Raw genomic sequence first — 72089 nt, 5'->3', positions numbered from 1 at the left:
GACATATTTGGTTGCAGCAGTTACACGTTCCAAAAGTAAGATTGATGATGACATCTTGGCAGCAATTGCCGCTACTGAGAAGGGAAGTAAATGTCCTACGAGATTTCCTTCGAAGTATAATTATCCTGATAAAGTTCCTTATGTGAAAATACCTGATGTTGGTGACAGACTGATTCCCAACACGGACCGCAGGCCCTCACTGATTACAGCTGCCCATGAAGGTGTTTCGTCCACGCATTCGGGCGTTTCGGCTACTGTGTCTCAGCGACAACAAAGTTTTTGGTGGCGGGGACTGGACAAGCAGACGCGTGATTATGTCCTTCAATGTGACATTTGTGAGCAGATCAAGCCATCGACTGCTGCACGTCCGCCCCAGACACAGTTGTACATATCTAATAAACCACTTGGGTGTGTTTATTTAGATCACTGCGGTCCTTTTTCTTCTGATAATGCGTATAAGTACATCTTAGTTGCAGTTGATTCTTGCACACGCTTTGTTTGGGTGGGGCCACACTGCAGCGCTGATTCGCGAACTGTCATAAGAGACTTGCGTGTCTTTGCGTGAATTTTTGTCTGTGGCACCTTCCATTCGGACCAGGGTCCAGCGTTCGCATCTAAGGCGTTCAAGGATGCCATGAGTTCCTTGAGGTTCCAAGTCAAATTTTCGTCTCCATACAGGCCTGAGGGCAACAGTGTTGTGGAGCGAATGAACCGTAATTTAAAGTAGTCTTTGACAGCCAAGGTTATAGGTACTGACAGGAACTGGCTAGCCATTCTCAATAGTGTACAACATGCACTTAATAATCTCCCTAGAAGGTCTCTGGGTGGGTGGACCCCATACGAAATGCTATTTAGTATCCAAATGTTCGTCCCGGACTTTGAAGGTCTAGACCAGGCGGCGGCTGCTGCCCTCTTTGACGTAGATGTACATGGTCATATTTTACAGAATCGACAAGAGAAGAGAGGCAGTCTTGCAAAGAAACACTTGCCCTCCACATCTGATGCTGCGTTGCAGATCCCGGTAGTTGGCTGGCTACCCCGAGTTGGAGAACTGGTCTCAGAGAAGATCGAGAACAAGAAAGAATTTGGCCCCTCGTATCGAGCTCCAGTTCCTGTACTTGGCGTGCAGGGTACAAGAACAGTCATTTTACCACCCCTTCCAGGTCGTAAAGAAAAAAGGTATATCTCCATTGACAATGTCAAATTACACAGAGTGGCCGATTCTTCTTAGCATGACACCTGCGGTCTCCTACAGAGGAATTCTGTTTTAGTTCCGGCTCCTAGGAACGGTCCTCACGTTGCTTTAGAGATGCCTGCAATTTCGAGTCCCTTGTTGAATACCGTACCTGATACCCATCTTGATGATACTGAATATACTTACTCCACAGACTTATCAATGCACGATTTACAGACATGTTTGGCCAATGAGTCCAGGTTTTCATTTGACACTCACTCTTCCACGTCGAAGTCTCCTTCAAGAATTTCAGTTTTTGCTATATGGTTTAAAAAAAAATTTGATTCCCCCTTGGACTTACGTTTGGTTGGTGCTGTTTTCAGTTTTTTTGTTCATGTCAATTGGATTTGTGGTGCATTTTTTCCGCCTTGTGAATGGACACTATGTTGAACAGAGAACAGTTATTAGACCACTTAATGGAACATTGGCACCCCAATCCTCTTCACACATCCACAGATTTAAGAGAGACTTGGCCTTTGTGAATATTACTGCTTGGCCCATTTTATATGGGATTGTGTGGGACGCTGTTAAATTCCAGATCCATGGTTCCACGGAGGTTATAAATGTCCCAAATGTACTGAGAGTTTCTATGGGGGATGTAATTGAACAAAATATACATTCTGATGATTGGGATGTTCAGGCCGTAGAGGGTTTGTTTTCAGATTTGAAATACTATGCTGCCTTTGATGCTGAGGATTTGTATTTAGATTCTGCTATCTATGGTGATTTGTATTGTTACCAACACTTTAGAAATCACTACCTACACAAGGCAAACACGAGAAGGAATATGGTTAATTATACCCAATGGGAACAATGTCCCGCTCCTATAGAAGTAAGCTCCAGTGCTCTTTTAAAGAGATTCACATATTTTACCCATTTCAATCAGTCAAATCCTAATGCGTTTTGTTTTGAGTTGACAGAAAAGTCCTCTTCCAAAGTTAGACTTACCCACACTAAATTATTATATTCTAAGTCCTTTCTTGACCAATTGGCTATTGGGGGCTATGAACTGTGGAAAGATACCATTGATATTAAATCTGTTTGGGGTTCTTAAAATTGGCAAGTGCAGGGCACTGAGGCTTTACATCGTGCTTGTCTCATCCTTAGCCATATGTTGTTTTTGAATTCGACTATTTCACAAACCACCTGCTTTGGATTAGCTACTATTAAAAAAATAAATGCACCTTCTTTTCCTGATTTAGAAGAATATCCCCGCTGGGATAATTATACTAGTTTTTCCATTAGGGAATTACATACCATAATGCTGAATTCTTCCTTTAACGTTTCCAGTTTGGATCCTACGGGTTGGTTGCTTTGGCACAAAAGTGCTGATTCCTGTCAACATCGTTTTCTGGGTTTATCCACTGGGTATAAACAGGTTAGGGTGGATCCCCGGTTTGAGAGTGACCATTCTGTGACTACCTATTCGGTAGGAAAGCTATGTCAGAGTTGGCTCAAACACTCCACGTTAGCTTCAGTTAAGCTGTATTTGTCTAAACTGACAGACGACATTCATATGAATGACTTTGTAAAAGGTCCTGCAGCTGGCAGATCTAAAAGATGGATTTATGCTGTTTATAATGAAGTTTGGAGACTGTCTCAGATTGAAGCTGCTTCGCGATTGAGGGCTATTGATCAAGCTAATTTAGAAAAAGTGCTTGCAGTTGTGGATAATAACATTAACACACTTTCTTCCCGCATTTACACATTAGATAATATTGTTTCATCTGTTGTTGATATTGTGAAAGAAGATGTGTCTGTTTTATTTCATGGACAAAACCAACTGCGTTTCATCATGCAGTTTGCGTGGACTTTGCAAACACTAAAGAATGGTCGAGTGCCTTGGGATTACATGAACACGTCCTCCTTATTTGCTCCTTTTAATTTGACTGAAAAACAACAGTTTATGTCGATGAAAGATAACCTTTTCTATGTTAAATATTGAAAAGTTAGACCCTTTACCCTTTTCTGAGGCCGAATATAATTCTGCTGTGTGGCTTATTCATGGGTTAATCACACTCCTTTCCCTCTTTTCAAATTTGAAGCTTGCATGAAATATTATGCCATAGGCAGATATGAACCTTTGGGCAGCGCTTATCTCCATGAAGCTTGGTCACTACTATTTACATACAGATGCCTGAGGGAAGGTACAGAAGTTTATTTGAATGGTGAGGATTGCACAACAACACCTGATCGCTCGTTAGTGTGTAGGAATATCCAAATCCATGACGCATGTAATCAGAACAAGCCTAATTTGGCTTGTGTTTTGAAAGGCACACCTACACCTGCTATCACACTGTCATTCACATTACTAGCAAATGGTAGTTATTTACTTTTAAATAATGAAGACTGTTGTGGGATGCTCGCAGGAATTCCTTACGTGGTTTCTGTTTCCGAAAGAGTAGTTTGTTGTAAAAACGTTTTGTTTCCTCCTCCACATGGGAAGCTGGATGTTTCCATCTCGCCGTCGATCCCGACCTTGAAAGCAGAGTTCAACAAGATGAGTCGTATAAGTGCTCCATTGTCCCAGAAAGAGGTTGCCCTTACATCTGCTAGTGAAACATTTGTCCTTCACATCACAAACACCCGCACAGAAGTGCATGCTTTATTAAATACGGATGTGCCCTTGCATTTTGGGGAGTTAATTCACACTATCTTTAATGCTTCATTGACGGGGCTGGCTCACTTTTTTAAAGTTGTTAGTAGTGGCCTTGTCACTTCTTTCCAAACTATATTTGGTGTGTTCCCGGCATTTTTTTCATTCCATTTTTTCCAGCCTGTTTGGTGGATTTCCCTTAATACTCGCTCTGGCTGCAGGAGTGCTTCTATTACTTTGTTTATTTCAAAATGGATACACATCCTGTGTTACAAGACGATCTGTTCCGTAACCGAATGCTTAGCTATCATGGAGCGCTACCTCTGGCTACATTGAGTGGGGTTTATGGATTATCGTTTCGATTTTCCTTTTTTGCATGCATCCAGTCTGTCTTTCATTGCCTGAACTGCGATTTCGACTGAGCCCTGGATTTGTGTCTCTGCAATACAGTGTCTCCCAACGCGAATTATGATCAACTGATGAGCCCCTTAGTTGCTCATGAATTGCTTAGTTGTGGCGGCGGGATTATCGCCTTTGCAGTGATGCATGGAGTCCTAGGGCGTTGGAATGTTTTTGCAGCGGCGCATGACTTCTTGGCACGAAGTTACATTGAAGAAGACCCGAGTTGTCCTCTGATGGTGCTAGAGGCTCCGGTGGTTGAAGAACATGTATGTTTATTCCCATTACTAAATTGGATGGCTGAATTGTTTTCGGATGAGAACAATGACTTCCTATTGGAGGCTTGTGATTGACATTGGATATATTTTTTTATCCAGCCTATTGGCTTTGCTATGCCCACAAGAGTTGAATAGTTTGAATTGCTTTTGATTTGGCAGTTTGCTCACGTTTTTGTTATGGCACATTTTGATCTTGGCTCTGACTATCGAACGTGAACTCTGCCTTCCAAATCTGCCCCCTTCTTATCCGTGCCCTGATCAAGGGAGGGTGTCGTGTGGATGACCCGTACATTTAGACAGTGTTAAGTTAGCATGGGCTTATTAGTAGTTTAAACCCCATTTTTACTTTCCTGCTCTGCTTTGCACATGACACGCACTTGCGCTATTGTTTAGAGAACACAGAGTATTTTGCTTCACATGAGTATAACTTGTTTTGCTGCATTTCTAAGCTGCTACGTTAGTGTGACCTGAGACCGTCAAGGTTATCCTAGACCCTGTAGCTGTTGTTCTAACTGATCAGCACACGTTCTAGCCATAACATATATGCAGCTGTGGCCACCTCTGATATTAGCGCGTTTAATAATGCACTGCGTAGGCATGATCACACACACTTGGAGAATATTTGTATGCTGAGAGCTTGTGTAGGATCTGATGTGATCCACTTCTGCTAAATACCAGAGGTATGGGGCCGCCTATGTAACCCTGAGAGACCTTCTATATATATAATAACTTACTAGTAAGGGAGGGTGAAATATAGGTATATTTTAAACCTGTATCCTTTAGCATTCTAATATGCTTTCTCCCTTTGTAGTTTATGGAATAGTAACTATGCTGACAATCTTGTTTCTTATAATATGTCTGCTTGTATTAGCTAAAGTACTGCATATGAGATCACGGCATTAAAAATAAATATTTGCAAATTGCACGCGTCTCCTTTTACTCCATGTTTTGGACTGGTATGAGAGAATAACAAGAGTGTTCTTGTTTTCCACATTGCCTGAGGTACCCTAAGTCGCATGTTTTAGGTTGTCTAATCATTGGTATTTTGCTATAGGACGAAGAGCCAATGAGACACTGATGCTAGTCTGGTAGGGGAGGTTTGGTACTAAGGTGAGTTTTGGCATACCCTAATTCACTAAGGTCCTGCGTCTCTGTGCACAGTTCTGTGTAGGAGCAAAATCCCTGCAACACTACTAGGGACTTGCAGGGTTGGTCATGCCAATGATTGGTGTACCCTAACAGTTAGTGTACGCTAAAGTATGTGTGTTTTTTCTTTTTTTTTTTTTTCCTTTGTTTTTTTTTGTGTCATTTGCGTTTTTTTGTTTTTTTTTTGTGTCATTTGCCTTACCCCCTAACTTGGAGATGCCAGCCACCTTACGTGTTCCTGACCAAGAGAGAGAACCATGATATGATACCCATCTCTGGTTCTGGAACCCGAAATGTTTTACTGGTGGAAGAAAAGTCCCACAAGGAAGAGGGGTTTTAAGATCTTGCGCTGACTCCATCTAGGTATGTTTCAACCTGTAGGACCAACAACCGTATCGAGGCCAGACCCGGTCCAAGGAGTAATGACGGCATAATCATAGGACCCGGGGGAAAAAAAAGAAAAAAAAAACCCCGGAACACTATCTCCACTGTATCAACAGATCCCAAAAGGCCAAGTTACGATTGTTGCCAGCTCTGGCCATGTCCACCTTTGATGTTTCGTATAAGGACGTGAGCCAGTCCGAGTATAATGGAGCAGATTTCTCCACCCACCGTATGCAAATCTGCCTTCTAGCCAACAAAATGGCATAGAACAAAAAGGCTCTCGCCTTGCCAGAAATGCTGTCCTCTAAGCCAAAGATGATAAGTGGCAATGAAACTACTAATGATGTATTCAAGATGGAATTCAAGGTAGCCAAGACTTCCTCCCAGAACCGGCCGATGTTAGGGCATTCCATAAACATGTGAATGTCTGAAGCTTCTAATAAATTGCATTTATTACATTTCTTGTCTGGGAGAAATTTGGAAAGTCTTAGCGGTGTTAAATATGCCTGATGGGCTGTGAACAGATGAATACGCCTCAACCATGATGGCTTCACCACTTTATAGAGGAGCGCAAAAGATCTTAACCATATCTCCTCACACTGAAAGCCAGTTGCCTCTCCCCACAGTTCATCTGGAAGAGTAAACTCCCCATCGGTTTCTTCCTGCAGCTGCCAGTACCAGAAGGCCACCTCCTTGCCACCCCTTGGTCTTTCTAATAACAGCTGCTCCAGGGAGCTTGCTTTCCCAAAGTGTACATCTTTGCACCGCTGAGCTCTCCCCCAGCTTTCCAGCTGGATGAATTTAAATCTAGAAAATGCTGAACCTATACGCTCATGTAGTTCATCCTAAGGTAATATCGCTCCATCCGCCATTAGCTCTCCCCATCTAACAATCCCAGCCTCCTCTAATGGGGAGGACAAGCTGTCCCTAAGGCACTCCGGTAAACCCGGGGAGTCCCATATGGGAGCGAAATCAGAATAATAGGACAGGCCCAATCTTCTTCTAATGGCTAGCCAAACCCTCGCCCATGACTGTATAATTTTTTGCCTTATTTTCTTAAAACATTTTTGGCTCCTAAACTTATATAGAAATCCATCAGCTGGTAGATTTGCTCCGCATAACATGGCTTTATATATTGTCCCTTCTGGAAGATTAGATGGTGTTTTTAGTAACATCCTAGAATAGCACAGCTGAAAGGCCCATGCATAGTAAACTAAGTCCGGTAGGGCAAGACCCCCCTTTTCCCTTCTCCTCCTCAACTTCTTCCATGCAATTCTAGTGGATTTATAATTCCAAATAAAGGAGTTAATCTCTCGCTGACACCTGTCCAACATCTTCACATCAAACCCCAAAGGAATAGCGCAAAAAATAAATATATACTTAGGTAGGATAGACATTTTTATTAGGTTCACCCTACCCATTATAGAAAGTGGTAGGTGAGTCCATGATTTCAGTAGGCCCTTACATTCCCTGGAGACTCTATCTAGATTAGTTTGGGCAATGGTATCAATGTCTTGGGTGATATGGATCCCGAGATAACGCATAGAGGTGGTAATATTTATGCCTAGACGTGGGTCCGGAATATTCCATACCATGACCTCGGTCTTACTTGAGTTGATACTATAGCCCGAGATCTTACCGAACTCTACTGCCCTTTGAATTACAGCAGGGAAGGACAATACCGGATCCGAGGTAAAGATTAAGATATCGTCAGCATATAATGCTGTCCGTCTCTCCCACTCCTTGAATTTAAATGATGGTATATTTTCGTCTGCTCGCAAAACCTGGGCAAACGGCTCAATATATAAATTGAAAAGGAGGGCAGCCCTGCCTCGTACCTCTAGTAATCTTAAAGGGTTCTGTCAAAATCCTGTTAATCAAAAGCCTAGCCGAAGGGACTCCATAAAGCAAAGCAATAGTTCTACGAAAGCCCTTCCCGAAGTTAAACCTTTTTAAAACATCGTTTAGATAGGGCCAATTGACCCTATCAAAGGCCTTCGCTGCGTCAAGGGTTAAGGTGGCCAATGGAAGGGAGAAAGCCGAGGCAATATCAATGGCCCCTACCAAATCATGTGTGAGGTCTGAAAGATGGCGTCCCTTAATAAAAAAAAACACGAGAGATACCAAAAGTCTGCATACAGGAACCTAAATAGTGTTCACTCTGTAAGACAAAACCAAAAGGTTAATGTGTAAGTCATAACAATTCTAAGGGCTGTGAAACCACAGGAGAAGAGAGAGCTAGAAGGATAGCCTCAAAAGTGCTGGAAAAATCCCCATCAGCCCGCTCAATAGCGGAGCATCGTCATCTGGGTAGTATGGTTGATAATTGTGGTATCCAGTATGCCCTTCCTTAGGAACAACCTAAGGCTAGCAAAACTTGGACCATCATGTTGACCCTCAACCAATAGAGATGGACAAGTGCAGACTGAGAGGGTTAGGTTGCAGTGCTCAAAAAGTTGTGAGAAAAGAAGAGAAAAAAAATTTCTTAATCCAAGTGTTCTAAAAATACCTACCTTGATGTCATTAGGAAAACTTTATTGGGTCTGACCATCAAGGTGGTATGGTTAAAAACAGAGTGAAAAAATAGCATGCAAGGAATTGCTATTCACCACGAATCCAAGATTCGTGGTGAATAGCAATTCCTTGCATCCTATGTCATTAGGAAAACTTTATTGGGTCTGACCATCAAGGTGGTATGGTTAAAAACAGAGTGAAAAAATAGCATGCAAGGAATTGCTATTCACCACGAATCCAATACATGATTGCCAGACATACTAGGCAGGTCAGGCAGACCTTACTACTGCATACAACTATTAATCACAGTGTGATTATTTGAAATGGGGGTGGGTTTATCAATAGTATTTGAGTCCCTTCTCTTTTGACACATGCTCCCAGCTGGGATATAAATGACAAAAGATGTTAGTGATGGCCCATTACAGAGTGGCCTACTGCCACTCATTTTTCCCTTAAAACAAAGCACTGTTATCACCATAATGCTTCTTTTGGCCACGGCTTGGTGCTACCCCCCCCCCAGGGATCTGTTGAGGCCCACCTAGGGGGCCTGACCCCCAGTTTGAAGATCCCTGCACTATCTCATTACAGGCATAAATGTGGCATTTCCAGCCACATACTTCAGAACACTGCTGGACCTGAGCAAGTTCTGAGGAAGACTAAACCTGTCTGTGACCTAAGAGGACAAGAACCCTGAAAGAACTGGACCTACTCTCTCTTGTTCCCAGGAAAAAGAAGTGAAGGAGCACAGGGAGTTTCAAGAAGCCTTTTCCCCTAACTATCGAGATGATCAGTGACTGAACTCAGGGCCGGCTCTAGGGCGGTGCGATCGGTGCCATCGCACCAGGCGCTGACTTGAGGTGGGGGCCATGTCTATTGTTCTAAAAGCACCTTATCCTGCGTTCCTAGTCCCAGCAATAAAAATGTCAAGAGCACTCATTTGATTAATGTTCTTCCAGGGGAGAAACCAGAGCTTTGTCTAAGTCATTTTGACTCGTAGTGCTGAGGGTTAACATGCCTGCTGCAAAGAACATGTTCCATTCAGATCACAAAGTGCATATAATATAAATTGGTCAATGGGCTACCTTTTTGTCAGAGAGATCCTTTTGTTACTTGCAGTTTATAAGTTAAAATCTTGCATATTAACTGTCATCAAAGAGCTGCAAGCAAACAGCAAGGAATGTATTAGAGCTATGTGTTTTTTACCCAGTCTTTCGTTATCCTAATATTGCAAAAAGGGTTCATTTAGGTAGAAATCAATGATTATTATTAAAGAAAACCCCTAACAATGGTGTTACATTTTAAGTTCTGAATTTGCGTTTTTCCAGACCAGGAACTCAAAGAATACTGTCTACTAGAATGGATAACATGTGGCTCCTACACCTTGTAGGCCTCTGTCTTATGTAACATTTCCTATACACTCATTTACACATGTATGATTGTCTCTGTGCAATGTGTGTGTGGCGCTATAAAACTAAATAAATCTAAGAGACAGTGGTTATGGAGCCTTGAGGGGCACTGTTAAAGGGTGGTAGTGAGGAAATCCGTGGCAGAGGTGCTCATCGGGGGGCGCCAACAAACATTGTCGCACAGGGCACCACCAGTGCTAAAGCCGGCCCTTACAGGACTTGGACTGAACCCTGCTGTTTGAGCTCTGTCTAACATCCTGTAAGTTCTTTAAGTGGTTCAACTGAGGTCCTCGGGGGCTTTAGAAGTGTACTCCTCTGGTGAATTGTGTTTTAAAGAACTAAAGTCAGATGTTAAATCTTTGACCAGGACAAACTTAGTTTGTGTATCCTACCCACGCTCCATTGCAGTCAGCTTCAAATTGCATCTCGCTTCAGGTCTACTGTGACCTTTGACTATCATTGGACCATTATGGACCTTGATGCTCTTGCAACTTAACATTTTTAAAAGTCATATCTCTGATTCGCCTTGTTAGATTTTTGTCATTTTGGTGTCATTTTGTTTATTACATTTTTGTTCAATTTTCTAATTCAGTTTGGGATATTTTTGTTTTGCAGGTCAACTTCAATACTGTTCTGGTACTGCATAAATACTTTACACATTGCCCATTGACCTAAGTTAAGCATGACTGCACTGTGCCATAGCTACCAGCAGATTGAGCCCAGTTTAATTTACTGGCATTGAGAGTTCACCCAGACAATGCTGGTGATTGCTTCTTGAAGTGGGTAGTCACCCACCATAAATAATAATCCAGTTTCTTCCAGCGATAATACCATTCCATTGTTTGTTTAAGAGAGAGTTGTGATGCTTGCATGGTGTTTTTTAAAATTATCTTGGTGATTACAAACAGCACAGTTGATGACAGAAGGGTTTGACAGGAGGATCCATAGTCCTATCCCCTGGCACAGGATAACATAGGTCCATTATTTTCATGGAGTGAGTATTGTTAATCTAATATTTTGCAAACAATAGATGATAAACAGCTTGGTGAGGGTGATCGATAAGAATAACATCTGAGTGTAACTTGATTGTTCAGTGTTTAAAATGTGATGCTTATTGTAGTGGGTGCTTTCTTTGTTTGATACACAAGCGTGACGCTTTCTCTTTGTTTTAATTTTTACATTGAATATATAATTTTAATATAGCAAGCCCACGTTCACACAAAGAGTAATTTTCCAAGATTCAGTAAAACTTAATTTTCCAAGCTCTGGCTCGGTATATTGTATTTATTGTATTAACTGAGCTCTACTCATAGCTAGTCTCAAACCTCATGTCATATTATACAAGCTAGACCTTGATTGCTTGACCGAGTTCCCACCGATAGTCAAGAAGGTTTTGAAGGCCAGCTTTCCATCACAGACTAAGTTCACACTATCCTGGTTAATGGGAAGTATAACCAGTCTCATTGTAGGTACTGCCTGTTAAGAGGCCATATGTAATCCTGTCATTCCAGATAATAGGATCTAGATTTACTAATGGCTTGTGTTGTCCTTGCATCACCAACACCCTGTAATTTGGAGAGACATACGTTTCCCGGGTACCAGCCATCTACAATGATATGAAACATCCCCAAGCCAATGCAATGCTCCTGAGGAGATCCACTAATATTTTGGCTCACTTTTCAAGAAGTTTGTCTCGCTCTATTGCTAACAAGTCAATGAGAACAAATAGCCCTGACTTGGTCGGAGTGGACTTGATAATGCCCTTGTGCTATTCTTCTAACATCCTACTTAGCGCCACTGTTGTGCATCATACAAAGCAAGATAGAGGTATAGTTCTTAAGTTTCCCAGGTCTATATGTGAGTAGCTCACCTAGTCCAGTTTTGTGCTGTGCATTCTCGGGCCAATAGCCCTGTTTGACCCAAAGTGAAGCAAAAACCTGGATTGGACGAACGACTTACGCATAGACCCAGGAACTTGACAACTATGTAAATGCTTAACTATGTTTAAAGGCTATAAGAATCCTACAAGTATTTCCATAACACATGCCTGACAGAGGGATTGAGTGTTTGAATCACTCCAGCTTATTCGCAGGCCCGTAAGAGTGGCTATTGTCAAGGTTTGAGCTGGACTCCCGTGACCTCAGTTAGAACCTGGTGTAAAAAGCCTGTGCATGTTTCTTTTGTCCATTTTGTGCATTCGAGGTAGACATTGACCCAAAATTCGGGTTAAACGGAATTTGCATTTTGCTTGTGTTATTTCTGCATTTTCTGAGTTGAGTTTTCACACGCTTTAAACAACAGCTATAAATGGGTGGTATTTGTGACTGCAAAAACTGAAAGGAAGCTTAGCTCTTAATCTGGGGTTATACAAAAACAGGTTAAAAAAAACTATTTTTGCACTACTTTTGACAGTCTTTGAGCTGATTGTCATAATTCGGTCAAATTCCTTTATTTCGGTTTGTCGTAAATCCCTAGAAGTACATAACACAAGGATATATATTCATAAAATTTTCCATAAAATAATAAAACTTTAACCATTTTATTTGTGTACAATACATAAAAACCGGGAGATATTTTATAAGTTAGTCAAAGATTCCTCAGCAAAAAAAACCCATCATAAATAAATGTTAACATCGATAAATGTATTTATAAACCTCTATCAGACCTCATCTGAAAATCACCTCTTAAAAAAACACAATAAAAAACAACAGATGTGAACAGAGGGTAACATTTGCAAACATAGCAGGGCTGGTCTAGCCTGTGTGAATTTCATACCCTTTTACAAAGGAAAAATACAATTAGATCGCAAAGAAGCATAAAAGCTACAAAAGAAGGAAAAGGTGCAATGTGTGTTTGGTTGAAGATAAATCACATCCACAGGGGCCCAGGTTTTTCACCAGGTTCCAGCACTCCGGGACTGCAAGAAAACAGTGCACACGATATAGCCTGAACCTGGTTAAATGATACAATCACCAAATACAAGTAGGGTTCTATATATAAATTAGTTTTCAACACAACATGAGCCCTGATGGAGGGTTCCTCAAATCAATGGATTCTAGCTTATCCCTACAATACACAGGAAAATGTGTTTGGTCTATTTCAAATCCGATTTAGTAATAGTGTCAGGGTTATTAAAAAGTTTAGTGCGGCCAAGAGCATAAAATAACAGACTTAATATAATTCAACCACTGAATCCTATGGGCACGTCAAGATTCAAGCAATCCTTCAGAATGACTTTATTAAGCCCTAATTCACCGTTGGACCAAACCAAGAGCCATCTGAATAAGGGACGCAAAGCAAGGGTATTAGAGATAAAACCCAGGCCTAATTCCTCATGGACTACTCCAGAACAGCAAGAGTCATACAAAGTTCTTCTCTGCAAATTATGAGTAGAGGTGCCTACATCACTCCAGATGTCACTGCTATATGAGACCGCTGAAAAACATTTAACCGGTTATATCCTCAAAATGGTTTTCAGCGGGCTATTACCCAGTCTCGAAGCAAAGTCAAAAATTGCAGAAATGGACGTCATAAAAAGGTGTTTTTTTAAAACCAGGTGCAGGGCTCAGGAACCTTATTCATCAAACAACACTTCCAAATAAGTAAACATCCGGACCCTACTTCATAACCCTGTATAAAATAATGCCTAGACTAAGTGGATTTTGGACCAACTACCAGTACATGGGATTCGTTGAAAATGGTACAAAGGTCCAGGGAATCCATAAAAGAAACAAATGAAGCAATAACATTCCTAAGACCAAGTGACATGCGGCCTAGCAAGACAGCATCATCGGCGTAAAGACGTGCTTGAATTGGTTTATCACCTACAAGAGGCCAGTCCTTATCATCCTTGCAAAGAGCGTCTTCAAAATGGTTAATATATAATGTGAATAAGAAAGGGGCTAACAAGCAGCCTTGTATTGCCCCCCTTTTAATTTTAAATTCATAGTGCATTGGCCCTCTATGCCATATCTTACAGAGGCTTTTGTGCCCCAAAACAGATCCCTTAAGAAAAAACGAATAACAATATCCACTCCCATAGAGACTATTAAGGTCCACAATGTTTCTCTTTTGACCTTATCAAATGTGGAGGTAAGATCCATTAAAGCCAGGTGTAAACTTCCTTGGTTGGTTTGGTCACATCATATTTATTTATGTTGAAAAGCGAATTCAGACATTGATGAACCACAGTAGGCCATAAAACCATATTATAAACCAGTGATAACATATTTTCTTTCCGCCCAATGTCAATGCATTGTTAAAACCACCCGGACCACTACTTTTACTACATAATTAATTAACAAAATAAGTCTAAAACAACAGAGGTTGCTCTTTTCTGCTTTTTTAAAAAAACGATGTGGGACCAAGAAGGAGGAATACCATTTCTATCCTCATCATTAAGAACCTGAGTTTTTTTAGGAGCCCATAATTAGGAACCATTTTATAAAAGTCAGGAGGCCCCCACTTTGAACCAGAGGCTTTACTGTTGGACAACCAAGTTAAGGCTACCTCGGCTTCTTCCAAATCGAAAGAAATGTTCCAAAGGACCTGAGGGGTGCAGATCTCAGACTCTTTGGAGGAGTCAATTGCGTTGTGACACTATAAACCCCTTCAAAATGCTTAACCCATCTGTCACGGGAAATATGTGAACAGACAATATTCCCTTCAGAATGAGTGAAAATTGGATGATTCCATTTTACCCAACGTAACGGCCCCAGCGAGAGTGCTATCCTGAGCTAGGTGGTCCCAAGCATCCTCTCTTAGGAGCTGTTTTCTATTTATTAAAGTTGATTTATACTTGTGCCGGCAGGCCATGACAGCATCTCTATCCTTTGGTGAGCTACTCGCTCTTTATGGGGATTTCTATGTGCCCTTGAGCACTCCCTATCAAACCAGCTATAATTGGGCAAGTCTATGAGGACAATGATACGTCAAACCAAGGCTGGTCCTATTACATATTGCCTCAAATGTAAGACTTATGGTAATGTGTTCACTAAGGTCACTCCACATGATCTTTAAACCTTTTATTACCGATACCAAAGAGGCTAAAATAAATATGAAATCAATAACCATAGACAACCCCCCTCCAGGTAAACTTTGAATACCTATGATGGAGTTGAAACGAGTTTTCTCCTTTATCCAACACAAATGCAAAGTTAAACTCACTCAAAATGCTACTTAGAAAATCCCCCTGAATGGAGTGTTTGATATGAAGCCTTGAGGACAATCATTGGACGTTCACAGATGTAAATTAAAGTCAGCCAAAAGAACAAGGGGGACAAAATAACAATGTTCCTCTCTGAAACGCTCTAAAAAGGTTCTTAAGAACAGTAAATGATCAGTGTACCATTGACAAGAAGGAGAATAATAAGAATTCTGCACCAAAAGTTTGTCGCCATTAGAGAAGCACAAAAGAGCACAAAAGAAGTGCTAATAAGTTAGGGATTGCAGCATCAAAATATGAAACATTATAGTCAATTCAATTCAATTCAAGAATCTTTTTTCGGTGATTAGAAAACACCATAAAAGCACATATACATATACACAGATAAAAAAAAACATTAACTATTGATCAAGATCCTTGTACATAGTTAATACAATAAAAAATACCAACATACAGGGCCATAAATTTAAAATAGAGAATCCCAAGTCTTTCATTCCTCTCCCCTCGTCATCCTTAATCGGACCGCAACCTTGATAAAATTCATAATACAACACAAGGTTAGTGGGTCAGAGGCTTTTTGCAAAAAGACTAGTGCATCCCTGGCGTGTTCCTGTTGGGCTTTTTTTAAAATATTTACAAGGAATCTACGCCTGGGCATAGAGAAATAGGGACAAAGCAAGACAAAGTGAAGGGAATCCTGCGGAGACCGATTGTCGCAGCCGCAGGGTCCCTTCTGCTCAATTGACGTGGTGAAACCTGCTGGTGAAGCCAACATAAAAGGAAGTAAATTCAATCTAAAACGGCACATGAGGAATCTATCCTGTGTATTATGCACAAGAAACAGGTAAGGCTCCATACCCTCCACACTCTTCACCAGATTATGAGCCCTCACAGTCTTTTTCACTCCTTCAGCCTCAGCTCGGCATTGGGTTTTCCGCTCTAGGAAAATTTCCCCTACTTGTTTCTTGTGCTGTGCTGAGATGGTTGTGGGGTTCGTGAAGAGGTTTCCAAACCCTAGATCCTCAAGGGTATTTCTCACATATTTAAGCCAGGGGATGCGCATACAATGAGTCCTACCTAAGCAGTCCAATAGAATTTCTCTGCTTAGATGCGCATCTGGATTGACCCATATTTTTAGCCAGGCCACAATTGGCCTAAGTTTTAACAGATCGTCCAAGTATGGCCTCCCTAGCTCCCTGTGAGCTATGAATCCAGCGGTACTAGGTGGTGCCCTCAGGATAGATTTCAGATATCTGTTTTCTTCCTGTTGGATTCTAGTAGTGTTCACGAAGCCCCAAACTTCTGCCCCATAGATTACTTTGGAGCATGTTATGGAGCCGTACAAGTTCATCACCTGTTCCGGGCTCCATCTACCCAGCCTCCTGCCATATCCAGCTATTGCCCCATTAGAGGCAATCATTTTGCTACAACGTTCCGCCACCAAGGAGTTAAATTGCAGAGCACCGTCAAAGGTTACTCCAAGGTAGGAGAACGTTTTAACCTCCTCTAAACTATGGGGGCCTATTGTGTAAGTAAATTTAGAGGAAGTTTTTTTTCCGGCCAGGAGCACATATGATTTACCTAGGTTGACAGATAGGTCCAGGTTACTCATGAACTTAACGAACCCGTCTATCAGGATTTGTAGGCTTCGAGGTGTGCGTGCAAGTAAGACCGCGTCATCTGCGTAAAGCAGGACAGGAATATGCCGCGGCCCGACCCTTGGGGAATCTGCCTTTAAACCCAAAAGAAACTGCTCCAGGTTGTTGATGTAAAGGGAGAACAAAAAAGGGGCAAGAATACAACCTTGTCTGACTCCACTCTTACATGGAAAAGAGTCAGACAATCCTCCCTCCCTGTTAAATCTAACCTTGGCTGTGGCATCACTATGCAGTTCCCTGAATATGGTGATTAGACCACTCTCAATCCCCATGCCTGACATCATATCCCACAGCTTTCCTCTGTTGACGTGATCGAATGCTGCTGCCAGATCCATGAATCCCATATAAATGGGTTCGTCACTGGCCAGGGTATATTTGGCAGTCAGCATATATAGGTTCAGGCATTGGTCACTAGTGGACCTCCCTGTCCTGAACCCATATTGAGTGTCCGAGAAGATGTTATTCTCTTCGGTCCACTCGGACAGTCTGTTCAGAATTGCCCTACCCAGAAGTTTAGCCGATACGTCAATCAGGGAAATAGGCAGATAGCACTTAGGGTCGTCCCTGTTGCCCTTTTTGAAGATTGGCACAATGATCGCTTTAGACCAGGATGGTGGGAGACCGCAGGTGATAGCAGTGTTTATGACCCTGGTCATCAGAGGGGCCCATAATTCTATATTACTAAGAAACAGGTCAGGGGGAATTCCATCCGGACCCGGGGCTTTATTTTTAGTTAGACCCTCCATCCCTGCCGTAATCTCCTTAAGAGTGAATACTACCGGGGGAACCTGACTTGGGGTTACCGGTGACTCTACATGGGTGCCAGGCTCATGATTATATAAACCCCTAAAGTGAGTGACCCACTGCTCCGGGAGGATGTTAGCCCCTATCTCCGGAGAATCATTTTCTTGAAAGGTCGGTTTATTAATGATTCTCCAAAACCCCGCTAGGTCCTTTCTTTCCCCTGCCTCTCTTAGATCTGCCCATGCTTCTGCCTGCAGGGCAAGTTTCCTCCTTTTGGTCTCTTTTTTACATTTTTCTCTACACACCCTAATTTTTTGAGGGTCCCTTGGTTTTATCTTAAGGGAGCATTTCAATTCCCTCAGTGCCTTGGAACAGTCTTTATCAAACCATCCGGGATTTACCAGGTTGCGTGTGGGCGCACTGGACCTTAGTAGTCCATCGATCAGGTTAGCAATATGGTCAAACGCTTCCAGTAACCTTGGTCCCTGGACTTCCAAATCTAAACAATCGTTAATGGCCAGTAGGCCCTTGTCACCCAAAGTTTTATAAAACTTTACCCCGTCTATTTTGGACCATTTCAGTCTCCTGCCTTGATCAGTGACCCTCTCCTCAGTTGTGCAATGGGCTTTGGTTCCAGTACCCGCCCTATACGAGAGCGTTAGAACAAGCGGATTATGGTCACTGAAGCTGCTCCAGTCTATCCCTACACTGATTATTTTATTAATCAGGGATATCGAAACCAGGATATAATCTATAATAGATGAGCAGCCCCTGCCCTTAAAAGTTGGTGGGAGTGTGCCATCCGACTGTGGGTCTATCATATTGATGGTGTGCTCTAGGTCGTACTTAAGCCGAAGCAACCTAAGAGCCAACCCAGTAGGCGTGTGAGAAAAATGCGGCCCCTTCTCAATTGGGCATTGTGCCCAGTCTGTATTTACCTTGACCAGTGCCGGACAGAGATGACAATTAAAGTCTCCCACCAAAAGCAGCCCGTGAGACGGCCCTTTATTCTGGGATGTAATTTCTTGTCCTAGCCTATGGTCAAGTTCAGCTAGTAGCGGGATATGGTTATTTACTATCTCAGTGTTATAGATGTTAAAAACTGAGAATCTTAACCCCTTTCCGAGGAACCGAACTACCTGGATCCCATGTGAGATCCAGTCTGGGGAGGACCAGGTGCCTGGGAGGTCTAAATCTACATAGATGGACAAACCGCCCATTGCTCTCCCTGAGCTGGATTTTCGGGCGGGAACAAAAAAGCACTTGTTCCCCTGAAGATGGTAATTATTCACCACTGCCCATGTCTCCTGTACACATATGACATTAAATTTTCTAATAAAATCAACCCATTCCTTGTTGTTAAAGTTGCCCGCTATGCCTGCTACGTTCCAGGAGATGAGTCTCACACCCTCTCCACTCCGTTCTACACCCCCCTGGAGCCTTGATCTTGTCTCCTGTATTGACCCTTGCATAGCCAGCCCATATCCCCCTCCTGTACTATCTATGGCTATGGCCTTAGATTCAGCAAACATGGGTTCCCCCACACCAGTCGTTAGGGTTTGCTGAGCCTTAGAACTTTGCTCCTCCAACACCTCTACCAGAGCGCCCTTTTCTGTGTAACCCTGGGGGGCATTATCTGTTTGTCAATCCACCCCCTCTAGACCGTTCAGGCAATTAAACCGGTTATAGGTATGAAAGGGTGGTTCTGGTTGACCAAATAACGGCCTAGGGTTAAAGGCCTGGTGTCTCCCCCTCCTCCCAACCCTCTCCCAGCTGTCAAGAATTTGGGGTGGCTGAAATGGGACTGGGGTAATGGGAAAAAAGAAAGACACACGAAAGGTTTGGATAGTGGATTCCCTAGATCTATTCTTCCCTTGGCATATGTAGGACACCGTTCCTGTGTCCCTAAAACTCACCAATATGCAGTCCCCTATAATGGATTTATGTGTTCTCCCCACCCATGGTACCCTTCTTACCATTATGATTTCGTTATTAAAATGTGTCAAGAGGGGTCTATTTATGTTTAACCACTTAATTACCCTACTTTTCAGGGCACAAAAATCCTCAGTTTCACCTTCCTTGAGTGGGGGGACACCCGCCATGACTACAGTGAAATCATTAGTCTCTGGGGGTAGGTTGGGTCTGCGTGGTCTCGGGGGGAGCTTCATTAGAGGGGTCGGGGTGGTATTATCTGCCGGCTGTGCCGGAGGTACAGGTCCTGGCGGGGGGTTGGGCATGTTGGCGTTAAGGGGCTTAGTCGATGCAGGCTTTGACCTTAAGGGTTGTTGCGAGGCCGCCGCATTCGCGGCTTGTGGAGGGACTAAGTTTACTGCACTGTTTGCCGGCTGTTGAGGGGCTACAGTGGTGGGAGTAGATTCTGGATGCCTTCCCTGTCGACCAGCTGGAGTTTTCAGACTACCTAATGTGGCCTCCAGTATAGTTAGTCTGATCTCAATCTTTTTTATACTTTCACTGATCGGTAATAATAGAGACCTTAGCAAGAATTCCGGGTTTCCAAGCGGGACAACAGAGAGGGGAACATTAGCAATACTAGCTCCTGTGACTTTTATCGTAGCAGGAGCTGGATCTTCCTGGGCAATAGGTTTGGGATGTGAATCAGCCGGTAATTTCGCTACTAATACAGGGGGTTTTGAAGACTTCCCAAAGTCCAAATGAGGAATCTTGGGTTTACTCCTTCCCTGGACTCCCTTCGATTTCCTCCTGCGTTTATTGGGAGGGGGTCCAAAAACTACTTGTGTGGTGACTGGCTTGGGTTTAGCTTTCCTGGCCTTAGGGGCTGGGGGGGGTTGGGAGACTAAATCAATGGTCACCCTGGTAGGGCTGGGACTGGTAGCTGGAGCTATACTCATGACTGCAACTGGTGAAATGTTAGTACAATCCCTCAGCAGAAGTGGGACATCATCAATTCGGGACAGCTCCTCCCTGGGTGTTATGGGTTGTTCTCCGAGGGGGGTATTTTTCAAGTTATCTATTGAGCGTCTCCGTTCTGCCCTTAACCGGGACAGATTTCACTCTTTGTCCCCCTCCCCCACTGCCCGGGAGAAGTAGTTCTCTAGGGTCCTATTTTTAACTCCTCCCGGCTTCAATGGGGTACTCTCCCTTGCCGGGGTCGGCATAATGTTAGTAATGAGTTGTACTCCACAGGGGGCTCTAACAGTAAAATAGGTCCAGGGGTCGAGTGCACGACCCAAGAGGGTAAGCCCAGCCCGGCCTACTTCGGCCTATGACGGCCTTAGACGGTCCCGCCCTTGTCCCGGGCTTCTCCCGGCGCGCTCCCGCGAAGCGGAAACTCTGGTCACCTTTATGGTCAGCCTCACCCTCTTGGATGGTTGATAGGCGGGGGGCGTGGCCAGCGGGGAGAGCAGCCCAGGTGTGACTGGTTGGGCGCTCAGGGACTCCTGGACGCTGGAGTCCCTGCCTCAAAGCTCGCAGCCCCGCTAGCACACTCGCCTGTCCCGCGCTCCACAAGATTCAAAAGATCAGCTCCCCCAGTCAGCAGAGAGCGCTGCGGGACCCGCGTAGCGGGTCCAGCGAGGCGCTGCAGTTCTCCTTACGCTTAGAGGTGCACAAAGTTCCAGCAGGATGACAGGGACCACGCTGATGGCTTTCCGCTTGCCTGAAGACTCCCAGAGGTTCGATTCCTTGTTCCGCTTTAGGCCTCGTTGGCGGGGGGCGTGGCCAGCGGGGAGAGCAGCCCAGGTGTGACTGGTTGGGCGCGCAGGGACTCCTGGACGCTGGAGTCCCTGCCTCAAAGCTCGCAGCCCCGCTAGCACACTCGCCTGCCCCGCGCTCCACAAGATTCAAAAGATCAGCTCCCCCAGTCAGCAGAGAGCGCTGCGGGACCCGCGAAGCGGGTCCGGCGAGGCGCTGCAGTTCTCCTTACGCTTAGAGGTGCACAAAGTTCCAGCAGGATGACAGGGACCACGCTGATGGCTTTCCGCTTGCCTGAAGACACATTACAGTCAAGTTACAAATAGATGTGTTTAAATAGAAAACCTTTAGCTCTAACTGAAATAACAGGAGTAGCTGGGGAAAAAGTAGCTAAAGTGGTCCACAAAATTGTATTGCTCACAGCCTAGATTTGTTGGAATTAAATGATATACAAACTGCAAATAAAATCCAATCACTCACTGTTATTTTATTTTCCTTAGAGTCAAGCCCAGAAATATTCCAACATAAAAGTATCAGGATGTTAATAGTAGAACTAGCTGTGGAAACATCTTCTGAAAAGGTACATTTGTTAGAAATTATAGACAGAATTGTCCAGTCAGTCAATGCCTTCGCAATGGGCTGAGTGGCTCAAAGGAGTTTGAAGATGAAATATTAAAGGGTGCAGGATCCCCAAAAGCCAAATGCGGGCCTGACATCGAATGAGAGTGTTGCACTTTTACCACATGGAGGATAGAAAAAGCCCTATGACCTCCACCAATATTGATGAGCTGGTGATGTCAACTGATGAAAACTTCAAAAGCAGTCTGCCAGCTATCTCAGGCTAGTGAAAATGAATCACCCCACAATTTCCCTCAATCCAGTCAACACATCTTCCCATTTTTATGTGATTAAATAGAAACAGCCCCCACCCACCTGCCTATTGTACCAAGGTACCAGTTGTAGTATGTAGTAGTATTTGTATAGTGCACCGAATCGACCCCCAAAGGGGTATCTCAGGCGCTTGTACGCATACCGCTGTGGAACCCTTCCTGGCATTTCCCTGTGAAGGGCCCACTCTTGGACACCCCCAAGGTGAAGCCAGGCATCCTAGCGTTGTTGGGTCCGTTGTGGAAATTAAGCAAGCTATTGCCCAGAGTTGCAGAGTGGGACCCATGTTTAGAATAGGTACCGAAGCGAGAATTATCAGGTCTGCGGAAATTGAGCCCAAGACCCGCTGAGGCGGAAATTGAACCCTGGTCCCGGGCTACACCTCTGCATCAGGGTATGCCGCTCTAACCATTGAGCCACACTTCTCCACCTGCTGGTTGCAACCCCAATCACCGTATATGAGGTAGTGCCAGGTAGCAGATTCAGTCTTTTTTTAAAAACCTGGGAAAAGTGATTGGCACTTTGAGTACATGGCTCACTTACAGGAATGGTCCTGCCAAGTGATATGGAAGTATCTAAGGGGGAGCTTTATCTTTCTTTTTCTTTTTTTTTAATTCAAAAGTTTTTACAACATGTATTCCCCTTAATCCCCCCCCCCCCCCCCCTGCACAGGACATGAAAAAAAACAAAGACTACAATCCAGTTTCGACTTTCTAGGACATTTCTGTATCTCAGGTTTCAATATATTGTCCTAGCATAACAAAGAGGGTAACCAAGGGCAACAATCAGAACAGCTAGAAAAGAAAACCGCGAGGGAGAATCTTATAAATATATACATAACCCCAAGGATAAAGCATAGTTATTATTCCTGATCTACATTGCACTCCCACCTGGAAACCCTATGGAAGTTCAGTATTTCCCACCACCCTATTCTTCCAATCTGTTATTGGTTTCCAGATCTGAAGACCAAGGTATCTGCCCTTCTTCCCTTTTCTAGCATATAACGCTTTTTCCATGTTGTATATATACAAAAGCCTGGCCAACCATTGCTGCATAGTCGGAGGGAGCTTATCCCGCCATGCCGAAGCTATACATAGACGAAATACTCCCATGGCTACAAACACAAAGTTCTCCATCTGTGGTTGCACTCTAGTCCCATCCAATCCCATTAATATTGCTTCGGGTGTCATCGTTAACTTGCAGTTCAGTGATCTATCCAGGAACCCTTCAATTTCTTTTATCAGGGGGACCAGGTTGGGACATTCGCCAAACATGTGCACTATGTCTCCCTCCGGGCTATCACATCTTGGACATGTTATCCCTTGTGTGCCCCCCCACTGTGCAATTCTGGCTGGGGTGTAGTATAGCTTATACAGGGTTTTGTAGTGTTGGGCTTGCAGTAATGAAGAGCGGAGAACCTCCTGTCCCATCTGCATTGACTTCTCAAAGATCCCCTCTGTAATCCCTAGCGTATCCATCCATTTTGCTTCAAATTTACCCAAATCATCTCCCCTGTGTGCTATAAGTTCGGCATAGAACCTTTTAATCGTGTAACCGTGTCCCCCTTCTATTACTTGTAGTATTGTATTATCTCCAAATCCTGAAGGTCCTCCTCTCTTTCCAGTCAGTAAGCTTCTTGTCTGCAAGTACTTGAAAAATGTCCTTGTACTGACCCCAAATTCTCTCTGTATCTCTGAGAATTGGCGCACTCCTAGCGGGCCTATCAGATCCCCCATACTTTTCACTCCTAACCGTCCCCATTCCTTGAAGACAGCATCAGCGGAGATCTATGGGGGTAATGTGGGGTCGTTCCCTAACCTGGTATGTGCATGATATCTACCCAGATCAAAACTCTTTTTAAACACCTTCCTGGGCGAAGCTCCAGGGTCAAATCAGGACCTTTTTTATCAATGGCGATCGATAACGATAAGGGAGTGCCCCAGGGCTCAATTCTGAGCCCGACTCTATTTAATATTTACTTATCACCATTGGCCAAAATAATCAAGGACTTCGGCTTCGACACAGTGTCGTACGCCGACGACACTCAAATCCTCATAACCCTTGGCCCTGACCCATCAGAGACAAGAGTGAGATTCAGGAATTGCATGTTAGAGATAAAGGCCTGGATGACCAATAATTTCCTGATGCTGAATGCAGGCAAAACCGAAATAATGCTTTTCGGCGCTGCTAAATCCATCTAGTCTCAGGAGTGGTGGCCACAGGAACTCGGACCTTGCCCATCCCCGAAAAGCACCGTTCGGAACTAGGGCATCACCCTAGACGACAAGCTGACCATGGCACCCCACATAGACAAAGTAGTCCATACTTGCATAGGCCTTATGAGAAGCCTAAGGAAAATATTCAAATGGCTACCCCTGCCTTACCGTAAACCACTGATACAAGGCCTAATCATCAGCCGCCTTGATAATGTCAATGCACTTTTGGCAGATGCAAATGAAGGTATACTAACTAAACTGCAGACACTCCAAAATGCAGCAGCTAGACTGACTCTCGACCTGCCCCCACGCACTCCTTCTGCCCCATGCTTGAAGAAACTGCACTGGCTTCCAGTCAGAAAACGCATAAGGTTCAAGATCTGCTGCTTAGTGCACAAATCAATATATGGACAGGGCCCCAAATATCTAAAAAACAAACTTCAGGGATACTGCCCGGAAAGAACACTGCGCTCTTCAAACAAAAATCTCCTAAAAATACCAAGAGTTCGAACTGTTAGAAATGGAGATAGAAGCTTCTCAAAGGTTGGCCCTACGGCATGGAACTCCCTGCCCATGGCCTTAAGATCCAACCAGAATCATAAAATATTCCTGAGAGAACTCAAAACACTAATATTTAAGGCACTGGCGTAATACCCCTTTTTTCTGCATCTCCCAAACCCTCTGTCAGCGCTATGAGACCGAATGGTGATATGTGCGCTTTACAATAATAAAATACAAATACAAAAATACTTCCACACCTTGTAGGCTGCCTCCAGGGTCTTAAATCTGGTCCTCTTAAAATAGCTCGGTTCAGTGTATCTCAGGAACACATTCTGTGCCTCCTCACCTAGAATCAGACCTTAAATCTCTAACGAGCCGGTGTAAAATTCTACTTCCATCTCAGCCCCGCCAGTCAGACCCGTTATTTGCTGCAGCACTGCTGCCCAGTAACAGAGTCTCAGATCCGGTAGTGCCCACCCCCCCCTCTCTCTTGGTAATGCCATAAATCTTAGTGCCCTTCTTGTTTTGCCCTGTGACCAAATAAACCGGTTTATTATTAGCTCTATTCTACTAAACAAAAGTGGGCTAAAAAATAAAGGGATAGTTCTGAATAAGTATAGAAATTTCGGGAGGACATTCATTTTGATAAAATTTACCCTGCCAACTATGGACATGTGCAGGTTGTGTACCCTATACAGATCCTTCTTCACTTTCGCAATAATAGGAGAAGAGTTTAGGTCCACTAGATTGTCCAAGTCAGCAGTGATAGTTACTCCTAAATAAACCCCCTCGCCCACCACCCGTGAATCTGTGACTGCTGCGTATGTATTCTTTATCATTTGTGTCTTATTTTTGTTTAATGCATACCCCGCAACCCGACCAAATTGCTTCCCCTCCTGCTCTATTTTACTGATAGTCTCTGCAGGTGAGGGCGTGATAATCGCAATATCATCTGCGTATGCTAGTACCTTGATCGGTCCCATTTTAGTATCTAGCGGCCTAATTCGATCATTTAGCTCCAATTTCTTAATAAGTGGGTCTATGTACAGTGCAAAGAGCAGGGGTGAGCACGGGCACCCCTCTTGTGTGCCCCGTGTAATTCTGAATGGCATAGTACGGCCTGCATTCACCCTTACACAAACCGTTGGTCCTGCATACAGTGATTGCATCGATTTTATAAATCCTACTCCAATTCTCCCTTTCCTTAGCACTGCCCACAGAAATTCACACGCAACGAGGTCGAAGACCTTTTCAGCGTCTAATAGCATGGCTGCCATTGGTTTCCCCTCCACCCCTTGTACATCAAATAGCGTAATCATCTTTCTAACGTGGAGTGTAGTTCCTCTTTGTGGAATAAAGCCATGCTGGTTAACACTTATTAGTTGCACTATTACCCTAGCGAGTCTGATCGCTAATGCTTTAGAGAAGATTTTTAGGTCGGCATTAATCAATGTAATCGGGCGGTATGACCCGGGCTCTGCGGGGGGTTTACCTTTTTTGAGGATTACAACAATATCTGCCCCTGCCCAGCTGGCTGGTATGGATTGCCCTGCCTGTGCCTCTGTCAGGGATTCCGGTCCGCTGTGTGGACCAACGGGGCATGGCAGCGTAGACAGTCGCAGAACCTGGCATCGGCAGGCGGACTAGAAACTACGAAGACCAGCATGCCTGGCGCGACTAGCGCGCACACGGAAACGCGTATTTAAGATGCACAGGACGACGGGACGTTGTCGGATATTTTGATTCTTGCCGGCCTCCTTGTTTACCGCAGAAACCTTGTTGTCCGTAGAAGCCTGACCCGTGTTGCTTTACGGAAGTTAGCGGACCTGCATTTCTTATACTCAGGATCCGAGAAGGAGGTAAGACGAGCAGCTACTTGTTTCATCTTTGCGCCGAAGGAGTCTTGGTCGAGTGTTGCTTTCTACACTCCCAGGATGGATTTTGGGCAGAGACGCACACCAAGGGAGGTGTTTGCCGCGTATCTGCTTGGGTATTGTTGGAAGCTTACCGTAGGGAAACCAAAGGGGGTGTAGCAACTGTCACTACCCCTCGTACTTCACATCCCAACCAGTGTAGCGCTATCCTTCGTTCAGACGCCGAAGGTAGAGCGGCCGCTCCCTTCACACACCCTCAGGACACTTCGGTAGAGTGCCCGGCTGGGCATTCCCGAGTGCTGTATTCCTCAGCGCCAAAGTCATCTACTTACGCACTGCCACGCAGAGAACAGAATCTGCCCCAACAGTCGTATTCGAACAGCATTGTCGGCCGTTACTTTGCACGGTGTCCTCTGTTGGAGAAATACCGGGACCGGTATTTATGCGGAGGACGGTTGGAACTCAGCCCTGCTAAGGACCAGGGCGACGGCTAATGGGTATCGTTATACTTTCTTGTTTCATTATTATTTAGCAAACGATGGATGGGAGCATCCTCACCATAGCGAGACAGTGAAGCACTTATTCATTATTTCCTTTGCCTTTAAAATACTGTGTACATTAAACAGTTGCTGTGTAAGCAAACTTAACACCTTGTTGTTGTGTGGCTATTATCGTCTCCCCGATCCCGAGATCTTAGGAAGATTACAGCCTCCCTGAGTGTCCTGACTAGATCTAAAATGATTGATGCAAAAAACACTTTGTAGAATTCTGCGGGTATCAGGTCCGGCCCGGCAGCCTTGCCAGAAGGCAAGCTGAGCATAGCTTCCTTAATATCTTCTGCCTCTAAGCAGACCTCGAGAGAATCCCTATCTACATCCTGTAAAACCTTACTTGGTAGTTCTTGCAGGTACCTCTGAATATCGGCAGGATCCCTATCCTGCTCCTCCTCATAAAGCTTACTATAAAATTCCCTAAAGACCTCGAGGATACCTTCACTATCCGAAACCATATTACCCCTGCTATCTTTTATCTTTTTAATTTCACCTATTCCATCCTCTGTCTCGTACGTGCTGCCAGTGTCCGCCCTACCCTTTCGCTATATTCACAGCACTGCTCACTCTTACCATTATATACTTTAGCTGATTTTATTACTATGCTCTCCTCTGCATCCGCTTTAGCCACCATGACCTCCATTAAACATTGTTCCAACTCCCTCCCCTCTGCAATTGCCTGCTCGAATCTCTGCTCTGCGTTCAACAGGTCGCTGTTTACCTGGTCTACCTTAGCTTTCTCCTTTTTCTGATTGGCTAGGCTGAAGCTCAGTGTTTCACCACGCACCCCGGCTTTGAAAGTGTCCCAATCATTTCCTGAATTAGTGCTCCCCCTGTTGATATCCCAGAAGCCCTTTATCCAAGCGTGCATGTGTGTAATATATTCTATATCCGTCAAAAGTTCCCTTTCGAATGTCCATGATTTAACCTGTCTTTTAAGCCCACTACCCATTATTGTCAATAATAGGGGGTTGTGATCGGACAGGATACGGGGTAGCCGTGCTATCGTAAGGGTATTTAAAAGTAACCCAGAGATAAAAAAATAATCAAGACAGACGCACTTCCTATGGGGGGCCGAATAATAGGTAAAACCGTCCTCGCCCACTTTAAGCTCCCCCCAGACATCCATCAAGGCATTGTTGCTGGCCATACTTAGGATTGCTCTGCACACCCTCTTTTTCCTTCCTTGGTATATACCCCTAGTGTTCAGTCCCAAACCGGATGCCCCGTCAATGTTGAAATCTCCTGTGAGAATCACTCTTGGTGCCCAAGTAGCCAGTTCTATATCCAGGAACTCGAATATTTCAGGGTCATCCTCTGTTGACCCATAGATGGACCCTAGTGTAATCCAGTATTCTCCAATCAGGCACTCTATCAGGGCCCACCTACCCCAAGGATCTTCTAGTTTCTTCCTAGTGCTGATATTAAATAGTTTAGTTAGAATGGCCACTCCCCTGACCTTTGCCCCCTGTATTGAATATGCCAATACACGCAGCCCCAGTTGTTCCAACAAAAAGGGCTTGTTACCTTCTATGTGGGTCTCTTGTAAACATATAAATTCCGCCTGAGTGTTTTTCATTAATAGGGCTACCTTTTGTGTTTTAGCCTATCATTCAACCCACATACATTCATCGTTAACACCTTAACGTTTGAGCTCATCCTAAGTCTTTATTGTTTCTGAACCTTTTGTTCCAAAGAGAAAACATTTATTTTCCACTCTCAGTACCACCCTTACTGCAAGTGGCATAATCTTTGCCTGTAAGTTTTCGTCTAGTTTTTTTTTGCCAGTTCCAGCTACATACTTTAGCTAAGATTAACTCTTTAAGCATGAATGCTCCCCTTGTTTCCCTTACATGTATCCTGAATTCCTTTTGTATAGTTTCATCGTTTTGATATGTCCTAGTTCTTTTCCCTATATGCTGCCCTGTGCCCTTTCCCCCTACCCCCCCGTACAGGCAAATAGGTCAATTCTGACCTAAGTGTGACTGCCTCCTAGCCCCTAGAGTGGCGCTCCCCCCCTCTCTCCCTTAATGCCAAGGACCCAAAAACCAAATAAAAAAAAAACTACAATGCATATGCCAGGTGCCCCGATAGGTCTAACCTCGTATCTGGCTGGTAAGTTATATCTATCTTACCTCCAACTACATATCAATAGCACCCCATTCATTTACCCAGGCCAACACCCTGTCGCTAGAACTAGTACTAGTGCAATGCCAGAAAAAAAATCATTTAAACATTTAGTTATTCAGTAACAGCTGTCCCAGCTTCCCCGCAATTTCTCTTTTCCTTTAACTCCGTCAGAAAACCCTGTGCTTTAATTTCAGAGAAAAACATTCTAGTACGACCATTCAGTATAACTTTCAGCCTAGCTGGAAACAAAAGATAGGCCTCACAGCCTATCTTCTGAAAGGGATCGATTAACTGTCTTAGCCTCCATCTCCTTTCTACCATCACATGGCAGAAGTCGGGTCTTGCGAAAAAGGTTATTCCTTTGAAGGAGCGATTATCCTGTGGTCTGGCCTTGTCCATGATTTCTTGTCTGGTCAGGTAATTCCCAACAAATATCAACAAGGCTCTTGGTTTCTCGTTTCGGGAGGCGCCATATGTTCTCTTTTGGATCAAGGGAAACCTGTGTGCCCGCTGGACCTCGACCTCCCAGTTACAGCCAGTGATCTCAGGAAATACCTCCTTCAGAAGGGTGACAACGAATGCTCTGGGGTCCTGCTCCTCTGCCCCCTCTGGAATACCTAGTAATCTGATATTATTGCGCTTCTGCCTGTTCTCAAAGTCCTCGAGTTTCCACTGCGTGTCCTCGTTCATTTTCTCCTGTGCGGCTCTGAACTCTTGCCAGCGGGAAACCTCGTCTTCAAGTTTCCCTGTTCTCTCCTCCACCTCCGTCACCCGACCCTCCATTTCAGCATATAGTTTATTCATCTTGCTAAGAGAGCCCTCAATCTTTTTGTTAACCTGTTTCAATCTCTTGGACTCTGACCTTGCCTCACCCTGCATTTGGTTTCAACGTTGTATATAGTAGGTCCATTGTGGGGGTTTGGGCCTGAATTTTGTGTTGGGCTAGAGTTTGCCGTCTGGAGTGGCCACCTTGTGCCCCCTCATCCTCACGATATACGTTAGACGTAGCCGAATAATCCCTTACCAGTTTTTTTTCCATTTCCAATTGTGACGGACTGACCGGGCTCCGCTGCTTACGGCTCATACGGCTCCTATGAGATTTCCTCTTCTGAGTCAAAACATCCCACTGAGTTGTATCCCCAAAAGAAGACTGTGAGTGTGACTGATCCTGATCTGAGTCTGAACCCCTGCTTGTGGCAGAGTTCTCATCTGACCCGTCAATACTGACTCTGTGTCTTCACTCCCAGAGGATTTGTCAGTCTCATCATTGACCGAGTAAAGAACACCTTGGTCAGACCCAAACCGGAAGGAGGGCTAGCGGTCCCAGACTTTGAACTATATTACCTGGCGGCTCAACTGCAGGTATTAACCCAAAGCATTGCCAGAGAATTTAGAGGCCCGGACCAGATGAGAGGGACAGGTATCCAGCGACATGTATTGTCGTACATAGTCATGCAACAGAAGCTAGAGTTGGGTGCTCTCACCATGGAGGAAAGGACTCTTCGGTTGTGCTGGCACAGGAGTCTGAGACGAGCGAAGGTGGCCCGACCATACGCGCCGGAGATCCCACTCGGGATGCTGACGGCGCTGCCGCATGGGGGTGATTGGTCCCCGTTGTTGGAGTGGGAGGAGCTAGGGCTACAGATGGTGGGGGACCTGTATATAGATGGGGAGCTGGCTCCCTTCCGGGAATTGCGGGACCAGTTTGGTCTCCCGGATGGGCACTATCTCCTGCATGCGGTGGTGGTTGCAGCGATTCAGAAGCACTGGAAGGGGGGGCTGGCGGAACCGGATGTGACCATGGCCTGCCAGTACGTGGTGATGGCTGCGGGCACATTTAAAGCAGTGACCTGCCTCCAGTCTAGAATGTTAAACGAGGGTCTGGAGCCGGTGCATACGCTGAAGACGAAATGGGAGGGAAGCATAGGCAAACCCATACCAGACACGGTCTGGGGCCACATATTGAAACGGACGTGGAAAGGTAGCAGGAATGCCCGCTTCCAACAGGTGCACTTCTTCATACTGCACAGAGCCTATCTGACTCCGGGGAAACTCAGGCGACACTTTCCCATACAGGATGCGGCTTGCCCAAGGTGTTTGACACCGGAGGTCGAGCTGGATCACTTGCTGTGGGGATGCCCGAAGTTGGGGACTTACTGGCCAGAGGTGGGAGAGCTTCTGAACGCAGTTACTGATCGAGAGGTGGACTTTGATATGGCGGCATGTCTGCTGCTTTGGTTCCCCCACACGGCAAAGACAAAAGTCACAAGCAAGTTTATTGACCTGGGACTTATATTGGCCCAGAGAGAGATTACCTGGCACTGGAAATCCAGAGAGGGCCCATCAGTGAGGAGATGGACGAATGAGTTGCTGAAGTGGTCCAGCTGTGAGAGTGTGATCAGAATGCGACAGGCGACCAGAACTGATAACGAAAAGAGCTTAGAGATGGCGAGGGCCTGGGAGATGATAGTGCAGGCTTTGCGAGACTACCTGATAGAGGACGAAGACTAGGCACATTCGGAGGGCGGGGTTCCATGGGGATTGGAAGATAGACTGCAAACACCCGACTAGTGGTGAACTCTTCTCTCAAGATTGACATTTATAACCCATATCAGCAGCAAGTTGGGGGGATGGGAAGGTTGCAAGGGTGTTCTTAGGGTACCGTCGTACTGTTAGGAAGAGTGCCTGCAGCAGGGTTTCGGGGGTTGTCATTACAGGACAGGGAGTACCAGGCAGCACATTTTGGGTTCGCAAGGAGTAAATATTGACAGTCCCCAGAGATAGCCACTGAAGAAAGGTACCGACTTGGCCCTGCTAAAGAGGGCACGGATGATACTGGTGTTGCCCACACAGGGTGCATAACTGCATTTGACGGTGTTTAGTGGGGCGGGGGGGAGTTTGGGGGTTATAAAAGCAGATACTAGATTGTGTTGTTGCCCAGACATCTCTGTGAGATGACCACCCTGACAGGTTGCAGGAACGAACCGGTACGCCGCTCAGCCTCCGGGATGTGGGCTAAATGGCTGTGTACAACTTTAACGGACGCAGATCTGTTTTGCAATGTCATGAGTGTATTGGTTGACCCGCCTCGATGTCGCATCTATAATTCTGCATTAAAAACAGAAAATAAATAAAAAAATCATTGACCGAGTAAAATCGCTCTTCTTTCGGTGTGCCCGGCTCGAGTATTTCTCCTTCCGACCGGAGCTGCCCTTCTACAGTCTTGGTGCCTTCCACAATATTCGGAGCCCCCTGGGCGACTCCACCATCCTGCTTACTCTGTGCGGGGCCCCCTTCAACTCCAAAATCCTCTCTAATCGGCTCCCCCGTTTCTTTGCTGCCTTTGCCTGGGATTAGCGCACCCTTGGGAGCCCTGTCTTCCCTCAGTTCAGTGTCACTAGAGGTCGTGATTTTATGAGGCAGGTCAGCGGGGTCATGAGACTGTAATGCCCTCTCCTGCATAGTATCATCGCCAGCCAGCGTCTCCTGTGAAGGTGCCTCGCTGCTGCCAATCCCCTCTGTAATGTGGCTTACCTCACTGCGTTCATCCTGAGCATCCTCTATGAGTGCTGGCAGCGCCGCTGTCTCAGCCTGCTGCTCACGGCTCCCCAGACTTTCCAGACTCTCCTGTCCTGCTCCGGCTGCCTCTCACTGTTCCACTGCATCTGCCCTCAGTCCATCCGGGATCACCCTGCTTGGTACTCCCGATGCGTGCGCCGCCCCTGCGTTCAGAGCTGTTGCCTGCGATGGTAAGGGTGTTGATGCTGATGCGCCCGCCGCCAATGTATTCTGATCCGTGCCGATTGTGTCACTGCCCTGATTAGCGGCTCGACCGCCGGTGAACACCTCTGCTAGTGTAGGTTGCCTTAGGGTATTTCCCCGAGCCTTAGGGGTTGCCTTTTTCATAAGACACGCTGCAGTCTCTTTCTGGGCTCTTGTTTCCGCGGCCGCTGCTGCTGCTGCTTTTCTCTCTGCCCTCAGTTACTCGGCTCTTGCCTCCGCATCTTTTTCCTTTTCTTTCTTCTTCAGCTCTTTCCTTTTGGAGGCCGACTCCGTGACGGTATCTGTACTCCTTGCTGCCGCTTGCTGCCTCGTCACCGTGAGTGTGTCCATGGATTTCCCGATCTCATCTGGCTCTTTCTGTCTAACACTGCGTGGAGGCATCCTGCCTTGCTCGCTTCCAGCCGAACTGTATTTCGGAGCCTGAATGACTCTATACCAAGTATTCCGCTGCAGGAGACCCAAGGTCTGTAGGAATAGGTTCTTTATCTTTAACCATCTAACAATCCTCATTGTCCTCGTTGGTTATAACCATTTTCCGCTCCTCATTTTTTCCAAAAGGGAGAGAGAGCTCTTGGCGACTTACTCCTGCGACTGCTCAGCGGCCATCTTGCCCTCACTGCTCAGCGCAGTGCTCTAAGGGGAGCTTTATCACTGAGGATTTAAGAGGGGAGGTACAAAGCCAGTAGATACAGAGGGCTTTAAGCTACCAGCTGGATTAGTAGGCTGAGCATAAAATGTACATATGTCCTCAGCCCTCCCACTCACTAAATCCACCAGATCTTGATGCTGTGGTTGAGGGGCAGATCTAGAAGCAGAAGCCATCAAGTCACTACCAGTCATTGCTGCCAACAACAGGTTTTTCGATTAGATTATGGCAACATTTTCTACTGTCTATTTGGGGTTTGATGAAGCTTCCATGCAATGTATGCAGATGGGGTAGAATGCTGCCTCTAGGCTGATTCAAAGTTTGCCAAGACACATCAATGCAAACTTCATTGGCTGCAGGTGGAAAAATGCATCCAATTCAAGGCTCTATAGTATGTCTTCAAAGCATGAGCAAAGTGGCCTCCCACCATATTACTGGCCTGATAAAACAGTATCAGCTGGCTCGCTGTCTACGCTCAAGCCACCTTTCCCTGTGCACTGTTCCCAAGATCAAACTGACTCACATTCCTTGGCCCTAAGCTCTGGAACACTCTACCAGAACACCTGAGATTTTGTACTTCATTGACCCCCTTCTGCAGACAATTAAAGGCCTGGCTGTTCTGAACCATTTGAACCATTTGTGCCGGAGGAGCCTTATCTGTAGCAAAGCGCCAGGAAACCCCGAGTGGGTAGCTGCTGAGCTGTATAAACTTTTTAACTTAAGATAACATGACAATGCAACCTAAATTGGATCCAGAGTCTTAACTAGGAGCTCAACTTTTTAGTAAACAAATCAGCTAACATTAGGGCTAATAGAGCAGACTCAGTAGAAGTATGAGTACGACTCAGCAGATGACCTTTATCAATATGTTTGACAACTTGACTGCCAGACCCCTTATTACTAAAAGGGGGTCACAAGAGTTCTTCCCTTGAGAAACTCACTTTTTCTTCTTGCAAGCAGGATCAAAAGAATCAGATAAGACAGATATAGGAGAGGGCTAAACATAATCAGTCAACAACAGATTTCCTGTACAAACAGGAGAAGGGTTTTTAGTAATTCAGATTATATCAGGCGCTCTTCCAGATGTGGACGCTAAGAAAGTAAACTTCAGACAGAGTAGGAATGGTGCAAAGAGGCGAGCGGAGAAGACCCTCTAACCGCTCAACAGTATGTTAGCAAAACTAACACACAAAACAATACAAAACAGAGTTGCCTATGCACACATAAAATTAATTCAATTCACGGTAGTGTTCAGTAAAGTCACATAATTCATGTAGAAACCAAAGACTGCAGAACAAAACGCCAGATTTTCTCGCACAGGTGCTTTGAACGATTTAATTGTTCCACAACCAGCCGACACGTGTTTCGTCCCGTGGGAACAGTGTCACTGCGACTCCTCAGGGCTGTTCTGGCGGTCACCTTTGTATTAAGTCGCTCTACCGGTGATATTTCCGACCCGACAGGGCCCGTGACTATGTCGAAAAAGATCTGTTAAAGTCCGTATTCGTGTATCAGGGAATGTTCCCTCAAGGTGTGGTGGGCTCCAATGTAAAATCACGTAAATAGTCTTGCGTCCGGGAGTTTATCAGTGGTGAGAAAGGGCTTAGAATCAGCCAGAAAGGTTGCAAAGACCCAGGAGTTGATTCCAAGCGACTCCCACTATCGCGTGTGTGCAGAACGTGGTCTTGGTATTAATTTCTCGGAAAACTTTCTTCGTGCGGACGATGTAATTCTTGCAGATGGGCAAAGAAGAAAGTCACGAGTTTTAGCTACAATGGCTCTGACACATATGAGATTGAGACTTTCATTAACTGTGACACTACGTATGTAGTATATGTGCTAGTCTGCTCATGTGGTAAAAATTATGTGGGCAGCACAATCAGGAGACTTCGAGACAGGATTATGGAACATATCAGGGCTTGGAAAAATGGGGATACGAGATATCCCATAGCGGCACATGCTGTCCAGAATTGTGATAACAAGGATGAGCATGTCTTCAGCTTCCATGGAATCGAACATATCAACCCTCACCCTAGAGGAGGTAATAGACAGCTGAAATTGAGGAGAAATGAGGTTATGTGGTTGATGAAACTGAAGGCTGTGGAACTAGGTTTGAACAATGATCATGAATATCAAAATTTTCTGGGAAATGACTGAGTGTGATAACCTGTATAGGGTGTGACAAACTGTATAAGGAGAACCAGATTCAATATATAGGTGATGATACTCAACAGCGCTGGCTTAACTAACTGAACATGGAACATGGACTTTTGCTTTGCACGTAAGGAAGATAATTAGTACGTGTATATATATGACATATAAACATAAATGTATGTGAAAATGTTAATGATTGACTTTATATGAAATGATATGGGCACTCTCTCTCGCTAAGAACTGTAATTACAAACAAAATCTGTATTGCTCTGTAATTTATATCTGTATCAATTCAATCAATTCACCGATGAGGTGCATATTTAATGTACATTGACTATTTGCTATTTTGATATGCAACAGATATATGCTGACTTACACTATTCATGATTCCATCTCTAAATTTTACTGTAACTTCCATCTATCATCTCCTGTTCTGCTTTTATACTAATCTGTCTTAGGTTTACTAATGTTTCTTGTTCCCTATGTTTGGATTTAAGGACCCTCCTATAATTTCGTCCTGAGAAGGATAGGTAGATGTGACGTGCAGATATACCTTCTGCCCATTTTCGGATTGTGAAAGAATACGGGCCCGTTTTGTCGTTCCTTAGACCATTATATATGGAATTGGATGATTACTGCGCAATTGTACATGTATGTACGCTTGTAACTGTGTTATTGTACTAATTAACTAGTTACTTCACGCTGACTCTGAGACAGTATATCCATTGAGATTAATAGTGAAATAGTTTTAGTAACATGTAGACAGCACTGTAGAGACGCATTAAACATTACAACATATAGGTTTTGTGGCTTCTTGGTGACCGTAAGGAATCACAAGATGGCGCCCGTTTAGAATATTGAGATGATGATAAATAAGGAGGCATAGAATCTTCATGGAATATACATGACACTTAGAAAGATACATATATCTTAAGCAAGAATATACGTTACTAATTAGATGACGGTAGTTGACCTCTTCTACAATTCATAATATGAATGATACTCGCGATCACACACTACAAGATGGCGATTGTGGAGAAATAACCCCTAAGATATTCTGAGATGGCGCTGATTTACTACGTTAAGCAAAGAGCGGTGATTGTGTAGACAAGCCGGCGAGAATGACACGTTACTACTACTTCAATGCAGTGTATTTGAATATTTACTTTAGATCGTGATTTGTGGGGATATAGCCACTTTGAATACAGTGAGGAGGACTCCCATCCTGAATATACTTTGAGAGTGGGGTAAGTCGAACACTGACTTGAGACGCGACCTTCCCTAACAGATTTATCGCTAAATATAAATCTAACTGGAGCTCTTGGGATGTTTGATTGTAGGGTCGAACAGTGTAATACTGAAAATTGTAACTTTTAAAAAACAGTTGGGAAGAAAATTCGTCGATGGATATTTGGACTACGGTAATTACACATACATACTTTATCCTTGTTTGTGACTTCGTAACTATGAATATTGAGTTGAGTATAAGAATACATACTTCAACTCACTGTGGCATATAACTCAGTTTGTAATTATTATTTTTGAGCGTATTCAATATTTGATTAAGATATCACTTATGAAGTGGGACAACTTTTAAAATATAAGAGACTGGTGATCCAGTAGATTTCTAGCAGAGGAACTCATTTGGGGCTCTTTTGGATATTAGCCCATGTATCTCGTGTGATTTAAGGATAGACTGTTGAAGTGTAAATACTGGTGTGGAGTTAGTCGAATAGATACTTTTCTTTCACTGATATTTATCTGGTGATGACTTACTTGAGACATGCCCACTTATTCAGGTTGCATGTTTGTATTGGTTTTTGTTGGTTCCATTCTAACTCTCACAGGTTCCTTTAAACTGTTTAGTTTTGTTGGACCATGTGTTATTTTAGAATTTACATATGTGTTTATTTGCATTATGGTTTGCAGCCCTGATAAAGTCAATTTGTACAAATTAACACGACGAAACACGTGTTGGCTGCTTTTTCTGATGACTGCTGTATATGGATAATTGTGAAACTTGAAGAAAAGGAACTATCAAGAGAATAAACCATCCTTGATTGAAAGGACCTGAGTTGCTGATCATTACCTGGATTACTAACCTGTGGCTGTGTCAATTTATAATCCACATTTATATTTTGGACTTTGAATATTTTGTTTGAAATTCGGTTTGAGTGCTCGGGGAGTATTGTTAACTTTCTTAGTGTGTTCCAGATTTCCTGTGGCCTCTGAAGAAATGGGGGGTTCTGTTACAAAGATAAAGGTGCCAACATGCTGACTTTACTGTGCAATGTGGCCTCTTGAACTGGAAAAACATATCTCCCTAGCCTCCCCTAAATCCTAGATCTTTCTCTACTGTTGTAATCTAAATATTTATTTTATCACATGTTAACTATAATTTTGCCTCATTATTGAGGCATGTGCCCACCAGAATGCAAACAGCTGTCCTGTGCTGCCCTGTCTTTACTGAATTGAATTAGAGTCAATCACATCTATTTATTTATTTTATAGTTTTGCAAAGTACAGTAATTTTAGTTTGTTGCGCACCCTGAGCCTCAGGTTGATGAGATCTGTGCAAGACGGGAGAACTCAGAAATTTGCTATAATAACTTATTTTCATATTGTATTTGTGTCTTCTCTAAGAGCTGTGCGGTGCTATTACCAAACATAAATGGTTTCAATTGCCCAACCTCAGAAAGATGAAGGGCTAAAAATGTCCTTGCTGGGATTCGAAGCTGTGAACAGCAAATTACTGTAGTATCAGTGGCAATTGTTTTCTCAGTGAGCCATCTAGCCACATGTGATCTGACACACTTTGTTCGATATGACTACACTGGATGTGGGGTTCGATTAGCTTTTGTCAGAACAGTGAATGGATGGAAATCATATATAGTGCCTTCAAGAAAATATTTTTAACAAAGACAATCTGGGCTATGTTACTTCAAATATAAAAAGATCACTATAAATGAGAAAGAGAATAGACATTGGCCTCTGAGTAACCATGAAACAGATATGATCAGGCATTGTATTTTGTTAGTCATGGATGTAGTTTACTTCAAGAATAATGTGCAAAAAGTCTCTGGAAAAGTAGTTAAAAGAGCTGATGGAAAACAGACCCAGTCCAAACACCATAGATGTTTAGGTGTGACTATAAAAATCTATAGATTTGTCTACAGATAACCTAGTACACTTTAAGCCTGATTCTGATCCGGTTTAGAAAGCTTCTCAACCGAATGGGTTTGGGAATGGTTTCTAACCGAATCAGATCAGGAGAGTCCAACCGACTGAGTACGATTCATCCGGAGGCTTCCGGATACAATTTGGTTAGACTCCCATTGACTTAAATAAGAGCCTTTGTTCTGAACGCATGCATAGGCTCCCATTAAAGAAAGGGGTCGCTGGGGAAAATCGGGCACCCTGTGGCGGGCACTCCCTGGTGCATGCCACACTGTGCATGGCTGGTAAGGGAAGACCAATGAGTACCTCCACGGGCCCGATTGGGAAGGCTGCAGGTGCAGGGGGGCCCACTACAGGCCCCCAATTCTGATTCCGACTGCCGATTTGAGTAGAATGGCACGATTCGGAAAGGCTGTCCAAATCCAACATCGTAATCGGTTGATTGGAAACGCGGCCCGTAGAGACGTACAATTCTGCTCTGTATGGCTTGGTCTTCCAAATGCGTTGGGTTTGGATTGGGATATTCCTAACCCCTAACTCGCATCATACTCGGTCACTTAGAAACCTTTCTAAGTTGGTTGGAAAGACACATTCCTGATCCGATTTGGACAGAGCAAATGCCATTAGGAGGCCTTCCTAATCACATCCGACTTCAAGTTGATGGCAACCATGTGAAAACTTTGAAAAATACAGAAAATGTTATTTTTCAAAGTGCCATGTAGTGCACACATGCCACTAGGGCATGTTTGTGCTTTATATGTGCACACATACTGTTTTTTGGAGTGCTTCAGGGAGGCCTTAAGCCCCCAGCACCCTTGGCTTTGCCGTAGCTAATTTTCAATGACCAATTAGGTAATCACAAATTAGCTAATGCAAAACCATTCCTACCTATCGAACTTTTGGCCCGTAGGAACAAATGGGGTACAATTACCTTTAGTGATTCGGTATTTACAGCAACGCTATTAGATAATATAAAGGAATGAAAAAATCTTTGGCCTTTCCTAAATACATATCATTTTGCTATTCCGAAATAGCAATATGTTGCAAATTGCTATGTGAAAATCGTAAAATGCTTTTTTGATACATACAGCCCTAAATTAATTATTAGCTAAACCTATTAGCTTTATTGTGGGAAATTCAGTTACTGGTTCAGAAGAGTGAAATCCTACTCAAGAAGAAACCACAATTTGTGGTAGAGTGAAGACACAAACAACCCCAAATGAACCTGTGCTTAACACTCTGGTAGCTTCGAGCAGAAATAGTCCGGCTTAACCTAAAGGCAATGACTAAAGTATTTATGCAGCACTTCAAGAAGTAATCATGTGAAAACACAACACCAAAAAACCTTGCACCACTTTAGAAAAGTAGAATACAATTTAATACATTATTTGAGACCAAACATGACAAACATCCAAACAGTAGAACAAGAGATATGCCATTTTAATGACTTAAGTGAAAATAGTGCCTAAAAGCACAAAACGCCAACTGTGGTTATCTGTTTGTGCTGGACCAGCACAAAGTCACAAGTTCAGTCCAACCACAATGGAGCACAGGTCTGACACAGGGACCTAATTAGACCAACAGAACAAAGTGCCTACATCCTGGTTACTGAGCGTTTCGAGATCCAGCATTGAGGATTCATAGTACAGTTGTGTTTCTGATGATCTGTGGGCGACAATGCGATGTTCTGCGTCGTGGATGCGCAATGGACCAACAGTTCTGATGGAGCCTTCGATGAGGCTTGGGATGCAAGGTCCTGTATCAGGGATGTGTTGCGCATAGGCAGTTCAAATGGGCTACAAGCTGCGATGCAAGGTCCTGCGTCAGGGATGCATTGTGCATTGACGGTTCTGATGCGAGACTGCGAGGAGATGCATTGTGATTCATCGGTTCTGCACAAGAGACCACAGCTGGGCTGGCAAACCACCTTCAGGCTCACGTCCACGTTCTCAAGACTTGGGTGGCACCCATTGGGGGGGGGACAAGACTCACAGCAGGCAGAGTCCAGGTGCTGGGTTCAAAGTGGTTAGATACTTTTCTGTTCCTGAGGCTCTGATCAGGAAGGCAGCCAATTAGCACTTAAAGTCATTTTAGTTTTCTTGGGTTCAAGATGCAGGTCTAATCCTTTTCACCCAGGCACAGGGCAGCAGAGTAGCAGGGCAGCAAAGTAGCAGTCCTTCTTGCATAAGAGCAATAAAGACTGGATCTGGATGTGAGTCTTCCACAGATCCAGAGGTGTAGTGAAGAGTTTTGTTTGAGCGTCCAATATTTATACTTGGTGCCAGCTTTGAAGTAGGGGAAGGTTACTGAGGTTTCCACCCCCAGAGGTGTTTGGAATGTCCTGCCACCCTGCCCTGGCCCCAGCTTGTTATTTGTTAGTGTGCTTAGGCAGAGCCTTTGCGATGTTTAAGTGTGGTAGATGACAGCTCCTACTCTATCAAGTCAGAAATGGCTCACCCTGCCAACATCTATTCTCTCGTTGTCTCATTGTCTGGGTGTAATACCCAAAGACCAACTCGAAGCTGCACCTAGTCATGAGAAACATACTGGCCCCTGGCACCAAATGGATGGGTCAAGAAAATGTCAACTTTCTAAAAGTATTTTTTCAGAATTATGACTTAAAATTTGACATTACAATTAAAGAGGGTTTTAAATTACAATACTTTAGACACCAAACTCAACATTCCAACCTGCTCCCAATGAAAGGTTAGCACTCAACAAATGTAATAAATGTAAACCAGTTTTATTCTATAACAGAAGTAGGCTTTGAAGTAGTGAAAAACAAATCTTCGAGTCTTTAACTACCAGAACATGTACAAGTTTAAAGTATGTGTCCAGCATTTTAAATAAACTGCAGCATATCCTATGAGCTATTTTGGGCCTACCCTACGGGGGACATAGATGTATTAAAAATGAAGATTTAGGCCTAGCAAAAGGTTTATTTTGCCAGATCAAAATAGCAGTTTAAAACTGCACACACAAGCTACTATGGCAGGTCTGAGACATGTTGGACACAGTACATAAGTGGGAGACACAATTAGTGCTGCATGCCCACTAGTAGCATTGAATTTACAGCCCATGGATACATGTTTTAGCACTTTACTTGGGACTTATAAGTAAATTAAATGTGCCAATTGGGTGTAAGCCAATATTACCATGTTTTAGGGAGTGAGCACAAGCACTTCAGCACTGGTAAAGTGCACAGAGTCCGATGGACAACAAATACGAGGTCAGCAAAAATGGAGCAGTAAGGCAAAATGTTTGGGGCAAAACCACCCTAAGGCTGACAAGTCTAACATTTTTCTATTTCATTTGATTTCTTTGAGATGCATCAGACACTACTTTGTTACCTGTGCTACTGAATCCTCTAATACATTTGTTAGTGACTCACTCTTCAACTCCAAAATGTTATGGCAAGTCAGGAATCTTACCATTTCCTTATAGAAGAACATGAGGAGATGAAAACCTTGCACTACATCTTCCCCTTGCTTTACTTGCTTCCATCTACACTTGTTTTTTACGTTTTCCCACTTGCTACCTGTCACTAGCACAACTCTCCAAGGTTTAGGCACTGTGCTGTTTTTATTAAATTATTCTGAAATGCAAAAAAACTTTCTTCATTCAGCCTTCTACATAAAGTCAATATGTATGAAGGATTAATAATGGCAGATGCAGAGAGAGACCCCAAAGATCCAGCCCTGGTCCAAAGTTTCAGCATTCTTCTCGGAGCATTTAATTACCAAACATTGTTTTCATAGCTTTTTGGTACCTTTTTTATCACAAATTGTTTCATAAACAATGCAAAATGTATTTAATTGCTCGTACACATGTTCTCAGGCGGGGAACACATTGGATAGCAGCTTAGATAATAGTGTCTACTCTGCTATATCTTGCTCTGTAAGTCTTTTAGGTTCACCACTTACAACTTACAACAAACTCCTTTTCATACTTCTATGAGGTTACAACTTCCCTCTGCTAATGCAGTCTGTTCAGTAAAGGCAACCTACTCCGAGCTTCTATACTGTTTTTAAAAAAAAAAAAATTTAAACAAAGATGTTGCTTCATAATGGGATTTTTCTTTCTGGGACAGCAGAGACTAACACATAGGCTAACTATTGAATCAGTCAACACGGATTTGTATAGCGCTGCTCATTACACGTGTGGATATCCACGGGCTGGGAGTTGCTAATGCTGGGTGGGATTACTCGAACAGCCGGTCTTCAGATCCCTTCATGACTCCTGTAGTAAATGGGAGGTCCGGATGTGGTCTGGATGTGGAGGGGGAGGCCATTTCAGGTCTTGGCAGCCAGGTAGAAGAAAGAGGAAGGGAGAGGGAGGCAGAGCACAGGCGTCTAGGGGGGCAATTGCTCAACTATTACTTACAACCATCCTACCAGAATTTTAAACCTATTGGTTTTGCCAATGTTTGTTGAATCCAACTGTCAAACAACTGAATAGCAGTACTTCCCTTCTTTGCTTTTAGTTTTCCCTTTTTCTTTTGCAAGCAACATATGCTCTTTATTTACCGTTGTAAAATAATTCCTGAACAATTTGCTTATATTGTATTTATTATCGCACAACTCAACACATATAAGTGCTTTGCATGAATAGAAAGTGTGATTGCCTGAAGGAAAGCAACACAATGGAGAAAATCATGTTTGAAGTGCATCGTTGTGGACATGAGAGCTTCCTCTGCCGAGATGGATGTTGGTCGCTTCTGGCAATGAATGAGTTAATCAATAAACAAATATTGTTGGAAAGCCAGGCTACTCATACATTCACTTGAAAGTCAATAAATAATACAGCTAAATAAATAATACACAACAAGATAACAAATGACATATTGTGTTGATGCTGAAGTGCCATATGCATTTTCTGGTTCTCGGGATAATGTGAATACATATCTGTAATACTCCTTCAGTCTGTTGTATCTTACTCAATTAACCATTAAGATATGCTGGTCACAAAATGATGCTGCCAGTGGCTCATTATTCATACACATGCTGTAGATCACAGAGCCTGTGATGAAATTTAATGGAACCAGATCCTTCATTTCACCTGTCATATTAGTGGCAACATAATGCAACTAGAGAGCATCTGTGTTTTCTCATTTGTTTGTCAAGGGCGAGTGTGCCAGACGTGTTCAATCTTAGAACTGTGTTTGTCATTTTCTTCATAGGTAAATGTTATTGCTCTAGATAATTTTTTATATTTGATTTTCATTAACTTTTAAATCCTGTAAACATGGCTGATCTTTCAGTCACACTCGCCTTCATTTATTGCCACAAAAAAGTATAAATATTACTTTGCAAATCCATGAATTAAAAGCAAAGCATCAACTGGTAACCTTCATTAAGCATCATTTACGGCCCTCCTGGGCAGTGGTAGGTGGAGAGGGAATGGAAACTAAAAGCCCACAATGACGGCGCAATATACTATTATACAAAACAAGGGAAACCCAGAAGGTATGCCATAGGGACCTTGGGCAGTAACATGTTTTAGAGAACAGTGGTCCCTATTTTGGAAGGAAAAATGGACAACCACAATAATCATACGCTTAAATAGATCGTATGTCTTTCATCCAGCCAGACAAGAATTTATTTTTCTTTATAAGTTCAGCTGATTGTGATTCAAAACATTAAATGACAAGTGGGCACAGCCGTGACCCACAGAACACAAGACAAACCAACGAAAAACAGAATGGCCAAAGGCAGGTCATAAGATGTGTCTGTTTGTTTGTAATCACTATGACAGACTTAAATATCCATTTTCACACCATTGATCATTACAATATTATAAATCATATTGCATATGGTGCTTTTAGTGTCGACGCCGTTTCGATGCTATTCACAACAATATAAAGCATCATCTTCAGGACAAAGGATAGTTCATTGTTGTCTTAAGCTTATTCACATATTTTGCCTATATCGCATTAGTTTGAAGGATGAACAAGGTTCAACGGTAATGACACGCATCCTTTTTACAACGAGTGATGGTTTCGAGATGTGCATTAAAACCTGCATCGTTGGTTTTGTCTAGATCTATATTTCCTCCTAAAATCAGACAGAATTCATCTAGGGAAAAGGGTTCAGAAGGCGGGCAGAGATATTTTAAAGATTTTGGGAGCCCCTGCCAAAACATTTAATGGCCTCTGTTCAGAATGGCTTTACATTTATTGTCCGTTTTCAGCTAATTTAAGCCCACACAAAACACCATAGGATTATATATTAACGTTTCCAAACGGGACACACAAAATAGCCTACAGCTCAACTGATCTGCATCCGCCTGCAAAATAGTAAAAAAAAAATGAACAAGCATTCCTTATTGCATTTGTATGTACTCTGTATATTTATGTCTTGTAACAACGATATTTTACGGATGTATGACGTTAGCACGCATACTATTACCACGCATACCTTTACAACGCGGTATTTACAACGAATACCGTTACAACGCATAGCGCTTTGAGGTGCTGGATAGTGGTAAGTTTAATTTTATATTCCAACTCCAGTCCCCGTGGACACTAGGGAAGGTGTTGGATATAAAATTAAACTTATTCCCTATCCTAGAGCGCCCCCCAGCGCAATGCGTTGTAATGGTATGCGTGGTAATGCCTGCGTTGTAATGGTAGTGCATTGTAAAAAATGCGTGCTAAACGTTGTATACCATATTTTACACCAAGACCTCATCACACTGACTCTTTTTTTTTTATGTTTGAAAGCTTTATTAGAGAAAAATTAGTATTACAATAAGGTGACATCAGCAAATATGAGAAAAAAGGTATAAGTTGGGGCAAAGAAAATATAAGCAGCCAATATCACAATGAAAAACAAAGCATTTTAAGTTATGGGGAGGGAAGGAGGGGGGGGAAGGGAGGAGAGAAGAAAACAAAAACATGGTATTATCGTAGAAGATGGATAAGCAATAATAGGAAATACAATAAATGGTAATCAAAAAGTACAGTAAAAAAACCATCATATGAGTAATTACATGTATGAAAAAGAAGTATGAAGACTGTACATGTAATAATTCAAACTGTATAGAAGTTTTAACTATAGAACTCTTCAAAAAGGAAGAAGGAAGAACAGGTAGAAAAGGAAGATGAAAAAGGAAAAGGGAGGGGGAGAGGGATGGGAAAAGGGGAGGAAGATCAGTGGGGAAGGAAGAAGGAAGAAAAGAGAGAATGCATAGAAGACAGTACAAATCCAAAAGGATGACTGTATTAAACATACCTGAAAGAGAAAAAATACACATAGGGAAGGTGGGGAGGTGGTGATGCTTTACAAGACGTACGGACCAGGATCGGGAGGAGAACCACATCGAGACCGCACAAAAGGAACATGGAATGGGACAAGGTGTTGAGAGGAGTATCCGATACATATCCGTCTGGGGAGGAAAAAAGGGGAAAAAATGTTAACATACATAACATGTAGACGTAAAAGCAGAAGTCCAGAAAGTAGAGAAAGAAAATAGAGGGATATATAGGAGATGCCAGAGATAGATAAAGGGAAGAAAAGATACGAAAAGAGAGTGTAAGAACTGAGATGAGAAGTAAGGAGAATACATGAAGTCAAAGACAAGCCATTAGGAAGACAACCAAGTTAAACAATAAAAGTCCAATTTCAGCCACTGGTCGAAGCAGAAGAGGAGGCGTCCATCCCTTCTTCACTGTGTAGAAGAAGAAAGTTCCTTAATTCTCCAGGTTCCTGAAATGACCAAGACTTTTCTCGATAGGTGACTCTGAGAGTACAAGGATGAAACAAGCCATATCTTGCTCCCAAGGCGCGCAGAGAGGGATGCATAGCCAGAAATTCTTTACGTCTGGAGGCGGTGACACTAGAGACATCCTGAGATAGATATACTCGTTGACCTTGCCAAGTCACTTGTTTTTTACTCCTCACAGCTGAGAGAATCAATAAAAGATCTGTATATTTCAGAAATAAAATGATGACTCCACGAGGTTTTGAGGAGGAGCCCGTTCTGGCACCTAGTCTATGGGCTCTTTGTATACTAATGGAGGTGGAAGGTGGTAGGTCCAGAAGTTTCGGCAAGAAAGTGGTGAAGAAAGTGACTGGATTATCCCCCTCAAGATTTTCCGGCAGATTGTAAATACGGAGGTTATTCCTCCTATTTCGATTTTCCAAATCCTCTGTATGCTTTTGGAGTGAGAGGACCGTTTTTTCTAGAGAGTCTATACGTTGTGTGTTGGACTGAACTTCAGGAAGGTGCTGTTCAACAGTAGAAAGACGGGCATCCATATTTTCCCATTTATCCTTTAAAAGCTGCATATCTGTACTCGTTTTTTCAATAAATGGGCGCAGCGCACGCAGTTCCTCTAGAATTTGGTCAGTAGAAGAATGTGAAGGATTGTCTTCTGGTGTAGGAGAATTTTGCTTGAGGCGTTTGCCCGCCGGAGCGGGTGGGGAAGACTTACTGGTGTTAGTATGAGCCAATGATGATTTTGGAGTCGTCATTGTTGCAGATCCAGTGGCTCTATTGGTACCAGATGAAGATGCTCCTGAAGTACTCCTCGATGGTGTGAAGACAAATTTAGGCTTGCGTAAATTGACCATAGAAAGAAATGAACGTGCGACAATTCCCTGTGAGACAACTAAAGGTGCATGTGAAATGTTCCAGAAATATCTCCAAAGAGAAGGTGAAGCACCCAGACGGAACTCAGAGAAAAAAGCGACAGGGAATTAGAGTGTGCTAAATAACGAGTTCAAAAAAGAGGAGGATGACTAAAATGGAAGCACAGGAATGAGCATCCTGAAGTAGCTGAGGCGCAGGAGAAACGGACAGAAAGTCTCAGAGAATGTTGTTGTCATAGCGCCATGAGGAAAAAGTTTAGGATAAAAAGTATTTCAGAGTAGTGAGCATGTTAGGGCGGGAAACATCTAGTTGTCAGGGGTGAAGCGCGATAAAAACTGCGTATTTGGACGCTTCCTCTAATGTGGAAGAGGAGAGAAAAAATGCAGTAAAGGCGTCTTGCACAAGATATATAAAGCTCACCCCTGAAATGAAGTCGGTGTCTGAAAGTTCGTTGGTGTCCAGTTGGTGTCCAGTGACACGTCGTGTAGTGACAGCTCCTGTCAGCAGAGGCTCCGATGTTCGGAAGAGCTTCAAAATGGCGGCTCCGTGAGGGGCAGGGATTTCATCGCGGAGAGGGGCGAAAACGGCTCCACAAGCGGTGAAAAGCTGCTCCGCTGATTCCGTTAATGTTCCGCCAGCCAAATCCAGCGACGGTGCTCAGTAGCGGTCCCGTTTACATCGGGAAAAATACGCCGTGAGGTGATCGATGCGGCGGAGCTCCGTACCTAGCCGGCCATCTTGCGCGGCATCCAAGCCACGCCCCCATCACACTGACTCTTAAATGTTGCATTTCTACTAGGGTCTTTCTAAATTGTTATTGTTTTTTTCTCAGTTGGGTCCGCCATGTATATATGTACCTCTGGTCCTCAGTTATGTTTAATGCAAGAGTGTGGCTACTCTGCTTCAGCATCGTCAACATTTGTACCTGTATCTTACTTTCTTTTTGTCCCATGAAGCCTTATGTTTTCCAATATGAGTGAAACGCACATTGTGGGTACAGTCTTTGTTGTGCCTTTTCATGCTTGGTGCATCCCTGTGCATTTTCGTATGTAGTTATTGACATGACTAGCTAGCTTCAGACAGCACACCGAGCTCTACCTCTCTACCTCTGGGTTGATCTCCACTGCAGAGAAAGAAGCAAGGTGGACATGGGGTTAGAGAAAGGTGGATATAAGAAGTCAGAAGCAGAGAGGGAGGGAAAGTTGGACAAGCAAGGTAGAGCGAGAGACAGAAAGGAAAAGAGGGTAAAGTAAGAAGTAGGTGACATAACGAAAGGGAGGCCGGCTGCTGAGGTAGGGATAAGCAGAGAGATAGTCAAAGGAAGAGGTACCCAGAGGGAGGGAGACAGGTTGAGAAAGAGGCGAGAGAAAGAGTGCAGTCTTAGGGGGTCATTAGGATGGCGGGCGGACTTTGCCCGCCCGCCTTCCTCGTGGTAATAGGGACCGCCTGCCATAAGGGCGGGGGTCCCGTGGGGGGTATTAGGATGTACCCACCACAGTGGCGGGCACATTCTGTATTTTTAGCATTGTGGCGGGCGGTGCTCTCTGCACCGCCCGCCACAATGCTAAAAATGCATTTCAGCATTTGCATGTACAAAGCAGCAGGCACCGCGCGGTGCTTGCTGCTTTGTAAATGCAAATGAAGGGGGGTACCACAGGTACCCCCGTGTGCACCCCCCACCTCTCCTTCACTCAGGGGGCCCCCAGAGTGAAGACCGCATGCCTTTCTGTGGCAGCATCGCCGCTGCGGAAAGGCACCTAAATACAACCATCATAATATGGCTGGCCCCCATAATATTACTTTTCCGCCCCGGTCGCCGGCGGTGGCTATCGCCAGCTTGGCGGAGGCAATCTGCCCGACATCATAATGGGCCCCTTAATGTCTGGCGGCTCTTGGAAGGTGGGGGCCCTGGCGGTTGCCCACTTTGCCCATGCATCAAAATGTTTCTGAATTATTTGGTAGAAACCTGAGCAATCACTGCGAAAAAAATTACATTCGCCGTTCTATAGATGAAAACCTGTAATGGTGCTGTAGTTGTCAACATCATAATGTGCTCCAAAGTGAAGTATACATTGCTGTCCCTTGTCTGTGTTCATAAGCCATCATGCTTTTTTTACCTTCTCATCTGTCTTCAGGCTCGGTCAGCATTTTGTATAATAAGAGAACACCTCAGCCTAACTTACTAGATAAGTGCAGTGACTGTGAGAAGGCAACATGCTTGTTGTGGAAGGCAGCTGACATCCTTTTGCCTTAAGGAAATATCCATAGTTTTGTCAGAGGAGTGAAGTGAAAAGCGGAGCATGTGTGAGTCAAAATAGTTGGGGATGAAAGATATATAGTTAAATGAGGCAAGTGTTGGCAGATTGGTTGTACATGATGACATTTTGTGGATCATTTAGTCAGAATGGAGTGATGAATTGGCTGGTAGGATTTTAATGCATGCCATAGAGTCATAATATAGCCTTATTGTGAAGGGTCAAATGTGGATGAAAGTGGCAGGGAAGAGGCACAATAGGATGATGACTCTGGAGAGAGAAAGGCAGAGGAGAGGGGTCACTGAAATAGAAGAGGATCACTGTGGTTGGGTCAACTCACATCAATGTCACGTGGATCAATGGTAGATGTATTGCTGCCGTCTCAAAGAGAGAGGCATTGTTATAAATTGGGCACCTGGTTGACTGGGGTATAGAATTGGTGAAGCATTAACCGCAATCCAAAGTCAGGGTAAGGTAAGCACACCCTAAATTAACCTGTCCTCACCCTCTGGTAGCTTGGCACAGAGCAGATCTCCAACAGTCTTCTTTCGCTACGGACTCACTCGCCGCCATTGACCACGCCGGGTTCAAACTCTGACACAGTGCTTTCACATCCGATTTGGAAGCTGGTTGCCGCGACACGACACAGCTCTCCTGTCTCTACAATCAAATAGAATACTGCAACGCGAACGAGCAGGGCATTTAATTATCGCAAGAGCATACCGATGACTAAGACTGCTTGATACGCGTTGCGCTACCAGTGTTTAGAATATTGGACCCTACCGTCAATTAGCACGTTATAATCCTATAAGAACTTATTTCAGAATGTTTCTTAACAAGATGAGTGCCTAACAGCGATGAAGTTCCATATAATCGTTTATGAGATAATCGTCCTTGTGAAGAATTAAAGATAGCAAGGTAACAAAAATACCGTGCATCATACACCATTCATTTTGAACCAGCGAATCTCGGAAAAACGTATGAAAAGTGATTACTGACAACATCGAAATGAATGATTCTGAAAGAGCAAATAACTTTGTTATTCCAACTCTTCTAAGAAATATGCTGACATTGTCCTGATGAAGACACACTGTTTGTGTCGAAACGCGTTGACAGACAGACATCAACTCCGACAATTAGCTCTGGGAATCATCATAGTTTTTAACTTTCCCTTGAATACTAGATACTACTTTAATTGAATATTGTACTCTCTTTTTTATTGTTTTTTTAAATAAATTTCTTCTATATGATTGAACATGTTTATATCAATTTTTATCAATGTTATTAAATTTCATATGTTATCATAATTATTGGTTACATTATCTTCTTTTACTTGTGTTTATATTGTTATACTGAATTTGTGCCAGATATCTACATTGTTTTTGCCTGGATACTTTATTTTACTATCAACTGCTTTGCCCTGATCCAGGAATCTGATTTCACTCAGGGGATCCCTGTTTAACGCCACAACAGAGCAGATCTCCAACAGTGGATTGACTACACTTCACCGCAATTGTGATGCGGACTACCCACCCCCGGGAGCTGTGAACAGGGCCATCCAACCACAGGCGCCTACAGTAGATTGCCTCCCACATTATACCCTGTCCTGAGGAAGACCCGCAAGTGGAGGATAAGCATACCCTCTGCGCAATTAGTCGGGTCGAAACATCAACATTTAACTCCAAAGGGTCCTGTGCCATATGTCACTACTATCATGTCCAACCAGCAGATGATATCTCTCTGCAACCTTTGAAACTGCCTATAATAATGACAAAAATGATGAATTGTGGACAGGCCCCCACTAACTGGTGCTAATATTACTTACAACCAGTTTAAATTGGAAAATTGTTGTAACTACCTCCATTAAACTATCTTCACTCTGTGACCTTTTCACTTCCATCTATTTCACACACGAGCACTTCTCCTTCACACCCCTTTCTTTTGGAGCAACCTCTTGATTACTATACACTTGGTAAAGCATTTAACTTCCTGTGAATAAAACAGATAATTTTGCCTAAAACAGTGGGCGCCTTCTCCTCTTTGAGGTGCATATTCTGAATGTCTTACATGTATTAATTACCATGTGCTGATCTCAGGCATGCAACAGATTATACTTAAATTATAAACATCTTTGACTTGACGCGAGACAAAAAAGTCCAGGGCCGTTTTTTTTCTACACTAACTTTCTACAAGTGTCATCTTCCGAATTGTAAATTATAATCTGACTTCACCATAAATTAGGATTTTAAATTAGGATTCCAGAGACACCAAACATGAACTAGTCATATCTTCCGATTTGGAAATTATGCTTATAAAATGTAATGAGGTAATCCCAATGTTATCCAATGGGAGATATAGGCCTTGAAGTAGTGAAAAACCAATTTGAGAGTTTTCCTCTGCCAGGACATGTAAAACTTACAAGTACATGTCCCGCTTTTGCAATACACTGCACCCTGCCCTCTGAGCTGTCCTTGGCCTACCCTAGGGGTGACATATGTATTAAAAAGAAAGTTTAGGCCTGACAAGAGATTTCACTTGCCAGGTCGACATGGCAGTTTAAAACTGCACACACAGGCTCTGTAAAGGAAGGCCTGAGACATGTGTAAATAGCTACTTAAGTGGGTGGCCCAATTGGTGCTGCAGACCCGCTAGTAGCATTACATTTACAAGCCCTGGGCATATGTAGTGCTCTTTACTAGGGACTCATAAGTAGATTAAATATGCCAGCTTTGTATAAGCCAACTTCACCATGATCTAAGGAGAGAGCACAAACACTTTGGTTTGGATTAGCAGTGGTAAAGTGCACAGAGTCCAACAAAAATTAGTTCAGCAAAATGGGGGCCATTTCCAACAGGTATTCTAAGAACAATGTCTCTGACATACTCAGAGTTCCCTGTCCTCTTAATTCTTGCAAAATAGTATGAGGAGGAGTCAGGGTTGGTCTTTTGAAACTGCAACAAATGTGGGCCATTCATAAAATGAAAAAGACCGTTGGAAGAAGTGTACCTCTGCTATTAAAACAAGCTTGCATAATTAACAGCAAATAATTACTTGCACTGCACTATCAGAGTATTTCATTGATTGCAAACTGTCCACCGCCACAAATTGGATCAAAGCTCTGTAGTACATAAAACATAATGCCACTTTCTTCAGTTTAAGCTGTTACCAGTCAGGCTAAACCATTGTCCACCACAATATGTAATATATGAACAGGAGAACATTAAAACAAGCCGTTCACCCAAGGAAGCAGTGATAGCGGCTCCTGCATGGGTTGAAAGATAGTATAATGTATTTCCCAAGTTTGTGGCTGTATCACAAATCATTTCTCCTTAGTTCATTTATTATTAGTTATCTCTCCAAATCTCTGCAAAGTGTGATTTTGCATAGGACCACAACTAAAAATTAAATACTGCCACAGAATTGTATTCACTGTTGCCACCTGCTGACTTTTCATAGGGTAAACTTGAGCATTTTGGGTGAAGTGATTTGTCTCTAGCCACTGCCAAGAACTCATAGTACACTAGGCCCAGTGGTCTGTTATCTTGCATAAGGATTATCTTAGCTTCAGACTTGGATCAAGGCTTACTAGACCAACAAAACAAGTGTCAACTAATTGCTTAAATATTGTCAAAGCATGGGTCAACTATTTAAAAGAGGAAGTGAGGACTTCTGGGTAATGCCCAAGTTTTAGGTGAAATCAGGTCCTTTATATGGAACACTCTACAGCATTACCAACACTGCAAAACTGCTCACATTAAATATCTGTTTTTCTACCAGAGTTTTTATGCATAGGAAAAGCTAGTGTGATCTATGCGGAGCTTAAAAATTACAAAAGCCTTTTACCACTCCAAGCACAGTATTACAGCTTTTGATTGGTAAAATACTATCCAAGCCAATCTGGAATTAGTAGAAGCAGTCCCTGGCATGTGTTTTGCTCTAATTAGAGCTAATCAGAGATGAATATTTATATAAATACATATATATATATATTCACTGAAAAACCCAAAGGTTAAAGGGACAATATAGTTAGGCTCAGATTTCACTTGTACAAAACTAGTGAAATTTGGCAGTTATGGTTATCTGAGCTAACTATAACTTATGCCCCCGCAGTGCACTGCTTATTACCTCACATATTACATCACTCATGACATGAGTGGTTGAATGTGTGTGTGAGTGGTCATGTGAGTGGCCATGTGAGTGGCTGTTTGAGTAAGTGGTTAGTTAAGTGAGTTGTTGTGTAAGTGGCTATATTTCACAGTGAGTGTCTAAATGCGTGAGCGTGCGGACCTGTGAGTGCTTATATGGATGTGTGAATGGGTATGTAAGTAGTTTTGTGTGTGAGTGAGTGTGTGAGTGATTGTATGGGTGAGTGAGTGGTTGTATGGGTGAGTGAGCGGGTGGGTGGGTGTGTGAGTAGCTGTATGGGTGAGTGGCTGGTTATATAAGTAGCTGCATGGGCATGTGAGTGGTTGTGGGAGTGGCTATATAAGTAAGTGAATGGTTATGTCCGTGGCTTTATGGATGAGTCAGTGGTTTTATGAGTACTTGTATGGGTCTGTGAATGGGTATGTGAGTGGTTGTGTGGCCATGTGAGTGGGTGTATGAGAGGTTGTAGGGGGTGCGAGTGGGTGTGTGATTGGTTCTGAAGGTCGTGTAATCAATGATGTCATCCGTGATGTCATTTGAGATGTCATCAGTGATGTCACAGCCCATGTCATAAGTAATGTAATATGTGAGGTCATAAGCAGTGCATTGCAGGTGCGTAAGTTAAAGTTAGCTAAGTTAACTATAACTGCTAAATTTCTGTGATGAGCCTCACTACAACGTCCCTATAACCTTTCATTTGCTGAGTGAATTTCTAAGGTTTTTTAAATGCTAATTCCTAACTATAACGTCCCTGTTACCTATGTTCTTTACCCGAAAAGAAAAGAAACTCAGTCAGAACTAATACCCTACCCTTGACCGGCGGCTGCTGGTTCAACAGGTAATATGAGGAATCCGAGTTAAATGTAGTTGGAAGCTAAACAACTGTCAGAAATGTAGCTAAAACAAGTTTTATTTTATACACTTGCAGATATCCCGTATTAAGACAGAGCCCTGATGAGAATCCGTAGAGTTGACATACCGGATTCGAAACGCGTTGGCGTAAAAAGATTAGCCATTTATTGGTTGAATGGACTGAATGAATTAATTTGAAGTCTATTTTTCCTTTTTTGAACTGCCTACATTCAACTGTAGTTCATTGATTTATGATTGTCATCAAGTTTATACTTTTGACTCAGGTCTTTATGGAATTACGGATGATTTTTTCTTCGTAGTATGAATATTTGAGTGTATATATATCAGAGCAATTCACTTTGTATAATACAACTAGTTATGTGTATGTGTTTGTGTTGTAAATAATCGCGAATTGTAAATAATTGTATATAAGGTGTACAAAACGATAAGGTGTCCCTTTCATACATCAATACTTAAAAAAAGACAAAAAACAAATAAATAATAAAAGGGTTTGAGTGATATACCCGTACGAACCAGGAAGTCTCTTATGGTTTGTTCCCTCAAAAATAGAGGATTTCAGTAAGTGTGTGGCTGGCAATCTGTGTACTTAGTTCTCGCACATTAGCACACCTAGGGCCATATTTATGGCCTTTCTGGTGCAGAGCAGTGCAGGATGTCACCTTTCTGTGCTGCGTCACAGGGAAACTGCAGGATTGCCCCATTATTATCCAATATGGCACATTCTTGTCATTTCCCCTTGCGCTGGTGCCATTTTGGCAGCATTGTGCTAAAGCTGCCATCCATGCACCTTGGTGCATGGGTGCCTGTGTTGTAGGCAGGATTGTTTTTGTACAGGAAGTGGCACCTTCCTGCACAAAAACAATCCTGAGAGGCTTTTTCCTCTTTCATTCTGCAGCACACTCTGGGAATTTGTCAAAAACAATGGGAGATACCTGGGAACACCCCCACAATGTCCATGGAATGCCTCGCTTGTGCAGAGCAATGAAACAAAGCGATTTGCACTGCATTGCATTGCCCCATATTTTTTAAGCCAAATTAAAGCGATGCTTTGTGTGACTTCAAAAATACGATTTTAGGTTTACGTCGCTCTTGCACCACCTTCCATGGTGAAAGAGCAACACAAACCGAGTCATAAATATGGCCCCTAGTTTCTTCCTTATGAACGCACCTGATCTACATTTACAGGTCTATCATTATGTATGCAAACATTTAGGTGAAGATCCTTACGTCTCCTTTTAGTAGCACTATTGTTCTTTAAGACCACTCCATAAGATCAAACCCCATTTATGAATCAGGGTGATATCGGCTCATCTCATAGGCCTGGTTTGGCTGTCAACAAGCATCAGGGTTCCTTTAGAAACCGCCAGGACATCTCCAACTGAGAAAGAAATGTTATGTTGTGAGTCCATTCGTACTCAGGGTTTTTGTTTGGGCTTATTTCTTTCCCTGAATTTGTATTTGAGCGACTTCTATAGGCTTCTCTAGTGTCTCCAAATGTTGGGGAAGGGCAGGACGAACATATGACTTTCCTTCTTGTGGGCTGCTGTCATCGCACAATTTCTAGCCCCTGGGCATATAAATTCTGAAAAAATAGTTTTAAAGCTGCCTATCTCTCATGCTCCTCATTGCCAAGTATCTACCCTTTGACAACCTTACTCTTCCAATAAACGCCTTGGCTCTCTGTGTTCACCGTCTCCTGCAAGCAGAGTAATCATCTTACCTATTCTCATAGTAGACCTGCCCCAGTTTCACAATAGTTAGCACAGCCATATTGGTTCACAAAACATTTAGCTGTTCCCTTATTATCGTAAATATACGACGGTTTCTACAGATGCGCCTTGTTTGTTCACCCTTTGAAGTTTTTTAAGCTTGTCGATTTGCATTTTGCTACCAATTTCCTGTCCTCCCTACCCTTGCTGATAGAGCTGCGGCTCAGTCTCTTATCGAAGCTTTAAATGCATTCCAGCTAGATGAAAGGGGAGTGTCATAATCTAGACTGAACTGAAAATATTCAATTCTCCTTGTATTTTCATCCAAATGTACCAAGTCTCTTTAAAGCTTCCCAATGATCCTCTATTGGGGCCTTGGCCAGCCTTCCCACATGATTCTCATTCACTTTCCACATTGGCATAATCTGAAATAGAAATGCTGTCAATTTCAGCTTTATAATATGAACATAGCAACCCCTTTGTGGTGAGGATGCAAGAACAGATTCTGTGTGATATTCCTTTGCCCTGGGATGCACTGGGCAAGGCATCACCTAGCCACTGATTCCCATATTTGTCTAAAGCCCTCATGATACTTTTATTGTTGCCCTACTTTCTGATTTGTCTCTTTGCACCATGGTGTCCCATGCAAAACTGAAGCCCCTTCCCAGTATCATTTTCTCTGCTATGTTGCCATTTGAATTGTCTACTACAATCTTTGAGAAGGCGTCTTGTGCTGTATTGGGTGCATAGATATTTATCAGCGTTACGGAGAGTGGGCTAGCATCAGTTGAACTTTAAGGTAGCATCATTGATAGGTCTGAAGCCAAAGTCCACTAGGACTTTGGCTTCAGACCCATCAATGGGTTGCTTACATAATGTTCCAACACCCGCTGTCTTGGAACTGATCGATGCTCAAGTTACGTGGGGTACACTCATCGCCACATACGAAACTGGTCTTTGAATATCAAATGAGTTTCCTGCAGGAACAGTATGTTGGGATCATGATGTCTGACATTGCTCCATGTTTTTACCTCTTGCGCGGGTTGTTCAGGCTCTTCACATTAAGTGACATCAACCTGAATATCATAGGCAGTTTGTGAGAGGATGTCTACACTTTTCGTGGTAAACTTGGTATCTATGTTCCAGGGTCTCCCACGAACAGTAACTTGCCCAAAATAAAAGTATCAAGGATCACAGACACCAGGTAAGCCCTACATCTAAATCAACTGCAAAAAACTTTTGAGAAGATAAAGGAGACCTTTGCCTCCTCTCCTCAACTGTTACTAATATTCCTGCAACAGCTTCAGTGTCTGAAGCTGTTGCAGGAATATTAGTAACAGTCGCAGAGAGGAGGGAAAGGTCTTCTTTGTCTTCTCAAAAGTTTTTGCAGTTGATTTCCAGGTTGAAGAACATATTTTCACTCTTCGGCCATGTAAATTGCAAGCGGGCAGGTCTGCCTATGTCTGATTTGCCTTTTATTCAATTGCTGTGTCATCATTGTAGAGTGACTACCGAGAGGTATTGGAAAAGCATCACCCTACTGTCCCCATATGGGAATTTTAATAGGGCTTGCCTGAAGCATAGTTTCTTCCTTGGGGCTACAGTCAGACAATTTTGTCACTTCATCTCCTGGCTTAGAGTCAGGATCCTAGACCATTTCCAACTCAATGCGCTTTCACTATGCCCACCTCTAGGTCTTGATATCACTTTTTTTTTTTTTTAAGCGATTTCTACAGCGCCTGGTGACCCGTGGGTATCCCCGCGCTATGTAACTTGAACCTAATGAGAGGGAAGGTGGCTGAAGGGTGTTATTTGGGAAACAAATGGGTCTTGAGTTTTTTTCGGAACGCAAGGAAGTTGGATTCCAGTCTGAGGGTGCGAGGGAGTGCGTTCCAGCCTTTGGCCGCCTGAACGGAGAATTGACGGCCTCCTGTGCGGACTTTTTTGAATCTAGGAATGAGGACTAGATTCTCGTTTTGAGATCGTAGCGATCTAGTGGCTATATAGGGTGTAATCATTTTGCTAAGGATCGCTGGGCCTGAGCCGTTATAGAGCTTGTGAGTGGTACACATAGCTTTAAAGTGCACCCTTTGGCGAACAGGGAGCCAATGCAGGGTTTTAAGGGCTGGCTTGGCAGATGTTCTGGAGGGAGTGTTGGTGATCAGGCGTGCTGCCGCATTCTGCGTCCGCTGGAGTTTTGTGATGGTAGCCTCGGGTGCTCCCAAATAGACCAGATTGCTGTAGTCTAAACGGGACAGTACTAGGCCCTGGATAAGGAGCTTTCTGGACATAGGGGGGAGAAGGGGCAGGATTTTACGAGTCGTACGCATGAGCCCAAAACATGTGCCCGAGGTTTTGGTTGCCTGGGTCTTCATCGTAAGTTGTGGCTCTAGCCACACCCCGAGTGTCTTGATTTCAGATTTGGGGGGGGGGATTTCACCGAACACATCGGGCCATATCGTGGGAGGGATAGTTGTCCATTGCTTACCGAGTAACATTACCTCCGTCTTAGTCCCATTCAATTTCAATGATGATTCGTTCATCCAGTTGTGGATGTTCGTGAGGCAATTAGTCAGGTTTTCAGGATGATCAGTCAGCTGGGACAGGGAGACGACTAGTTGGGTGTCGTCGGCGTAACTCACCATTTTGATGTTAAATGGTGTTACCACGTCCTCGAGGGGGGCCATATAGACATTAAAAAGCGTGGGGCTTAGGGAAGAGCCCTGGGGGACGCCGCTAGTAAGTGGAAGGGTGGATGAATGATGGCTGTCATCCCAAACTTGAAAGGTGCGTCCTGTAAGATAGGATTCGATCCATTTGATGGCTGTCCCGGTAAGTCCTGCATTTGCCAGTCTGCTCAGGAGGACACGGTGGTTGACCGTATCGAAGGCTGCACTTAGATCCAGGAGGATCACTGCCACTGATCCTCCTGAATCTAGTAAGCCCCTTGCCTCTTCAATCACCGCAAGCAGTGCGGTGTCCGTTCCGTGGCCTGGGCGAAATCCGGTTTGGGATTGTCTGAGCAGTTTGTTCGTTTCAAGGAACTGGGATAATTGGGTGTTTACTAATTTCTCGGTGACTTTACTGATGCCGGGGAGTAGGGATATTGGCCTGTAGTTGGACAGGTCCGATGGATCCAGTTGGGGTTTTTTTAAGAGTGCTTTAACCACAGCACTCTTCCAGCTGTCGGGGACGATTCCATGGGAAAACGAACAGTTGATAAGGTCCGTAATGGTAGGAACAATTACTGAGGCTACTGTCTTGAGGAACCTGATAGGGGCTGGGTCCAGGGGGGATCCACTTTTCATTTTTACTAGGGTTCGCTCAACCTCTGCGGAGGTGACAGGTCGAAAAGTCCCAAGCGAAGGACGACAGCTGCTTACAGTCGGTTCGGAGGTAGTACTACTTTCCGTGAGGCTGGGAAGGTTGGGGGGAGGAAGGGAGGCCAGGATACGGGAAATTTTCTCGTTGAAGAAGTTAGCTAACTCGTTACTTCTGTCAACTTTGGGTGTGTTGCAGGAGGAGGTGGTGGGGACCTTGGTCAGCTCTTTGACGATCAGAAAAGATTCTCGGGCTGAATTGGATGCTTCTTGTATACGTGTATTGTAATAGGAAGCTTTGGCTGATTTGATAGCCTCTTTGTAAATTTTGACCGCAGACTGGTAGGCTTCTTTGTTGGCATGTTGCCAGGTCTTTCTCCAGAGACGTTCGGCCTTTTTGCAATTTTTGCGCAGTGTTCTTAGCTCTGTGGAGTACCATGGTGCTGAGCCACGTTTGCCGTTTTTATTTTCCCTATTTCTGAGTGGAAGTATAAGGTCTAAGGAGACGGTAATCCAATCTCTGAATTTTCTGTCGGCTGTATTTGGGTCTTCGGCCTGAGCGGGGATGTTTTTTTCCAGGGCCTGAGCCCATTCGTCCGTAGAGAGTCTGGGCCAGGTCCTATCCTTGCTGAAGGTAGGGAGTGTACGGTTTTTCGTGGAGGATCCAGGTAATTGGAAAGAGACCAGGAAATGGTCTGTCCAGGGGAGGGGCAAAGCTTCCTTAGCTAACATTGAGAGCGAGTTGGTAAGTACGGGGTCTAAGAGGTGGCCCTTGGTGTGAGTGGCTCCGGAGTTTAGTAGACGGATATCGAGTGCCGCTAGATCTTGAATCAGATCAAGGGCTACTGAATCGGCCGGGTCTTCAAGATGGATATTCAAGTCTCCAACTATCATGTAGTTTGAGGAGGAGTGGGCTTGGGTTGTGATTAGGTCCAGAAGCGAACAGGTGAAGGGACCCGGAGTGCCGGGAGGGCGGTAAATGAGGAGTCCTGTAAGGGAGGTGGTTGAGTTGAGTGTGACGGAAAAGTGCAGGCTTTCTGCGTCGGTAATCTGTGCGTCGTAGGTTTTAAAGTGAAGGTGTTCTCGATGGATAATGGCTATCCCGCCTCCTCTACCTAGAGGACGGGGTAGGGATTGGATACAGTAGCCCTGTGGGGTTGCTAGGACCATGTCGGATTGTGAGTGCGGGCCGAGCCACGTTTCCGTGAGGAAGAATATATCAATTCCATGGTCTTCTATAATGTCGGCGATCTGGGTCGCGTGTTTGGGGAGTGAACGGCAGTTCAGACAGGCAAAGTTAAGGGTGGCGGGTTTGCTGGGTCTAGTAGGTAGCGTGAGCTGCGTTGGCTTGCACAAGGAGCAGCCAGTGAAAAGTCCCTTGAGATTGTGGATGTAATCACAGGGCGATGGGGGGGGTCTGAGGCTCTACGGGAGTACCTTATGATTGAGTGGAGGGAGTCGGGCAGGGGTTCTGGCCCTAGGCCCGGGCGTGCGCGGACGGGCGCAGACGGGCTTGCCTTAGGCGCGCCTTCGGCGCGCAAACGGCGCTCCCGCTGCGCTCGTCCGCTGCGCTGGTGGGGGCGGCACATTTATGGTAGTGTAGGGGGCGTGGCCTCGCAGGGGGCGTGGCTCGCCTTCGAACCGCGATGGCGGTGTGTTGTTGCTCCTGTATCAGCGCTGGTTGCCGCAGTCTCAGGAGTGCCTCAAGGGGTCTGCTTAGCGCGTGAGAGAGGCGCTTTTAGTGCAGGAAGCCTCTGATAATTTTGCCTCATGCATACAGACGAACACTCACAAAGACACCCACACGCTCACAGACACATAAACAACATATACATGCTCTCACTCAAACACATGAGGTGGAAGCGTTCCTGAGAGAGTGGTACGCACTTTGCTCTACACGTTAGTCGGGTCCCACGATTCCTAAACTTTGAGATTGAACAAATGGTGCCAGAGTGAGGCTCACAGCCTTATGCTCAATTAGCAGCTCAGATAGGATGGTAGACTGTCCAATAATGATGCATAAGGATGCATGACGGACAAGCCCTAATCACCATTATCTGACATACAGCACTTCCTGATGCTATTGCAGCAAGTCAGATATGCATTGCATCTATGCGAGGACGAGCTGCATCAGCTCCCACACATAGGCGCAATGCATATCTGCATTGCATCTATGTGTGGGACACATGCGCATCATAACTTGTGGAGTCCTCTTCTGTTGCCAAGGTGACGTTACAGCCTTTATATGCAAACAAACGATTGTTGAGATCTCTTATTTTCATTTAAAAGCTGCGATACGTGAACAATGTGCTGAAAGGTGAGGCATGATGGTTAGGTGGGTCGTCGCTCGCGTATCCCCTATGGAGGAGCTACCACTGCAATGTTTTACTTGGCACTCTCTGCACCGGTGAGCTTTAAACCTTGGGAAGCTGCAGTATCCATGTTGGCTCCAGCTGGGGATGAGTTTGTCAGCTCTCTTGCTATCTGTCATCTGCCCAGCACAAAGATCATGGATTTTCTCCAGTTCAGACTTGTCAGAGTTCTCTCCCATTAGAAAGTAGCTCTAAGGAGGTTCTTCTTCACCTTTGCATTTTTCTGAAAAAAGTCTGAAAACTTAGATTTTTCATAAATGGTTCCCTCCTAGTTACTAGGTCCTCCCTAATCCGTTTATGTTTTTAGGGGTACATGCATCAAGGTAGGCTTTTGCGATTCCTTAATTGCGATTATCAAGGAATCGCAATTAAGGAATCGCAAAAGCCTATGCGCTAGAAATCGCTAAAAAAAGAGCGATTTCTAAACATTCCATAATTGCGAATCGCAAATTGCGAGTCACAATTAAGGAATGACTTCCCATTCATTCATATGGGCCTAGAGGCCCATGTGAATGAATGGGAATGGGAATTGCATACGCAAATTTGCGAGTACCCAATAGATACTCGCAAATTGCGCATGGAAGGCAAGGGTTCCAAAAAGATACCTTGTTGCACCCCTGAAATCGGCATGTGAGTACATGTTGCACACACACATGCCTCAAGGGCATGTGTGTGTAAAATGGAACTGTACTTTAGTGCATTTTTCAAAGTTTTTGCAAATTACCATCAAGTACAAATTGATGGTAATTTACGACTCCTATTAGTGAAATCGCTAAATTTTTTACTTTAGTGCATTGCATTTAAGGAATCTCAATTTGCCATTCCTTAAATGCAATCGCAATTTAAGTAATCGCAATTTAGAGATTACTTAAATTGCGATTTTTGCATTTGGGATGATGCATCCCAAATGCAAAAATACTGGTCGCAAAGGTGCAGATTCTGAGAATCTGCCCTTTTGCAACCGATTTTTCTTTTGATGCTTGTGGCCCTTAGTCTTTCTACATGTGTATTATACTCAGTGCCAAGTAGCTCTGGGATAATGCGGTTGAGATATAAAATAACATAACATAATCCTATCAGTAACAAAATCAAGCTAATGCTAAAGCAGTCGCTCGGAAGACAGAACAAACCAACATAATGTAATGTGAAGTTATCTTTGCAACACCTTCCATTTCACACAAACAGCCACATGCATCATTGTAGGAATTTGCGATTCCTAAATTGCGAAAATTAAGGAATCGCAATTTAGGAATCGCAAATTCCTATGCATCAAGAAATCGCAAATGTTTTTGCGATTTCTTAATTTTCCTTATTTGCGATTCCTTAATTGCGAATCGCAAATAAGGAATCGCTTTACATTGATTCCTATGGGCCTAGAGGCCCATAGGAATCAATGGGAAGGCATTCTCATTTTGCGAATTCGCAATTAAGGAATCGCAAAATGAGAATGCAATTTCAAGGGTGCAGGGGGGGTCCAAAGGACCCCCCCCCCCCTGCACCCCTGAAATGTCACGTAAGTATATTTTACTCACACACATGTCCCAAGGGCATGTGTGTGTGTAAAATAGAAGTTTCAAAAATGCATTTATTTGCATTTTTGAAACTTTTCGCAAATTACCATGAAGGTGTACTTCATGGTAATTTTCCCCTTCCAAATTGCGAATTCGCAAATTAAAATAAATCATGCATAGCATTTAGGAAATCGCTAAATTTGCGATTTCTTAAATGCTATCGCAATTTGAGAAATCGCATAAAATTGCGATTTCTTAAATTGCGATAAATGAAAAATAAATGATGCATCCCAAAAAGTGATTTTGGAATCGCAAACAGCCGAATTTTGCGATTTGCACCGTTTGCGATTCCAAAATCGCTTGATGCATGTGCCTGAAAGACTCTTCTAATAAAATGTTTTCTGAGCATTGTGTTATTTCTTTATAAGTTATTTACAACAAGTGAAATTAAAAGGAAAAAAATCAATTCCCTGCTGCGTAGAATTAAACTTTAATTCTCTTGGTGCCTGCCTATGTATTTTTAAGCTGTAATTCAATAATAGTTATAATGCACTACATGTAACATTGTGCACTGCTGATTCCTTATTTATGAAACCATAAATTAACATCTTCCTAATTAAAACTTAACACCCCAAGCACAAAACAAGCCAAACAGACAACACATGGAATTAAACCACAAACATTTAAACACGGGATCTGCGTAAGTCATTCATTAATAAAATGTGAAAATAAAGGTGCAGCTCGGCAGTTGGGAATGTGTATCCTTAATCCCACATGCTAGTAATGTGCAATCTTGTCCATCTTTTTGTAAACACAGCTTCCTTCAGAATTGAAATAAATGTATAGCGTTTGAGCAAAATGTAAACACAACTGAAGGTTCCTTTCAGAAATTCAGGAGCTCTGAAATAGACACCTGATGGTATGCACCTCTCACATTATCAGACTCTTGGGTGTCTTGCCATAGAGCAGATATTACTCTTATATGTAGTAGACGATCAATTATTTGCAGTAGTGGGCAAACCTATACAAATGTTAACATTCTGAATTAGCCTCTAGACCTTTTGATCTGGGATTAATCCTCTACGTGTTAGGAAAACCAGTCTAGCCCTGGTTCATCTTTGTGGGGGGGGGAAGGGGGGAGGGCTTACAATTGGCCCAGATGTAACTCAGACACCATTGATTGCATACATTCAAATGGAAGATGACTTTCTTCCTCGTTCTAAGGCGTAAACAGCAACATTTCAAAATCTACTCCCTTCTTTTCACTCCTAGTTTAATGTCTCCCCTTTTGAGGCTTCAAAATAAATCTCAGGTGTACACCTGGAATTTTGCAACAGGTGGAGCATTCCTACAGAGCAAAATTTACTCAGGTGTTTGCTTGCAGGTGCAGTATGCCTTATCCGCCATCTTCATGTGGGTCTGTCATGTCTGTGTTTGGAGTGGGGTGTTCTGTTGAGGTGGCAAAGCCTAGCCAACTATACTGGGGTGTGTTTAGTTCATGAATGAGCGAAGTGGTGCGACTAAAATGTTGTAGTGGGAGGGGTGGCGGTTGAGGCTGCAACCTTTTGCCAACCATAGCACTTTGGTGCCTTCGGGGCGTGGCTTGGATGCCGAGGGGACTGGCAGCGTGAGCCCGGAGCTCCGCGCCCGATCCCCAATAACATCCTGAAAAGAGCACGTAATACGGTGCGAATAGAACCATCCAGATAACACCGGGTGTCGGAACGGCAGCGGAGCCCCAGGAACTGCACACATCATCGCTCCGGCGGCAAAACGACCCGTTGGCGTGGACAAAGGAACATCAGGGCGGGCTGGCCCAAAATGGCGGATGGTCCTGGGAACCGGCGCAGCTAGGGATCACTGGTGCACGACGGCCTCCTTGGATGACCTGCGAAGTGAGGCGGCACCACTCGGATCCCCCCGAACATCATTAGCGACGGGGGCCGAGAAGTTAGACCCTGCCGGCGGAGGCTGATTCGGCCGAGGGCCGACCATCGCAAAGGCCTGTAAAATGGCGGCCGCCCCGGGAATCTTCGACTGAGGGAGCCGTCGTGAACTGTGGCAGAGAGGGAGAGACGTGAGCACTGCGATGGCGGAAACCCTGCCCTGGACCTGGTGGCGGGAGAGACAGCGCATCTGCCCAACGAGGTGGGGGTACACTGATCCAGCGTCACTAAAGAAATTCTGTCACTACACCACCATTCCCTACCTAATACTCACCAAACTATTAATACGAAGGCCCATAGGACTGAGACAGAAAATCGTGAAGCTGAATCATGTGGCCTGATAACGTCACTAGCTAGATTAACTATGTATATTATATACAACTGCAGTATAACATCTTAATCATAACAATAATAAACATTTAATCAGACCACTGAGGCCGATGTGAAACTGATGGTAACGACCAAAATTAATCAAGACCAGCTTGACGTTTAAAGTCTTTTATTTTTAAAGTTTCAAAGTTAAAGCTTCAGCATCAAATCTTTATTAATTCTTTAATAAAGCAATCTTTTTATTAAATCAGAAACATCATTAAGATTATTGGCACAATGATCCGGCAAATTAGAATTGCATCAAAATCATGAATTAAAGAAAACATAACCCTAGTTCCCTAAATTAAGCTTTCTGACCTGTAAAGAAAAAGACATAGAAATGACAAAGCCCTTACGTGTCCAAGGGAAATCGGACAGCACTTCGCCCTCAGGAACAGTCATCCCCGCTCCCCTCAAAGGGCCTAATTTTTATACCTTTCTGACTCAACATATCTAACTAAAAAGTAATATTTTCATGAATTTCCAGCAACGTGATTGGTTGCTTGACATCAGTCCACCATGAGCCCTCCGTACAGAGAAGACAAGACGTCATTCCCACTGTCCATTTACATGAGGCGACACCAGCTTCGGTGGAATGTTACATTTTACTGAAAAAGTTCTCAGTTACTTCCACAGCTCAGCCGATCCGCCGCTTGTCATTTCCTTAACCTTGGAAATGGATACCTTCCAGAGCACAAACCGCAGAAAGCCTTTTGTTTAAAGTTCAGTTTTTCAAGAAATATGCTTATGAAAGAAGCTGTTCCACTTTGGCTGTGCTTGGCTCATCTCAGTCAGGTTAACCAACATTCTCCAGAACTAGGCCTTAAGCCTTTCACTCGAGATAGTTTTTAAACAAACACAAAAGTATAATTAATTCAAGCAATGTAAACCCTTCTGTTACCCACCCTTTGCTAATGCTTTACCCATTAATATATGTCACCAAGCAGAAATGCACGAATAAAGCAACACATTTATAATCTGCCATTCTTCATAGTGTCCAGCAGGAATCTTCATAAATCTGAAAGAGGTAAAAGAAAAACGCACAAACATATATAGACTGTGACATAGACGTACACATAATACACATAAATTAGCACATGTCATTTTGAATCAGTCGCATTAGTACTGACAAAGACAAAAGGACGAACAAAACACTACAACATCAAATACGTGATACAAGACAAACTCGCAAATGCAACAAGAGCACATATAATATTAGACCCACGTGTAGTGAAAAAACTTAAACTAAGTTGATTAAATTTCAACAAATCATGCAATAACTCATTAATAAATTAGTACTTGTTACAGGGATTAATTTCACGAGCTTTTTCAAAAGCTCGCTCCATCAACACCGATAGCCGGAGGTCGGGGCGCGACGAGCCTGACGAAGCTGCGAGCTGATGGGAATCTGCCGGCAATGATAGACGGAGAGGAGACTCCGGACGGCGTACCAAGATAGAAGAGGTACGAGATCTGGGCTGCGCTGACTTTGATTGCGCTACCGGGGGCGTTGGAGACGAGAGCACTGACCGGCCTGACGGCGAGGGGAGCCCTGCAAGAAGACCAGACCCGAGGCTGAACTGAGGCCTGATCACCGGCAGAACTGACGGCGTCCATGCTGCCTGAGATAAAGGTGGTTAGCGAAACGCTACATGTGAGGACTCGCCCTGAGTAAGTGAAATAGGAGGAAGCATCGATGACAGGGGGGCCCTGAAGCTGCGACAGGGTGTCCTAGCGCTGACTATTGCTGTAACCCAGACCGGAATAGTGTTTGAGCGCCTAGAAGACGACTGGCTCTACAAATGGGACAGCGGCAGGAGGTGGGACACTATGATAACCTGAAGCCACGCATGAGGTGAGCGGAGCGAGGAGAGCGCGATATTGGGGGAACCTCTTAACCCTCGTGGCAGGCCTGCCTGGAAAAAGGCTAGGGGCGCTGAGTGTCGCACCGAGACTGGCCGGGCCTGGAAGTGGAACGCTGCGAGTGCCTGAAGCGCGAGCGACCCCTCAGAGCTGGAAGCTGGTGTGATGGGGTGATGAGCAGCTGATGGGACACTGGCTCTGACCGGCATTTATGAACTAAAACCCGGAGGCTGTTGGAAATGGCTTGAGATCCAAATCTGGCGGGTCGGTTGGCCCGGAGTGTGCACCTACTGAGCTTCCTTTGCCTGGAGAGGAGAGGAAAGAACCCCCTTCTAGAATTGTGGAGAGGGAGCTGTCGACTGGCGAAAGAGGCAAGATGGGGAAGCCCAAGGGGAGAGTGGAAGGAGCTGCCAGCTCTGAGGCGCCAGATGGCTCGGTGCCGGGCCCTGCGGATTTACAGCAGCTGCAGGACCGTATCCTGGATGCCATAACGGCCACGAAAGACGCTCTACAGCGGGATATAGCTCAGGTGGCAACGGGGCTGGGGCTTCTGCGAGCGGACCACGACAAACTGAGAGACAGGGTTAGAAGCACGGAGAATACCCTGCAAGAGTTGGTACCGGAGCATAAATCCATGGAGGGACGGTTGGTAGATGCGCTTGACCATATACAGGTACTGGAAAGGCGGGTGGAGGACGCCGAAAACCAACAGCAGGCGCAACAATGTATGCTTAGAAAAAGCACACCAGAGAAAAAGGAAGGCGATGACATGGTGGGGTATCTCGATAACTGGTTAAGATAAGAAGTGGCGCCAGAGGGCCTCTCACCTTTCTTCACCCTGGAGCGAGCGCACCGGGTTCCTGCTAGGCCTCCTAGGCCAGGCCAGCCACCCCGTCCAGTGGTGATAAAACTGTTGCACTATAAAGACAGAGACTGGTTGTTGCAATGAGCCAGAGACGTGGGCCCATTTCAAGTGGTAATGTAACGATGTTCCCTGACTATACTTTTGAAACTCAGAAACTACGTGCCTCCTTCTTGTCAATCAAGCGGGAACTGCGAGAGGAAGGCATACAATACTCGCTCCTTTTCCCGGCCAAGCTCAGGGTAGTGGTGGATAGCAAAACGCTCTTCTTTCCTACGTCGGCGGACGCCTGGGCGTGGTGGGACACTTACAAGGCTGGAACGGACGGAGCAAAGTTCAGAGCCGAAGAGGAGAAGCGTCAACAACCAGTGCGGAAATCCCAGAGGCTCCGGAGGCATCGGCAGAGATCTAGAAAACCTACAGAATCTCAAACGGAAGGGGAGAGAAGAGCAGCGCTGCAAGCAGTGATAGATTTGTCGGAGACTGTGGGAACCCAGTCACGCAAGGGCTCGGACTCAGAGGATCATGTTATGGGCTCGGAAACGGACCTGTCGGAACTTAATGGCACCAAGGGCCCAGTGGTAACACCACAGACATCGGGGGAAATTATCGAAGCTTGAAGGAGGAGGCGAACAGTGCTGTCTACATATGATGCCTGGGGGGGCCTGTGCCTACCGACACTGAAGTATACAACAAAGCAATATGGATGGTCGTGAGTGTTTATGAGGGGATTGCGGGCGGGGAGGGATGGGACTGTGGTAACCACCTTCGGGCCGAGTTACGCCCTATTGGCCCTTAAGGCCACCGTAGTGCAGACTACGGAATATGTGGGGAGTTGAGGGGGTTTATATTGACCTTTCTAAGTTTGGATGGGAGCTGCTTTTGCGAAGTTAGGTCCTGTTCTGGGGGGAGGAAGCCAAGAGTAGTTGGGGGGCTCGAGGCAAAGGGGATGGGGAGGGGGGGACAGTTGCTTTGGGGTTGGTTGGGAGTGTGCCACCACATGCGCCTGGATGCGGACTTATGCTACCTCATGTTCGTTAAAATGGGACTATGGCTAATTCTGTTCCCTTATTATCGCAAATATACGACGGCTTCTGCAGATGCGCCTTGTTTGTCCACCCTTTGAAGGTTTTTAAGCTTGTCGATTTGTATTCTGCTACCAATTTCCTTTCCTCCCTACCCTTGCTGATAGAGCTGTGGCTCAGTCTCTTATCAAAGCTTTAAATGCATTCCAGCTAGATGAAGGGGGAGTGTCATAATCTTGACTGAACTGAAAATATTCAATTCTCCTTTTATTTTCATCCCAATGCACCAAGTCTCTTTAAAGCTCCCCACTGATCCTCTATTGGGGCCCTGGAAAGCCTTCCCCGCATGGCTCTTATTCAATTTCCAAATTGGCATAATCTGGAATAGAAATGTTGTCAATTTCAGCTTTATAAGTAGAACATATCAACCCCTGTGTGGTTAGGATGCAAGAACGGGATCTGTGTGAATGTGAGTAGAAAGACTATTCCTTTGCCCTGGGATGCACTGTCTGCAAGGCAGCGCCTAGTTATCGATTCCCATATTTCTTCACAGCCCTCATGATACTGTTGTTGTTGCCCTACTTTCTGATTTGGCCCTTTGCATCCTGGTATCCCATGCCAAACTGAAGCCCCCTCCCAGTATAATTTTCTCTGCTGTATTGCCATTTGAATTGTCGACTACATTCTTTGAGAAGGCAGCTTGTGCTGCATTGGGTGCATAGATATTTACCAGCGTTATGGAGAGTATGCTAGCATCAGGTGAACTTTAAGATAGCATCATTGTCCCCTAGGACTTTGACTTCAGACCCATCAATGGGTTGCTTACATAATGTTCCAACACCCGCTGTCTTGGAACTGATCGATGCTCAAGTTACGTGGGGTACACTCATCGCCACATACGAAACTGGTCTTTGAATATCAAATGAGTTTCCTGCAGGAACAGTATGTTGGGATCATGATGTCTGACATTGCTCCATGTTTTTACCTCTTGCGCGGGTTGTTCAGGCTCTTCACATTAAGTGACATCAACCTGAATATCATAGGCAGTTTGTGAGAGGATGTCTACACTTTTCGTGGTAAACTTGGTATCTATGTTCCAGGGTCTCCCACGAACAGTAACTTGCCCAAAATAAAAGTATCAAGGATCACAGACACCAGGTAAGCCCTACATCTAAATCAACTGCAAAAAACTTTTGAGAAGATAAAGGAGACCTTTGCCTCCTCTCCTCGACTGTTACTAATATTCCTGCAACAGCTTCAGTGTCTGAAGCTGTTGCAGGAATATTAGTAACAGTCGCAGAGAGGAGGGAAAGGTCTTCTTTGTCTTCTCAAAAGTTTTTGCAGTTGATTTCCAGGTTGAAGAACATATTTTCACTCTTCGCCATGTAAATTGCAAGCGGGCAGGTCTGCCTATGTCTGATTTGCCTTTTATTCAATTGCTGTGTCATCGTTGTAGAGTGACTACTGAGGGGTATTGGAAAAGCATCACCCTACTGTCCCCATATGGGAATTTTAATAGGGCTTGCCTGAAGCATAGTTTCTTCCTTGGGGCTACAGTCAGACAATTTTGTCACTTCATCTCCTGGCTTAGAGTCAGGATGCTAGACCATTTCCAACTCAATGCGCTTTCACTATGCCCACCTCTAGGTCTTGATATCACTTCAGGAAGCCTCTGATAATTTTGCCTCATGCATACAGACGAACACTCACAAAGACACCCACACGCTCACAGACACATAAACAACATATACATGCTCTCACTCAAACACATGAGGTGGAAGCGTTCCTGAGAGAGTGGTACGCACTTTGCTCTACACGTTAGTCGGGTCCCACGATTCCTGAACTTTGAGATTGAACAAATGGTGCCAGAGTGAGGCTCACAACCGTGTGCTCAGTTAGCAGCTCGGATAGGATCGAAGACTGTCCAATAAGGATGCATAAGGGTGCATGACGGACAAGCCCTAAATCTCCATTATCTGACATACAGCACTGCCTGATGCTAGTGCAGCAAGTCAGATATGCATTGCGTCTATGCAAGGACGATCTGCATCATCTCCCACACATTGCCAACCATAGCACTTTGGTGCCTTCGGGGCGTGGCTTGGATGCCGAGGGGACTGGCAGCGTGAGC

The sequence above is a fragment of the Lissotriton vulgaris genome, chromosome 6 (genome assembly GCF_964263255.1).
Source record: "Lissotriton vulgaris chromosome 6, aLisVul1.2, whole genome shotgun sequence".
NCBI classification, from domain to species: Eukaryota; Metazoa; Chordata; class Amphibia; order Caudata; family Salamandridae; genus Lissotriton; species Lissotriton vulgaris.
Note: the sequence above shows the minus strand (reverse complement) of the source record.